The sequence below is a fragment of the Polypterus senegalus genome, chromosome 8, assembly GCF_016835505.1.
Source record: "Polypterus senegalus isolate Bchr_013 chromosome 8, ASM1683550v1, whole genome shotgun sequence".
Classification (NCBI taxonomy): domain Eukaryota; kingdom Metazoa; phylum Chordata; class Cladistia; order Polypteriformes; family Polypteridae; genus Polypterus; species Polypterus senegalus.
Window position 1 is genome coordinate 28904828 of NC_053161.1, and position 72089 is coordinate 28976916.

The window sequence follows — 72089 nt, forward strand, 5'->3', positions numbered from 1 at the left end:
GAAAATTGATTTGCGAAAATGTAAAATTGTTTATAATGTTGAAGGGAGGGCAGAAAGTAGTTGTTGCTTTAACATTTGTTCTTAACAAGAACATTGGAGCATAGATTGAAGCTGTTTAAAGGTATTTCTAGAAATTTCTTAGAAATCTACAAAATATTTCTGTAAAAAGAGAACAATAGATACATTGAAAAAACTGCCAAGCTGTGTAATTAAAAGCAGCACTTTGGAAAACTTCTAATCTGGACTCAGTAGTATTTTAGAAAGATTAGGTGAAACACTGAGTTTTAATAAATTGCCTGTTCTTGTCAAAACTATTCTAATAAAACTTCAAAGCAGGATACATGAAAATAAAAACAAGAATCAAAAGCATCTGTTCAAATCAGGCACAGCTACTGCTATGAAGCAGGAAAGAAAAAGAGACACAGGATAAATTAATCAAATACGTGTACAGGCTTTAAGGCTGCTAGACAAACCTAGTATAGTATATACAGTATTGTAGTAAATAAATTAAGCTTTAAAATTAAGGAAGGAATAAAAAACAGAAAGAAGAAGTAAGATTTCAGTTTGAATCATTTTCAGACAAATGGAGCCTTTCAGACAGATCTAGTATCACAGTCTCTTTGGCTGAAACAAATATTTCTTCTTTTTTGCCATTTAGACCACAAATTGTATTTAAAGTGGAAGAGGTAGCAAGCAATAGATCCATCCAAAACCTAAATAACTATCAATTAAGAGTGTAACCAAAAACTTTTTATCAGGGAAAACCAAAGTCAGGGTCAATAAATCTTTTAACCGAGGCCATCTAAATAGTGAGGACCCCAGAACTCCTGTAAAGAGGAATGCTGTGGTCAAAGCTCTGAAATCAGCACAATGCAGCTCAGCTGTTGACAACTAGCCTAAGCCATTTATCATAACTCCGAGCTCCCAATGTTTGTTGTATTTAAAAATTGTGCTCACCAAAATAGATTCTGTTCAGTTGACTGTTCAATATTTTTGGACCCAAATACACTGTGACCCTTAATGTACTTTTATGATTATTTTCCAGTTTGCCCTTCCTTTAAGCTGGCCTCACACCACATCACTATTTTATTTGGCATTTCCTTAACATGAAACCCCTTCTTTATCTCACTTTGCCAAAAGACACACTCCACCCTTTTCTTCATTCTAAACCACCAGACACAAAAAAGGGTTTCTGTTATTGCCTCCTTCCCAGAGACACACCTTCCCTTTTGTAAATAAAATGCTGGACTTCCCTTCAGACTCTTAACAATATTTTTGTTTTCTAAATTGAGGCTTTGATTCATGCCTGACTACCCATCAAGCATGCCCCACAGATGTATTCCTGAAAGCAAAAATATTTAGAGAGATTTTAACTTCAAACAGAGCCCATCTTATGATAAAAGACCATTCATGGTATTTCCAATCCCAAAACAGAATTCCCTTGGAACAATTATGACCTCCATCAGCTCTCCCTATTCTCCGCTAATAATTTCCAAAACATCAAAACATAAAATAATAATTTTGTTCTAGTCGTTTTTATTTTGTGATTTCTATATATTCAATTTCTTCATCCTTTCTTTTTTCTTTTGTTTTTAGGATCTCCTCTCCTTGCTAATCTCACAGCATACTGTAATACAAACCAGCATATGTGGCATCATGATTCAGAAGTGAAATTGTAACAACACATGCTATATGGCTATGGTACATGCTAACTTTGTTGCCACTGATGATCATTTCATTAATATACTGTACAACGCCACACAAAACAAAGACAACTAAATAGCCAAAATTTATAGAAACCAGTAGAAAAAAGCACTAAAAAGTGGTGTAAAAACACAACCAAACCCTCTAATTCTGAAAAGAAGAAAGTCAGTTCCAGAGAACAGGAGCTACGAAAGTTAATTAACATTTGTTAAAAATAAGTAACAGAGTTTTACGAATTATGTAGATATTCGTAAAATGCATTTATAGCATTTTTTCTTTAACTGTAACAGAGTTGTGCAGTAGCATTCAAAGTACAGACAATTGTGAAGTAAGACTCCAAGCCTACAACAATGATATTATGTTGTTACAACTGTGGTTTATCAAGAAGAAATCAATCTTCTTGGGTTGTATTGGTGATTCCATCCATCCATCAAACTATCTTCTTAAGCTGCTTATCCAGGGCAGGGTTGTGGAGCAGCCAAAGCCCATCCCAGATTCCACAAGAAATAATTCTGTTTTGTTTGTCCTGAGTCAACAAACATTTGCCCATTTCTGAGTACTGAGGTCATTGAGATGGGCTGATGAAGAATGTGCATGCAGGACTGTTTTCTACATAGAGTCTGGAGAACATAGTGATTAAGGCTTTGGACTCTGAATTTGGGGGTTCAAATCCTGTTACTGACAGTGTGTGACCATGAGTAAGTCATTTTATCTGTCTGTGCCCAAATTGGAAAAACAGAAAGAAATGTCACCAGTTGTATCTCAAATGTTATAAGTCATCTTGGATAATGGCATTAGCCAAATAACAGGTAATAATGATCTCACTAAAGAACATTCATCATTTCATTTTAGGAACACTCAAAATTTCCAACAGAGTGTTCTGATTTGTTTTGCTTAATTTCCAACATTATTACCTTCATTATATTTGCCATTATTGCCAAAATATCATTAAGAAATTATTTGTTTTATGAAAATTATAGAGTTACTTTTGTTATAAATTTTCATATGTTATTTTTCATGAGTACTGCCATTTTGTTGAAGGCAACGACACACATTTCTAGCTGTAAGAATTGATGGTAGCATAAGGCCTAATGAAAGCACACCACATATATTAAAGAAGGCAGATACACTTGCATTGAATGTTTGGATTACAATGAAAAGAAACTTGGGTTATCTAAGCATAAAAATACCTAAAAAATACAAAGATAAAAGCTTAGTTTGATAATGATTTTGAACAGATTTTGACAATGATTTAGTACATTGTCCTTTTTTTTTAAAGTAACAGGAATATTAACAACATAAAGATTAGAGTAAGGTTTGTGCCAACTGCTGTTTTTTGATTGTGACTTGTAAGCATTTAGCTGTTGATTTGGTTATGACAATTTGATATTAACAAAATGATTAAATTGATTTATAAAACATCAGGGTATAAAGAATATACTTTTGGAAATTTCAAAAAGCACAGTAAATGTTCTGTTTAAGTAGAATGACCATAATAGGTGTTATAAGCACAGGCATAGAACATAAGGTTATAACTGTAAATTAAAGTATACAAGCAGCAGGTAGCAGATGTTAAATATAAGTGGAGCAAGGACAGAACTTTGGGGAAAGGTAGAGAAAAACAACCGTAGGGAGCTGGAAGATGATTCATGAAAAGTTAAGCTGACATCCAAAAGTAGCAGGTTTGTCTTAGTGCCCTTCCTAACTATTTCAGAACTTTCTGACATGAATTTGGTGAGTTCTCCTCCATTCCAAATGAAGGAAGTCCCCTTCTAATCATTGGGGACCAGAATATCTAGCTAGTCAGTCCTCTGTCTACAGACTTCCTTTTTGTTCTTCCTCTTTCAAATCTGATTTAGGTCCATATCCCACCAACTCTCAAAGCTAGTAAACTGCAAGACCTTGTTCTCTCACTGAACTGCACATCCACAAAGCATATGTCAGTCCACTACACACGTCTGACCACTTTTTCATTCAGTTCTCCCTGTGTCTTTCTCTTTCTTCTATTGCTACGTCTATGTGTCCTTCAGCTGTCACCTCTGCTCGCTCTATCCCTTTCTTTCCCCTTCCCTGCTCTCCTCTGCTATGCCTCCTCCTGTGTACTTCTCCTCACTTGAAACCAATGTTGCCACCAACATCATGTGCTCAGCTCTGTCCTCTTATCTTGATGCTGTGTGTCCAGTCTCCTCTAAGCCTGCACGTAAACGTTCCTCCTGCTCATGGCTTTCCAAAGCTATAGGCAGCCAACAGACAGAGCTTAGTACAACTGAAAAAGAAAAGTGAAGTCAAAAGCCTAGGCTGACCTGCATAAGCATCAGTCTCTTCTGTCTTCCTTTTCTTCTGCTTCTACTGACGGTAAAGTAAGTTTCTTTCAAAAAGAATTGGCAACCTTACTGACACTCAAAGCTTTCACCATTCTCCTTATGCCTACACTCTCCATCCCAAACCTCCATGACTGCTGTTGAGAACATTTTTTTAGGAAAGGTTGGTTGTCATCAACAGCCAATTTTCTTCACCCCTACTAGTCAGTCTGCACCCTCCTGAGCACAGCACAACACTCTCCACTTTCTCCCCTGTCTCCGCCATGGATGTCTGAGCCTACTCTCAAGTCACCTCACTACTTGTGCACTTCACTCTGTCCCCTTCTACATTCACCAAGCTATTGCCCCCTCACTCTCTCTGGCCTTGGCATCACTGTGACTGTCCTGAGATGATTTGAGTCCTGCATCTTGGGCAGATCCTACCAGATCCTGGCAAGGAGAAATGTTAAGCATTTGTTAGGCAAGCACAAGGATGCCCTAAAAGACTGATGCTGGGTCTGCTCTGCTTCTCTCTGAACACCACCTCACTACGCCGTATCATCCATTCCTAAAGTTTATTATATCAATGTTTTGGCAGTGATACACAGCTGTAACTTGTCATTCCCTCCAGAATCAGCTAGAATCTCTATATTTCCTATTGACATTGCAACATGGATGAATGAGCACCATCTCCAGCTCAACTTGGCAAAGACAGTCCTCTTTTTTATTATAGTTCATCCATCTATTCAACACCACATTTAGGTTCAACTCATCTCACTATTGCTAACACCTTCCAAGTCAGTACATAAGTCTGGTGTGGTGATCGATGACCTGCTATCCTACTGACCACATTGCAAGAGTTTCTAAGCCTTGCAGATTCACTCTATACAACATCCTCAAGATTAGGCCATATGTGATGGAGTATGCAGCATGACTTTTGGTCCAGGCTTTGTTCTTGTCACATTGGTAGGAGAATTGATGTGCGTTACCGACATGCTGCAGGTGGTTCATATTGCAGTTCCATGTTTAGTGTTCAACCAGCTTAGGTAGGCACATGTAATTTCATGTTTTCAGATTAGTACATTGGCTTTCTGTAGCAGCACACTTTAAGTTCAATTCCTTGATGCTTGTCCACTGAGTAGTCATTGGGTAAGCATCTATGTACATAGAGATACTCGTAAGGTCCTGTGCTCCTTGCCCACTCAGCTTTGCTGATGAACTGGTGATTCCACATCTGCGTGGCAACAAATCTTAGTCCAGACTCTTTTCACTTTTAGCTTCTGGCTGGTGAAACAAGCTGCCCAACTTGGTCAGAACTGCTGACTTCCTCACTGTGTTTAAGAGGCATTTGAAGACTCTTGTTCTGTAAATTTGCGTATAATTGATAATGGTTTGTTAGATTAGGAAGTGTAACTAGCTTGCATTTTGTATTGAGCTCTTCACTTGTGATCAATTTTACAAACTTGTCTTGTGACACTTTTTACAAAACAGTCAGCCAGATTGAGGTTTACTGTGTAAACTTTTAGGTTTACTCGGATCTCTTTTGTAAGTTGCTTTGGATGAAATTGTCTGCTAAGCAAATAGATGTAAATGTAAAGGTATAAGAAAATGATTTCCCCTGAGAGGGTGACATGTATATGAATCTTTAAGAGCTCCACATGACTCAGTGGCTGATGGGACACTGATAAGAGCTCAACCCTGATGTTTATTTAGACAAAGAGGAACAGCTTTAACCCAAAATTGATTTTTGGGGAAATTGCCCCAAACAGGCTTTAAAACTGCCTTAGTCTAAAAGTGAGAGTTGAGTTTAGAATTATGGAGAGAATTAAGGAGAATGCCTACAGCTGCCAAGGTAGAACATTGGCCAGACTGATGAGACATAGAGATGAAGGCGAGTAGGGAAGCCTAACTGAGGATCCTGAAGAGTAATCAAGTGAATAAGCTTTCAGCCTCATGTGACAAAGCAGGCCTAACATGAGTTTATGAAGGACTAGAGAGGAAATCATTTTACCTGGGTTACTTCTGTATTTTGTGCTCTGTCCTTTTTTAATTGTAATGGCTTCCTTAACATTATTCCAGGTGTGGAAAAACACAACAAGAATGCTTTTCTTTTATAATAATTTACTGATATCCATGCTATTAAAAATAATTTAATGGAAAAAAGTAAATGTGTGTAATTTGAATTTATATTCATTATAAATAAGCATGTCAAGAGGGAATATTTTAATCTTGAAAATGTACATAAAATATGCAAGTTAACATTTAAAAATGCTTATTTTTTACTACTTTTCAGATAATAAGTCATTTAAATTGAAAATAAATGCAGTTGTTACTTTTCTAAATAACATGATTTATGTTCTGTATGTAACATCATTTTAAATATAGGTTGCAATTTATAGTAATTATTGTGGCTTGATACTCAAGATGTATAAATCCATGTGGAACTGCTTTCATTAAGAGCAATAATCAACACTGGCAATGAAAACCAGATACTGCTGGAATTTTGTATACATGTGCTCATTCATCCCTCCCTTTATAGACTCTTTCTTGCTGTTCAGGGGCTGCTGTATGTATATTTGCTTTTGCTAAAATCATTCTGCAGTTTACCATAATCATTTTAACAGTACACATTGCATACTTAAGCCTCCTCTGAACATTACACAGTGAAGCTGTTTTAGTAGGTAACATGAAGATGAATAACCAATTTACCAAAGCTTTGTAAGTATGATAAAGACCAAACAAAGGCCACAAAGTATTTGTTGTCGAAACCTTTGCTCCATTCATTCTCAGGAACCACTTCCACACAATATGGAGATTGGTGTACATGTGAATTGTTGTTTTTTTTGTGTGTTTTCTTTTAATTAATTTGTCATTCTTGGTCCTGATAACTTTCAGAGATAAATAATTTAGTCATTTCAAATAATACCATAATCTCTGATTTTGTAAAGATTATGATTTGTCTAGAATAGATACTGTATAAAACTTTAAATTAAGTCAGTAATTATTTATAATTTAAATATTTCAGTTTAATTGTACCCTTGTATGGTTGGGATTTTCAGCAAAAGCAAGAATGGTTATTTATTAATCAGAATCAATTTTGGGTTAAACATTGAAGCTATCAAAGCCAGGGTTTCATCGTAGGCCCAAGTGACTTTTCTTTGTTAATCTTTGGGCTTGCCCCCATCAGGCAACCCTTTTGATATGGGTTGTTTACAAATATTTGATTCAAACTTTAATATTTATTAAGAAACATTTTTTTCTTTCTCTCTTCTCATTTATTTTGTTCTATTATTTGGCTTTATGTATTTTGTATTTTTTTATATTTTTTAAGTTGTGAAGCTCTTATGTTCCACGTTTGGTGGTATAATTACATAAAATTATTAAGTTGTATGGGATTACTCATTTTATATTGTTCTCCCATCATTTTATTGGTTTTTTGTTATGGATGTCACCATTTTTAGTTGTATTCAACATTCCATACAAATAAGTCAAGTTTTACAACACTTGGTCAAAATAAATCAACCCCCACCCATCAGAAAGAGAGCTACACCAGCAGTAATAACTTTAAGCTAGTAAAAATTAGTGAACAGATAAATTAAAAATAATTAAAAAATAAGTAAAAGAAAAAAATGAAAAAAGAGGGGAGAGAATCTGCTTCCTCAATTAAAATGCTTATTCTAAAAATGTTATTGATTAGTTCCTGCCAGGTTTTGAAAAAGTTTTGTACAGATCCTCTAAGTGAGAATTAGAGTTTTTCCAATTTCAAATATTATATAACATCAGTTACCCACTGACTTAAAATAGGAGAGTTAGAATTCTTCCAGTTTAGCAAGATAAATCTACATACCAAAAGTAAAGTAAAAGCAATTAGTTTGTCCTTCTCCACTTTAAGCCCATCTGGGAGTACACCAAACACAGCTGTTAATGGTTTAGGAGGGATTGGGACACCAAGGCTGTCTGAAAGGCATTTGATTTTTGTCCAGAATGATGTTAATTTGGTGCAGGTCAAAAACATGTGACCCAGTGAGGTTGGAACTTGACTGCAACTATCGCAGGTTGGATCTTGCCCTGGAAACATTTCTGACAATTTTAAACAAGACAGATGTGTTTGAAATATAATTTTAAGTTGAATAATTCTATGCTTTCCGCATATGGAGCTCAAGTGAATTTTGTGCATTGCTACCTTCCACTCCTTTTCTGAGATGTTGAGCGAGAGATTCTTTTCCCAGTATACTCTTGGATCTTTGAAAGGAAGGGACTGTAAAATGGTTTTATATATTACAGAGATGCTGTCTGAGTCCTCAAGACTGATCAATATTTTTTTTTGGCATAGAGGTAGGTGTGAGTTGAGGAGAATTGGGCAGGTTTCGTTTAACAAAGTTTCTAATTTGAAGGTAGTGAAAGAAATGTGTTGCTGGAAAGTTAAATCTAGAGTGCAATTGTTCGTAGGATGCAAAGACTTTGTCTATGTACAGATCTCTAACTGATTTAATCCTGAATGTTTTCCAGACATTAAAAACTGTGTACATTTGAGAAGGTGCAAAAAGGTGGTTCTTTTGCAGAGGTGCCACAGAAAAAGCTTCTCTATCTTAAAATACTTTCTACATTGGTTCCATATTCTGAGTGAGTGAAGCACAATTGCTTTTTCTGCATCCAACGATAATAATATCTCCGGGGTTTTAGACTTTGTGGATGAATATATTACATTAAACAGATGTCGAAGATTGGAACCTAAGTTTCTGCCTTTAATAAATCCAGTTTGGTCTTATGATATTACCGAAGGAAGCACTTTCTCAATCCTTCTAACTATGACTTTAGAGAGTATCTTAACATCATTATTCAGAAGTGAAACTGGTCTGTATGAATCACATTAAAATAAGTCCTTATTTTTTTTTTAGGAAAGAAGGTAATTAATGCTTGACGAAAAGTTTGAGGTAGAATTTTACTGTCTCTAGCTTCTGTAAATGTTGCTAATAAAAGGGGAGCTAGCTGAGTTGAGAATTTTCTTGAAATTTAATTTTTCTTTGATTTTTTGGTTTTGGTACACAATCTTTTGACTTCCCATTCTTTGTCAACTCTGCCATTCAGTATAATCTAAAGCTGTTTCAGTTTAGCATCTTTCATAACTTTTTTAAAACTAGAGTTTCCAGATTCTTGTGGGGTGGTATTTTGTGCTGGTTTGGAAGTTGAAGAGTTAATGCTAGACCACCATATAGAATGAAAACCACTAACCACAAAATCATTATCAATCAGTAAAGATATTCTAGGAAATTTGTAGAACTATAAGGCAGCACTTCACTTAAAAATACATTACATATATACAAATGCTTCTTTTGGTCTTAACAAGACTTAAGTTCAGTGATTATTCATCTCTGTGCAGATTGGAATTTTTGGAGCCTTCATTTATGCTAGTAGAATTACCTGTGAATATGAAGGATATGAAACTCACTGAAGCTTTGTAAGTATGATTAAGACCAAAAACAAATAATTTGTTAAAATCTTGTTACATAACTATATGAGTAATAGATTAATTTTTTGCAGTACCAAAACTAAAGTGAAATTTAAAATGATACTTATATGGAACAGTTGGTTGGCCATACATTTTGAAATATCTGACCACCTTATCTTAAGTGAAACACCTTTAAGCCTTTTCAAAGAGGGTTTTAGTTTGGCTGACCAAGTATTCAAATCGGACCTCATTAGTTTACATTTCTGCTAAACACTAATGTTGCATAGTACCATAAGGTGGAGGAGGAGGTTAGGAGCACATGCTGATACAGTGCATCGCCGTACCCACCACATGAGTGGGACCCGAGTGTAGCCATGCAACAGGTGACACCTCAGCACATAGTACCATAAGGAAGACAAACTTTTATGTGAAGTACTGTGGCAGTTTTCACATAAAATGTGTATAATTTTCACATTATGTTGCTAACAACTGAATTTTACAACTAATATTTTTTATATCATATAATTGACTCCTCAAGTGCTTAAGATAACAAGCCAAGCCTGAATATTAGTATTTTATTGCAAGTTTTAATTAAACTGACTTGTGCTTGGCTAAGTGCTTCATTCTCTTTATGATTTAATGAAATAAAGTGTAGTTCAAGTTTTCCCCCATTTCTGGACATTATTTGTGTATTATTGCAGGAATTGTACAATTTTGCATGCAGCCTGTGTAATTGCATAATTAAACACTCACATAAATGAATCAATAATTGATTTCTTGGCTCTACTAATCACCTGCCAAGAAATGAGCAATAAATATTTGTGTTAATAATTTACTGCAAAAATATCATTTCAGGGACTTTCACAGTGTCCCCAAACCTTCTGCACTGCAGTTATTTGGCAAGAACCTGCGTACTCCATGTGCCGTTAGGTGTCATTTCACAATTGCTTGTTTGGCCATAGTCAATAATGGCTCACCAGAGGCAGACACACTGTCTGTGAAAACAATCTGCTTTAACTTTTCTAGCCAATTTCCCTACAATTTACGTATGTAGAGATTAGAACTTGTTGTATTAACCAAATCAGTTATTTTTAAAAAATCAAGTGAAGAAGTAAGTAAAAAAAAAATTTCGACACTATTAAAATAAACAGAAGATTAGACACATAATTTTTTGTTATACAGTTAGTCTTCATGCATGAAAAACATTTTGTAACTCCTACAATCAAATGATATTGTCTTTCGGCATGTTGCACTGTAGCCTTTCTTTTCTTCATTCACCATTTCCAATTGCATTCAGTCTTTAGTTTTTGAAAGATACAGCAGTAGACCATCTCAGTACACTAAAAGTAGGCTGCAGGATGTTGATTAAGGGAAGGGCTGCCAAAAGGCCTTGGTCAGATAAACTGATCTTTCTTATTCCAAAAGGCCAGTGGACAGCTCTTTTGCTGTGATGGTTTCTATTACATTTTCTATTACATTTTCAAATGAACGAACAAATGAAGAAATAAACAAACAAACAAACAAATGAATGTTATTTGTCCCTGGGGGAAATTATTCATTAAAACAGAAGTATAGTTGTATATGTAAATGTTAAATGGTTATGTACTTTTCTGTTATTGTTTGATGTTTGTAGATCAGTGTAAGCACTTTAAGCCTATCTGCAGTGAATAAGAATAAATTGAGAACTGTATGCAGTAGGTGCCATTTGAGTTTGCCACTTACATTTTTACTGTTTACTTACTGTTTATTGATGTTTATTTGGCAAATGTCTTGAGCCAAGGTGACTAACAGGATCAGGATGCTTTATTTTGTTGTGTGTATCTTTTACAGATGCAGCACAGGCAGGACAAGTGACTTGCTCAGGATCATACACTGATTCACAGAGAAGGACTGAACCACCAGCCTTTTACATTAAAGTCTAATTCCCTAGCCACCACATAATGCTGCCTTGTTAATGAAAATATCCTTATACGAGTGCTCAAAATTATATTATATTATATAATTTTGATCTGGCTATATTGTGGTAGTAGGATTTAGTACACAATAACACAAGGGCAAATGAATTGCCGCTGTTACACAATAAAACACTTTTTTAAATTTGCATTAAAGAATCTGTTACAGTTTAATCGTGGCTGGTAGTACTTCTTGTGCCAATTTCCTGCTATTGCAGCACACTCTGTAGCTAGTGGAAGTTTTCCTAAATAATTTGAAATGACTTGCTAAGTGCCTGCCTACTTCTCTGTCTGAGGTTTTGCTGGAAGCATCTAAATTTCTATGACTGTAGGTAAGATCGTTTTTTGTTCCTTACAGATTTCTTGTGCTTTTGTATTTTTATCTTTCTTGTTTTGTCTGAGGTACATTGTGGTTAGCTCTGCTGTCTTACTAATCAACCATCCTGGTTTGAGTCCCTCACAAGGTTGTCCTTCCAAGTCCCCAAAGGTTTGCAGGTTAGGTTAACCAGTGATACAAACTGGCTGTGTGGCAGTGGGCATTAGTGGGTCCTTTTGTTCTGCAATCTGCCTTTCTTGTTTTGAATGATTTTCTTTACATCTTATCAAATTCCTTCAGTAACTCCCTTTAACTTTTTACAGGACATATTATAGGGTAATGGATTGATTTACAGCCTGCATTTCATTTGGCAGAAAATGGTGCATGGTCTTTTATCATTCACATAAAAAATAGTAAGTGATAATTTGGTGGAGCTGTGCAGATGATTATAGCTGCAGCATTTATGTAAAGCTGTGTTTAATAGGTTAAATAGGTTAAAACTCTCAGAGTACTTGTGTTTTCCTCCCACATCTCTAAGATGTGCCTTTTAAGTTAAATGGATATTAAATATTGGCCCTGTGTGACTGAGTATGAGTGTGCCCTGCGATGGCACACTGTCTGTGGGTTTGTTCCTGAATTGCAATGCCAGGATAGGTTTCAGCCCGCAAGACTTTGAATTGGATTAAGGTGGCTTTGATAACGGATCAATAGATACAATATTTCATATACATTGCATACATACATTACTTCCCAAAATCCCAGAGCACTATTATTGAAACTGCATGGCCTCATGATTGGTATTACTTTTATCTGTCAATAGGACGGTTGGGAAACAAAGACAGAGAGGGGAGATTGCATTGGTTTGGACATGTGCAGAGGAGAGATGCTGGGTATATTGGGAGAAGGATGTTAAGGATAGAGCTGCTAGGTAAGAGGAAAAGAGGAAGGCCTAAGAGAAGGTTTATGTATGTGGTGAGAGAGGACATGCAGGTCAAGGGTGTAACAGAGCAAGATGCAGAAGACAGAAAGATATGGAAAAAGATGATCTGCTGTGGCAACCCCTAAAGGAAGCAGCCGAAAGAAGAATAAAATGTTATCAGAAGCTGTAGTTTTAAGTGCATTGAAAAAAATAATCATTGAAGAAGAGCTTGAAAAAGAGTTCCATAAAACTGAATTGGTTCTCCTGTCAATTTATCACCATAGCAAACTTTTGTTCTGCAAGTAGGAGACATGCAGACACTCCAGAAATATTCTATATACAGTAATTAAATAAATAATATTTAAAGGGGTGAGAAAAATGTGATCAATTTAAATCCAGTATAATTTACAGTATAATTAGGGACATTCATCTGAAATTCCAGTGTTGCAGAAACTTTGTGCATACAGTGGCAGTGTAATACCTGCTACAACAAAACACTGCAGCAGACATACTGCAGAGCAGTAAAATAAACAATAATAATGGTTTTAAATAATTTAGATAAATATAAAGCAATATTTGGATTAAAAATAAATATCCAACAATATGTACAAACAGTAAAAGTAACAATAAAACCATGCAAGTGATTTCGCTGAAAAATCATCAGCAATGGCAAACCAATCCATGGATAAAGTTTAAAGAGTAATGATTTTGGAGGAGCACATTAAAATTATTGCTCAAACCCACTGCTTTCAAGAGTGGTGTTTTTAACCACAGATCAGGTCACACAAATGAGTACCTGAATGGGATAACAGTTTAAAGTGTCCATGTGCTATTATATATTTGGATACTTTCATACCATTTGCTAAATGACTGGTGAACCAAATGTTTGTTTCTAGGGTTTGCGTGGTCTTCAGATCTCTCGTCATAAATTTACAATGCGGTTGAAAATGTGGCTTTGTAGTCTGCTACGGTGTGCTTGCCATGGTAGGCTGTGATACTGCTCATCAGTACATTTACTTTACATAAATTAGTGGAGGTTCACAGAGACAGATTGAATAAACTTAGACTTCTCAAAAAGTGAAGTTGTAGTTGATTCCTTCTTAACAAGAATCATGATGTTGAGAAACCATACGATATCCTTAGTAATGTAGACCCCCTAAGAACTTATTTACTTACTCTTTCCACTGAAATTAAATGAGTGCTTATAGGTATATGACACCATCTGAGGCTCCTAAATGCATGGGCAGCTCCTTTGTTACCATATGTTGACAGTGAATGGCAGATTTGTGCTTCTACAACTTTGTTGGTAGTCAGTTCTATCATCATTCTTAGTAATGATTACGTTTGGGTCATTGCAAATGTGGTAATAATATTTGTCTCATGCTTGGTAATTCACTTGTTAGAAAACAGGTTGAACATCACTGAGGTGAACATACAAACCTGGGGTTTAGAGTAACAGTGTGAGTTATATGTTCTTCACATCTGACAGGTGGTGTCCATGTTATGTACTAGAGTATATATGTAAAAAGTCACTTTTCAGTTTTTATATGCCTATTAATTCATTATTGTGTGGTTTAGTAAGCTGCACACATGGCCAAGTTCATTTATACTCAGTTTTTATAGAAATTCTAACACTTTTAAATGTGCAAACTAAAATGGGCAAGCATCTATTCATCTAGATGAATGATAACTATGGCCCATTGTAGATTTTAAATAACATCAGATACATTACATTTACTTTTTTGGCTGACGCCTTTATACAAGGTGACTATGATACAATTGGTTACATTTTTTTTTGATTTTCCAATTGGAGCACAGACAGGGCAAGCGACTTGCTTAGGTTCACACAGCATCAGTAGCAGTTCTATGTTAATTTTCCCTAAGGTGCTAAACATTTAGCAATGTTGTACCAAAAGGACAGTACCTTTGCTGTGTCATAAAATGTGAACTGCAGTTTGATTTTTAGCTGGGGTACGTTCTCTTTGTACTTTTCTTTTGAGACTCCAAATTCCTCCCTTAGTCCAACATGGCTTAAAGACATTTCACTTTTTAAATTGCTCCAGTGTGGGAATAGGCAGGCAAGCCCTGTGATGTTCTATTGTCAGATGACTCCTGGCTTTTGTCAATTGCTGCCAGTACAGAATTTTGTTTGCCAATGGTATACTTGAGAAAATAGAATAATTCTATGAAATACTAAACTCCAGTATAGAATAGGGTCAATCCTTGGTCGCAGTGACATACCAATCAAATTGTGGAGTTTAACATAAGCTATGATAATTAAGTAAAATAAAACAGTAACAGTATTCTCAGTTTGCTACAGACTGGCAACTGTCCTGACACCAAAGTATTATCTGGTTGGAAATCTTAGATGAAGCCAAATCGACTGGAAGGCACAAACATTCTCACCAATTTAAGATGAAGATTAAATAATTAAATTGTGGTTGAACTTTTTTGTAAATAGTTCTGCAGTTCTGTCGCTTTTTGCTTATTATGATGTCTCATTCATAGCATTCTCCCATTCACATAATGCCGTTTAGGTCATGGGAGACTACTGCAGTCTACCTGAAGAACTTACTGTAAGTTGCAAGGCTGAAGCCTAACCTGCATTGGGAGCCACTCCATCACAGGGCTCACTCACACAGTATGTTGGGAGAATGTGCAAATGTCAGTCAGATAAGTTAGAAACCTAGATCCATGAGGCAGCAGTGCTAACCATTGTGCCCACCCTTATTATGATACAATACGCATTACTGATCTTTGTGGGTGATTACTCATGTTGATGAACAAAGTGAAATATGCTGGATAAAAAATCAGTAGTAAAAATAAGAGTAAGGTGTACAGGAAAGCCAGTTTTCATTGAAATTACAATCAGAATAAGTGCAAGAAAAAAGCAAAAATGTTAGTTAAAATAGAACACAGAACCAAACAATCCATAAAGTGGGTGATTTTGACCATTTCTTTTCCAGCGAAGAACTGCCCTTCCATTTTCACAAAATTAATCTTCAGTTGTTGGTCCAGAGACGTGTTTTTGCAGTCTGAATTTGGCACAGTGGCGCAGTGGGTAGCGCTGCTGCCTTGCAGTTAGGAGACCCAGGTTCGCTTGCTGGGTCCTCCCTGCGTGGAGTTTGCATGTTCTCCCCGTGTTTGTGTGGGTTTCCTCCTATAGTCCAAAGACATGCAGGCTAGGTGCATTGGCGATCCTAAATTGTCCCTATTGTGTGTGTTTGTGGGCTGGTGCCCTGCCCAGGGTTTGTTTTTTGTTTTCTGTCTTGCGCCCTGTGTTGGCTGGGATTGGCTCCAGCAGACCCCTGTGACCCTGTAGTTAAAATATAGCAGGTTGGATTATGGATGCATGGATGGATGGATTATGTGGTTATGTGAAAAGCCGTATATGCAGTAAAAACGTGTTGGAAAATCTATACATGGCAGTAACCACAACTGAAAAAATAACTATATGATAATTGTGGTTTATGAGCCAAGTTATGTTAGCATACATGCAGCTGACGTTCTTTCAGGCAAGCTAAAAGGATTAGAGCAGGTGTATTGTGTGCAGATAGGAAAAAAGGTGCTATATGGTGTCTAAGAAGAGCACAGTGAATATATAACATATTTTGCAGTTACCCACACCTCGTAATTTTCACAAATAGCTCACTGAATATACAAAAAAAACTTGACAATTCATTCTGTGCTTGAGCACTTCTGGTCATAGTAATAGAGAAATTAACTTAAAGGGAAATTACAGAAGTGAAAGGCAAACTTTACAGCATTACAGAGAGATTTTCAAAGTGCACAACTGAAACGCTTGTGTAGCAGGTAATGCCTGCCTTATCTCATCATCAACACTGACAGTTCAAGGCAGGAAAAAAAAACAGTTTCACAAGTAAACATATGCTGTATGATCGCACACATTGTTTGAAATAGAAACAAGTAAATGCCAGTACTGTCTGTTTGTGTCTTCTTCTTTGTTGCTCTTGCGATGCCTTTAAATTTAACCCAAGTTCTTAATCAAGCTTTACCCATCAGAGTTTTGTTGTTTGGGGAGAATACACCCTTGGAGTTTTGTACATCCTGTTTTAGATAAATTGTGAGGATGTTTTTATTAGATTGGCAGCCTGATAAAACCAGAACATTTTGATATTCTTTACTTATTTATGATTAGCCTGAAATCAGAACTGTCAATGTCACCTGGATGTCCTGCAACCCTAGAACATTATAGTGACAGTGGAATACTTAATCATTGCAATGTACATATAATGGAGCTGTAACTATGGTTTTGTGTTAGTTAAATAGTACTGACTAAATGTTTATTTGCTTTGTGCACAATGGCTTTCATGCCACTGGGGACTTCATTCTTATCTAGATGCTTCTCTTGTTTGTCTTTTGTACTTTCACGGTTAGTAAGATCATTTAGCTTACCAGTCATGACTTAAATCATGGGAAGGAAGAAGTTGCATGCTAGGTTTCTCAGCCTGGCAGGCTTGACTTGCCAAAAGAGGGCTGCCATCCCAAGCATATGCAATCAGTCTGGGACAGCAAGTTCTAACCTCACACACACAGTCCACTGATGTTATATTAACTTGTATTGGGGATCTGTTTGCCATCAGTAAATGCTAATGGAGGTGAAAAAGAAGAACATATACAAAATGTACAATTCAGTGTAACTGCTGTCAAGGTAAAATTGAAACAGTAAAATCACTTGTAGCTTAAATCACACAGGATATTTCTCCATTTTATGATTGATGAGTTTGCAGACTTGAGAATGCCTTTCAATGGGAAATTTAGAAATTGTAAAACTTCACACAGCGCTATCTGTTCAAGATATCTCAAGAAAGATTGGATTATGACAACAAATTTCCTTGACGATAGAGTGTGTCACATTTCAACAGGATTGGTCAAATGGGGGCTGAGTTGTTTCTTCTGGACAGACAGTCAGACAGATATGGGCTGTTGCAATAGATGATTCACACATTATATGTGAACGCGCCTAATAAAAATAAAGGTTATAGTTACCATTCTCCGGTAAAGGGTGTTGTAATATTAACATCTACGAAAGGCTTGATTAACAGAGAGTATACAAAATGAGATTAGGTGATGTGTCAGTTTGTAGAATTTGTGGAAATTTGTAACAGGTGATTTTGTGTGTGAGAGTGAAGTAAGAAATGTGGGCAGCTGTTGTATTAACAAAAGAGCAGTTATAATATAATATATGTTCATTGATTAGTGTTCCTATTTATGATAGTATGACATAGTAGCTAAAGCAAAAGGTTGCTGGAGAAATCCCCACACCTGACTATATGAGCCATAGCCAGTTACTTAATCTGCCATTTGTTAGTCACTGTCAATTAAAAAGCAAAAACATAATTTACATTTTTCTAAATGGCTTTTGCATATTGATTACCATATGCAAGTAAGAATTTCACTGTATTCTGTACACATCCATCCATCCATCATCCAACCTGTTATATCCTAACTACAGGGTCACTGGGGTCTGCTGGAGCCAATCTCAGCCAACACAGGGCGCAAGGCAGGAAACAAACCCCGGGCAGGGTGCCAATCCACCACAGATTCTGTACACATGAAAATAATAATAATAATATAGTGACCCTATAATAATAATAATTTAACAGCTCTACTGAATATTTAGCAATGAGTAAAGTTTTAGTGTTAAATCATCAAACAACACTCTACCACACTATAGGCTTTAGTCTGAGCTGTACTTTAGTGATGGCAACTGATCCCCCAGGCAAGGACAGCTTGGCACGGACCTGATACAATAAGCTTCTGCCATCATTTGATAAAGCTGTACATGCAGTCCTGCAACCGAAAGGATGAAAATTGACAAAGTGCCTCCTATTTTGTGTGAAGACTTGCATTAACTTTACATGGCTATGCAGTAAATTGAAAGAAGAATAAAAAGAATTTTACTTACCCAAGCACGGTAACTTTATAAATCACCCGCAATACCATTACGTTTTGTGTAACAGCTAGAATGGGATTTCTTTCAAGTAACTACTAGCTGTGCCTCATAGATCCACTGGGACTTCTTCTGTTTTACCAGCCATTGCCAGAGCTTAAATGTAATAGAGAGGAATTTTTTAAAAATATTGTTTCTCCAGGGTTCTCATTGACAGCCTCATCCCATGGTGCCTGTTAAATTTTTAGGCATTTCATTTTTATTGCTTCACAGGCATGAAAGGGGAAATTTAAAGGATTTATCCATCTCTCTCCCCCTCTTTTTTGTTGCTATAGCCATGAACTTTAATGTAATATACTTCTGCATTTCAGCCTTCCCATTTGAGATCAACAGAGGTGGAAATTTTATTTCTCACAAGTCTATAAATTGACTGCACAAGCAAGAACTAAGTGCTGATGCTGCAGTGATGTCTCAATATGTCATTCCAAAAAAGTCATCCACACAGTGAGTACTTTAATGGTTGCGACGACACAAAGAATTAAAGAAAATGTATGCACAATAAACACCTAGAATGTGCTGAAACTGTGGATTATACTGGAGCAAGTGTTGTATCTCACTTATGATTGGTTTGAGTTGGGCTTATAACACTCAACAACTCTTTTTCTGATAAATTATTATGTGAAAATTTCTTAGCCTAGGGCATTATTTTATAGAAACCTTTTTATACAGTGCTCATCACATTACCATATGGCTTAGTGTGCTTAGTAGACCAACAAATGTAAAAATGTTAATAATATTGAAAGTGCAGTACAAACATACACTACATCTAAAAGGTTTAGTAGCAGCAGAGAAAAAAGTAGAACACCAACCTAAACTGAAATGCAATAACATACACGGCCACACACTATATACTTCTTCCTTGCAGCTAGTGCCCCACAACACATAAACCGAAGTGTAAGTCAAAAACCCAATACATTTTATTTGAAAATTACTATGCCTTTATTATGTTCCCACCAATGGTAACAACATAATTTTAGTTCTAAAGATTGGCCTGCTTTAAGTATTGATAAGTCCATCAATTTTCCAAGCCCACTTTTGACATGACAGGATATATCAGATACAAAGCAAGAACCATGCCTGTATGAAACACCAGTTCACCACGTGGTACCCACAGTTACTATTCTTTTCATATGTGGCCGATGCCTTTACCCAAGGTGACTCAAATCATCTGTTACATGTCTTTTGTTTTTCCAATTGGAGCACAGGCAGGTGAAGTGACTTACTCAAAGTCATACAGTGTCAGTTGTGGGATTTGAAAGCCACAGTTAACCACTGTGCAACATTGCCATCCCACAGTTGCTCTTTCAGGGACAATTTAGAGCCACCAAGCAACCTAACATATGCCTTGGATGTGTAACAAAACCAGAATATCCCAAGTAGATATTGAGGAGAACATGAGAAATACACAGAGATGGATACTAGGTCAGGTAATCAAGTCTAGGTCCCTGGAGCAGTGAGGTAGCAACACTTATAACTGTGGTATTGGGCTGCCCCTGCATCACATTATTTTTCTCTAATAAACAGAATTCTGCCTATATGCATTGCATTTACAGTACCATCTTTATAAATCATACATGCTAAAAAATGTTAAACTAAATCATTTTCACTACCACAAAAAAGAGTATGTCTCTTCATACTTGTTCCAGAAAAGATCTGTCTAACATCAAGATGGAAAACTATGTATGGAGTTTTCTGTTTTTGTTGGTTAGGTTTTTGTTCCACTGAAATTTTTTTATGAAATAATTAATGTTTTGCTCATAAACCAAGCCACATTTGGCCTTCAGTAGCCTCCACTATAGGAAATCTGATTATACAATAATATGACATTTGGCTTTAGTCCTTGTTCTTGTCCTTTCAACTTTCAGTTTGTTTTTATGCTGTGGTGTGAAGGTGTTCCTTTGTCTGTGAAACTTTCTCCCTGAGGACTAGATCGGCAGCAGTCTGAATCACAGCTTGGTCTCAGGTACATAATTTTTTTAGCATAATTTATTTTAATTTATGTGAACTCACTTGAACATACATCATAGGGGCTTTATAATGATGCATATATTGCATGGACACAGCATGCTCCTATTTCTAGCAAGACATTTTGTTATAAATTATAGGAAAGATAACATCTAGGGGTAATTTCATTTTCCCCAGTCATTTTAACAGCCAAATAAAGTGATGATTGTTGTTACACATATTCCTACATATGCTCATTTTTAGAGTGTAGTTTTATAACAGACAAACAAGTAAATTGTAATGCAAGGGGAATGTTAGAGATGAAGTCTTCACAGTTGTTTTACCAAACTGCGATAATATTTGAACAGCCATTTTTACATATGTCTGGTTTATCTCATGTTTTACTAGACACTAACGATAATGTTAATTGCTTTTGTGGAAAATACTCTGTAAATAAAGAAAAGTCTTGAGTCATCATTAGAAATGAATTCAAACAAATTAAAATTGCTCTTATTTAGTGCAACATATCAGACTGAACAAATGTAACTGAATAGCTTCTTTTATCACTCAGCTAGGGCTTAGAGAACAGGCTGCTTGTGCTGATTGACACATTTGCAAAACAAAAGACACTGATGGAGAGGTGCAAAGGGATTTAAGGTGGCCTGGGATTAGGAGTTTTTTCGCAGGCTTCAAGAATTCTAGTGTTAACTCCAAGCTCCCTTGCCTGTATGTACTGACCATTCTTCATCTTCAAATGATACAAAAATATAGTAAAAAACAAATTTGTACTTTACAATAATAAATTGGAATTGTTTAACTTCTACAAGAACCTCCACAGAACATGACTCTTTAACTAAAAAGCTTCACACTATTCCACATTCTCTTTCCTTTTGATTTTTCTTTTCATCCTTGGACCTATTTGTGTTATCTTTTGGAGAGGTATAGTATGTGCCTCTCTTCTGTTTGTTCTAGTAATGGGACTACTTTCATGTTTTTCCCTATCTGATCTCTGTGGCTCCCCATTCCTTCTAAAAAGCATATTGCAAAATTAATATGTAATAGGTTATATGTCAATAGCTTGCATATTATGAGAACAAATAGAGACCCCTTCCCTATGTGTTTTGAGTTAGCCAAAGCAGATACAATTATAGTGGCTAAATTTTTATTGAAGAATCTATATTGAAGATTATAAGAAGAAGGCAAGATTAAAGGAAATTTGTACATTGTGTTTACCACCTGCTAAATTCAATCTGATCATTAAAAACAAATTAGCCAAGATACAAGCAGAGACTGGATTAAAATGGCCATCTGTTTTACCACTAAAGGTAATGTTAATAAGTAATACCCTCAATGAAACAAGCCTACCACCTCATGAGATACAGATAACAGATAAAGTAAAGTACTGTCTACTAATGAGCAAACCTCTTAAGCCTGTATACCTGCCGGTAAAAGCTACAGTGGTGTGAAAAACTATTTGCCCCCTTCCTGATTTCTTATTCTTTTGCATGTTTGTCACACAAAATGTTTCTGATCATCAGACACATTTAACCATTAGTCAAATATAACACAAGTAAACACAAAATGCAGTTTTTAAATGATGGTTTTTATTATTTAGGGAGAAAAAAAAATCCAAACCTACATAGCCCTGTGTGAAAAAGTAATTGCTCCCTGAACCTAATAATTTGGCCCACTCATCTTTGCAGAATTGTTGTAATTCAGCTTTATTTGAGGGTTTTCTAGCATGAACCACCTTTTTAAGGTCATGCCATAGCATCTCAATTGGATTCAGGTCAGGACTTTGACTAGGCCACTCCAAAGTCTTCATTTTGTTTTTCTTCAGCCATTCAGAGGTGGATTTGCTGGTGTGTTTTGGGTCATTGTCCTGTTGCAGCACCCAAGATCGCTTCAGCTTGAGTTGACGAACAGATGGCCGGACATTCTCCTTCAGGATTTTTTGGTAGACAGTAGAATTCATGGTTCCATCTATCACAGCAAGCCTTCTAGGTCCTGAAGCAGCAAAACAACCCCAGACCATCACACTACCACCACCATATTTACTGTTGGTATGATGTTCTTTTTCTGAAATGCTGTGTTCCTTTTATGTCAGATGTAACGGGACATTTGCCTTCCAAAAAGTTAAATTTTTGTCTCATCAGTCCACAAGATATTTTCCCAAAAGTCTTGGCAATCATTGAGATGTTTCTTAGCAAAATTGGGACAAGCCCTAATGTTCTTTTTGCTTAACAGTGGTTTGCGTCTTGGAAATCTGCCATGCAGGCCGTTTTTGCCCAGTCTCTTTCTTATGGTGGAGTCGTGAACACTGACCTTAATTGAGGCAAGTGATGCCTGCAGTTCTTTAGACATTGTCCTGGGGTCTTTTGTGACCTCTCGGATGAGTCGTCTCTGCGCTCTTGGGGTAATTTTGGTCAGCTGGTCACTCCTGGGAAGGTTCACCACTGTTCCATGTTTTTGCCATTTGTGGATAATGGCGCTCACTGTGGTTCGCTGGAGTCCCAAAGCTTTAGAAATGGCTTTATAACCTTTACCAGACTGATAGATCTCAATTACTTCTGTTCTTATTTGTTCCTGAATTTCTTTGGATCTTGGCATGGTGTCTAGCTTTTGAGGTGCTTTTGGTCTATGAAAATTGAACTCAGGTGTGATACACCACAGTTAGGTTATTTTTTAACAAGAGGGCAATTACTTTTTCACACAGGGCCATGTAGGTTTGGATTTTTTTCTCCCTAAATAATAAAAACCATCATTTAAAAACTGCATTTTGTGTTTACTTGTGTTATATTTGACTAATGGTTAAATGTGTTTGATGATCAGAAACATTGTGTGACAAACATGCAAAAGAATAAGAAATCAGGAAGGGGGCAAATAGTTTTTCACACCACTGTATATTTCGTAGCCTATGTGTTATCATAGTACATGAGTTTGAAACCAGAGACTTGGCTATAGTAAAGGTCTACATGCAAAAGATTTGTCTGACTTCAAGGAGAAACAAGCCATACCAGATACTGCTGGTGCTAACATAGCACTGTAACTCGTAGGAAGATTAAACTGGGTATATGTAAATCACTGCTGAAAGTTTCTGTCCCCAGAGGATATCAAGTTATCCATCAATTGCCAACAGGACCTCCGTTTCTTGCAACACACTCAAGTTCCAGTTAAAGGGATCATGGGCCTCTAATGAAAAGTCAACTAAATATTTAAGGTGTTCTCTGCTGGTAACCTCTGACACCAAAAAGAATATGTAAACATAAATCTATACATAACATGAAGCTCTCAATCTTCATGGGTCCTGAAACATAGAAGATATCCGTCCATGTCATATCAAGAGAAATTAAATATTAATATCCTTTGATATCCCCACCAATGGGGATAATATACAAGCAACTAGTTTAGAAATGTGATTAGCATAATAACATAGCCCACAACTATTTCAAAAAAGTGTAATAGTAAATATTTTTAGAATCACCTAATTTTATAGGGCCACTGGCACTTGGTGTGAGTAGACATCAATGTTACCTTTAAGGATTAATGTTTGTATGTCATCTGGTCTGTGCCCACTACTTACCTCCTATAGTTAATCAGAATTTAAACCATGACATCTACTACATTTAGTGCTACAATAGTGACTATCACCACATTAAAACCTACAACTTTATCAAAGGAACCTACTTCATTTAATGTCAGTATTTAAGACACTTAGAGAAGTACATGCCAGTTAAGGTTTGTCCAATTAAAGCATTGTTAATTTTAATATTACAGAGTATGGTATAGAACATTAAGGTATCAAAGTGAAGAGGAGTGATAATAAACATATGCGATGGTATATAATACTGTTTCAGGAACAGGGACACTCTGGGCCAAATGTCAAACTCCATTAATATAGAGATATGGTATCTTGATATCTTGCTCCGCGCAACTTTTTTTTTGTTCCTTAATATGAAAAAAGACCTCACATGAAAGTGTTTATGTACCGTGGAGGAAGTCAAAGAAAAATCGCTGCAGGCATTGGACAATGTTCCTCTTCAGCAAGTCCAAAAATATTTCCACCAGTGGGAAAACCGTTGGGACAAGTGCATTCATTCACATGGAGAGTACTTTGAAGGAGGCTAAAGTTTCAGTAAATAAAAATTATTCTAAATTTTTTTTTTCCAATTCCGGTTATTTTTGTTATACCATGCAAGACCCAAAAAGTGCCTGATCTAAAAAGAACATCTTGGAGAGCTGAGCATAAATGGAGAAAAACTAAACTGATTGTCCACTATGAAATATTGAAGGTTAAAATAACAGAATATAACAACATAGTCTGTCTTGAGAGGTGGTGTTATTTCTCTAGAATTATAAATAACAATGCCAGTGATCCCAGAGTCTTATTCTCTACAATTGATCGTCTGCTAAACCCAGGTCACTCAATGCAATGCCTCCAAAAACTTCCAGTGAAACGTGTGAGGCTTTTGCTGTATTTTTTAATCAAAAAATTAATGATATTAGAAATAATATAGTACATCTCTCCAATACTGAACCTCTTAAACTTCGGTAATCCATTTTAAACAAATTAAATTCTTTCACCAGGATAGATTTACCTGATTTATATAAAATAATTTCTCAACTGAGACCCTCCACCTGCGTCCTTGACCCAATACCAACAAAGAAGTATCAGGTGTGCTAATTGATAGTATTCTTGACATAGTAAACTCCTCATTAGATACGGCGGTCTTCCCAGACTGTCTTAAGACTACTGTAGTTAAATCTCTGCTCAAGAAAAATAATCTTCACTGCTCTGCTTTTGAAAATTTTAGACCTATTTCTAACCTGCCTTTCTTAAGTAAAATTCTAGAGAAGGCAGACATTATGCAGCTTAATGACCACCTCAATAAACATGCTATTCTTGATAAATTTCAGTCATTTCAGAACAAATCACAGTACAGAAACTGCACTCGTTAAAGTAGTAAATGACATGCGGGTAAATGCAGACAGAGGCCATTTATCTGTTCTCATCCTCTTAGATCTGAGTGCTGCATTTGACACCATTGATCACAACATTCTGAGAAATCGCCTTAGTCAATGGGTGGGCGTCTCTGGCAGTGTCTTAAGTTGATTTGAATCCTACCTGGCAGGGAGAAAATTCTTTGTTAGTTGTGGTAATTATACTTCAAAGACATATGATATTCAATATGGTGTTCCACAAGGCTCTATCCTGGGTCCCCTGTTATTCTCAATCTACATGCTTCTGTTAGGTCAGATTATCTTGGAGCATAACATGAGCTACCACAGCTATGCTGATGACACACAACTGTACTTATCAATAGCGCCTGACGACCCCAACTCTCTTGATTCACTGATATAATGTCTTACTTGTGTATCTGAATGGATGAGTAGTAATTTTCTCAAACTAAATAAAGAGAAAACAGAAATTTTAGTGATTGGCAACAATGGATATAATGAGGTTATTAGAAATAAACTTGATGCATTAGGATTAAAAGTCAAGACGAAGGTAAAGAATTTAGGGGTAACTATTGACTTTGACCTGAATTTTAAATCACATATTAATCAGATTACTAGGACAGCATTTTTTCACTTAAGAAATATAGCAAAGGTTATAACATTGCAAAATGCTTAGAAATTAGTTCACGCGTTTGTTTGCAGTCGACTAGATTACTGTAACGCACTCCTCTCAGGACTACCCAAAAAAGACATCAATCACTTGCAATGAGTGCAGAATGCAGCTGCTAGAATCCTAACTAGGAAAAGAAGAAAGAATTCAGGATTGACTTTAAAATACTGCTTATGGTTTACAAAGCCTTAAATAATTTTGCTCCATCTTATATATCGGAATGTCTGACACCTTATATTCCAAATCGTAACCTTAGATCCTCAAATGAGTGTCTGCTTAGAATTCCATTAGCTAAACTTAAAAGAAGTGGTGAGGTGGCCTTCTGCTGTTATGCACCTGAAATCTGGAATAGCCCGCCAATAGGAATTCACCAGGCTGATACGGTGGAACACTTTAAAAAACTGCTAAAAACACATTAATTTAACATGGCTTTCTCATAACTTCATCTTAGTTTAATCCTGATGCTCTATATATTCAATTAATTATCATTTTTATTCATCGTGGCTCCAAAATTCGTACTAACCCCTTCTTTCTGTTCTGTTCTTTTTCCGGTTTTCTGTGGTGGCGACCTGCACCACCACCACCACCTAATCAAAGCACTGTGATGTCCCTACATTGATGGATTAAAGGCCAGAAGTCCACATGACCGTCATCATCAAGCTCTTCCATGAGAACCCTGAAAACCATGAGGACTGATTGAGGTCATTTATGTTAGGTAGAATGCCTAGACGGGGCTGTGTGGTCTAGTGGCCTGGAACCCCTGCAGATTTTATTTTTTTTCTCCAGCCGTCTGGAGTTGATTTTTGTTTTTTCTGTCCTCCCTGGCCGTTGAACCTTAAATTTTGTTCTATGTTAATTAGTGTTCCCTTATTTTAATTTCTTATTTATTTTGTTTTTTTCTCTTTCTTCATCATGTAAAGCACTTTGAGCTACATTATTTGTATGAAAATGTGCTATATAAATAAATGTTGTTGTTGTTATACCCCCTCATATAGTGTAAACTATCAGCTGCTGGTGGAGATGCAGAACAGATAATTAATATTATGGCTTCTTGAACCAAAGTAAAAAATAGCCATACAAAGTAATAATTGGGCACAGCAGAGACAGAGTTTTTCATGCAAAGAGTGATTGTGAGTCTACAGTGTGTAAATTGGAAAGTGAGATACAAACCAAAGTTCCCAGCTGGTTGTAGAAGATTTTTGACATTGGTAAGAATCTTCAGTATAACCCTAGTAATTCAAATGTATCCCTGAAAGGCCAGTGTCTTGCATTAGTGGGAGTAGTGATGACCTGTTCTGAAGAAAGGATTGACACCTACTGCTCAGCACGGGTGCTGCCTGTCTTTATTGGAAAATAATGTGAGAGCCTAGTATAGATTACAGCTGGATATAAATCCGGGCGACTTTGTGGATGTGAGCAAGGCTATTTGTAGATGGACTTTATTTCTAGTCATTGTTGTACACATGTTATTAACAAGATAAACTAGTAACTTTTGAAGTTTTTGAAGTAAAATTTACAGCTGCTTGTCACAACCAATGATATTACTGAATGTTTTGATCTTAGACGAAATACAAGGCCAGATGAATTTTTGAAAAAATAACATAGCTAATATTGGATAAAAATATTATAGCTTATTGGAAAAAAAGGAAATCAAATAGGTTACTCAACTGGAGGAACAGATATGGCATTGTTCATTACAGACTATGTTTAATCACCATATTTAGAACTTGTTAAGCTATGGGACACATTTCTGAGATTTATAAATGGGAAAAATGCAATTAATACCACCTTAATACACATTATTATACAGTTAGAGACAGACAGGGTTAAAGTAGAAAATTAGTTCAACTTTAATTTAGTTAGTGGGACTTCTTTGAAAATTAGCCACCCTTTGTTAATCTAACTGAACCAGAACAGCCCACTCTCCAAATAAGGGCTCATTTCACAATGAACATAATCCCAGTTGCTCTTTTATAGTACCTACATTGTCTGTAGGTAAAATATTTATCCTGCTTTGTCCAAAGGGTGGCATAGGACTAGCTATTAGGGCCTATGTTAACTGTTCAATCCAAAATGCCACAGCTACTCCATTACAGAAGGAAAAGAACAACAAAGATTCAAGTTCCAACTATAGAACTGATTACAAACTAAGATATCATTCTTCTTTAACAATTACTATTTCTAGAAGGTAGCAGAAATTGCTCATAACTGCAATTTGCAATCTTATTATGATTATCTTTATATCAAACAGATTGAACTATATTTAATGAATTCACTTTATGAATTAGGACTTTGGATAAATCTGGTGACTTAATTAAAATGTTCTGAGAGATCAAAAGGTAGTATTGTACAGGAAAATGTGCTTGAAACTGCCTGCCTGTTAACTAGGACATCCTAAAATTATTTGTATCAGCACATTTTATAAATATGAGATAAGATTATTTATAACATTTTAATTTTATATTTTGTTCTCTGATAACAAGACTCATATAAGAAGTCTTATTTTTATGAACCAATAATTTACAGAAAACTTTAAATGATTAACTATTTTGGGACATTTGGTACTTAATGGCACGGGGATGTTTGAGGAATTTACCATTTATCTGAGTGCTAATTGAAGTACAGTAAACCCTCGCTTGTCACGGTTAATCCATTCCAGACTCTACCTCGATAAATGAATTTCCGCAAAGTAGGATTCTTTATTTATAAATCAAATATTTTCACAGTTAGAGCATAGAAAACCTGTTTACGAACTTCCAAATACATTTTTTAACATTATTAGAGCCCTCTAGACATGAAATAACACCCCTTAGTGAAAAGTTTAAACTCTGTTCCATGACAAGACACAGATGACAGTTCTGTCTCACAATTAAAAGAATGCAAACATATCTTCTTCTTCAAAGGAGTGCGTGTCAGGAGCAGAGAATGTCAGAGAGAGAGAGACAGAGACAGAGAGAGAGAAAAGCAAACAATCAAAAATCAATAGGGCTGTTCGGGCTTTTAAGTATGCAAAGCACTGCCGGACAAAGCAGCTGCAAGGAAGGGAGCAATTTGAAGGTAGTCTTTCAGCATTTTTTAGAGGAGCGTCCATATCCTCTAGGCCAATGTGCAAACAGCAGCTCTGCTCACTCCCCCTCCGTCAGGAGCAGAGAATGTCAGAGAGAGTGAGAGAGACAGAGAAAAGCATTCAATCAAAAATCAATACGTGCTGTTCAGGCTTTCAAGTATGCGAAGCACCACGCGGGAAGCGTTATCGTATATCATTGAGGAGTTTTATTTAATACGTAATACGTGCTCTGATTGGGTAGCTTCTCAGCCATCTGCCAATAGCGTTCCTTGTATGAAATCAACTGGGCAAACCAACTGAGGAAGCATGTACCATAAATTAAAAGACCCATTGTCCACAGAAATCCGCGAACCAGCAAAAAATCCATGATATATATTTAGATATGCTTACATTTAAAATCCGCGATGGAGTGAAGCCGTGAAAGTCGAAGTGCGATATAGCGAGGGATCACTGTAATTGAAATCCTTTTTAGCTAGCTCAGCGTAAAGTCACAACTAGACTGCAACTGTTGTTACTGCAATGCTACTCCTTATTCAGGAAAAGATCCCAGTCGTCCCACGGGAGAAAGACTTTCCGAGACTGTGGTCATAAAGCTTATGAAGCCATTTCTGGACAAAGGCAAAACCATAACAACAGTTGCGTAAAGTACGACAGGAGTTTCCACCTGCAGCTAAAGTCATTTCAGTACACATTTACTTTGTGAGCATGCCCATGTCGATCAAACACCGGAAGCTCTGCAGTCTACTTGTGATTTAACACTGTAGGAAGATAAGTAAATAAATATAGGTAAATTCAATATGGCTTTCATACAAGTAACATATACATATTTTTCATATAAAAACCATCACAAAACTTAATCACAAACAGGACTTTGCACAATACCTTGGCGAGCTCCGTAAGCTCTGCTTTTTCTGTGAAGGACATGCATGTGGCACGTTGACTGGCAGGATGATGACTGACCTCGTGTCACATCCAAATGGTGCCATCTTTTAACTTAATGCCTGGAGCAGCTTCTGTTCACTTTCTCAGATGTAGAACCCTCATCCTCATCTGAGTTCACCTGTTATAGCACGTCTTTATTTGAAAACTAGCAGTGTCAAATCAGGGGGAGTATGAACGTGACTGAGAGAATAAAACTGAATAATAATACTTAAAAAAAAAAAGCGCAACCTTTTACAATTACTATAAATTTACACCGGCTGTTACAGACTCAAATGTATGTTTTTATTCTATGATGTATAATAGTAAGAATAAGAGTAGCTCACTGCTCAAAATGCACACAGCCGAAATCGAATAGGAAACCTCTTGATTGTGTGTACCCTAAACTGCTTTCTTTTTCGTTGGTTATATTCTTGAATAAAAACACATTTGTTTTATAGACATGTACCTTTTGTGAAAGTGTTTATTTGATATTTGTAATTCTGTCTTCACACATTATATACTTCGTGTCTACATTTTGTCAATTAGTACTAAAATATGAAAAACATTTCTTTTTTAGTTATGTGTTCAACAATTCCTGCCTCACATTTCATCCTACATTTACACAGATCATTGTAGACACGAAACACACAAGAGATGTATGTATTCCAAATGATGATATATTATTTACCGCCTACAATTCCAGACACCTCACAACCAGATAAACAGACTTTAGCTCTGAGGATCTTCCCTGCTACTTGAGCTAGGGCATTAAGTTTTGGCTTTGGGAGGGTTTGGGTGGTCGATAGCAGTCCGCTTGCTGCTTGTGCTGATCGACACATTTACAAAACAAAAGACACTGATGGAGAGGTGCGAAGGAATTTAAGTTGGGCCAGAATTAGGAGTTTTTTTTTGTAGGCTTCAGGGATTCTAGTGTTAATGAATGGCAATGCACCTTCAGTGTCTACCAGAAAACAGTAAGCAGAAGTCAAGGAAGAAACACACAGCCTGGACTGGTGAATTCCTAATTAGTTTTGAAAAAAAATCCAAAGCAAAAAAAAGAAAAAAAGTTAGGCTCCACATTCCCTTTTTAATTTTTGCATTTACAGAATATTGTTCATGTATGTGCACATTTGTCTTTATGTTTTAGTCTCAAGTTTTCAAATTGTATACAAGAATGATGAACATTTTGCTATGTCTAAGGCTAAAAGATAATTCATGAAAAAGTTTTATCTTTTCCCACATATATTTAAAAAAAAATATTTAAAAAGCAAAAATTATCTTAAAATATGTTAAGCCAATTTCTCAACATGTTGTCTTAAAGTAAAAAAGTTTCTTTGTACATATCCCAATTATGTTTCTTTAAGCCACTATTTCACTACTCATTAAATTAACACATACATTCTTACCTTAGGGTTTAGAATTTTATTAAAATTTCCAGAATGTTTCATTAGAACATCTAATTATATCTGCTTCTTTTTATCAATCAAACATTACATTTATTCTAGTTGTAAGAAAACACTCTGATGAATAAATATAAATACATCTGTGCTTAACAACATTGATTTCCTTACTCATAAATTCCTGTTAAGTCTAGTTAATACATGCTGTGCTGTTTATGTCTTGATGTTTTCCATGCATTTTCTGGAGTGTTGGTTCTGTAGAAAAAGAACAGTCTACATTTCTTGAGGTTAAACATTTTCTCTCGAGTTATTCATACACTACTACCCTTATCGCTAGAGCATATTTCAATAACCGTGAATCCAAGACAGGGACATGCAAACTCTACATAGGAAGTATTCAAACTTACACCATAATTTTCATTTCAATTTTACTATCCCCATCTACTGACTTTGTGAGCACTGTTACAAATTAGTTTTCTCAATCTCTATAAATTCTTATTGCTTTTAACAGAGACTCAAGCAAATGTAAAAATAACACTGAACAACACTGCTGCAATTTTAGAAAGTGTTACTCTCTTATTTAAATGTGTTCACTTTTATGCCTCTCATCAGTAAACAGAATGCTGGTGAAACCGAAGCAGAATTTAGATGAAATGGAAAGAAAAAATAAAATCTAAGTAAAAGTATAATAATAGCAGTCCAAGATAAAGTGAGATCCAACACCTTGAGATAGCAGTGGACTACAGCAGTCCATGACAAACATGATTGTGAAATACAGCACCTCAAAGTAAAGTGTAATACAGCACACCAGAAATGTTCCTTTTAAAACCACTGCATGTTTTTTGCAAAACTGAACCATCTTTCAATTGTGTGAAGGCTTCAGCATGGTCACATCATTCTTTTTGAATGAGCCTGGTCATGTACAATCATGTAGAGTATATTATCTCCTACTTATTTTGTTTTCTATAATTTTCTTATAAGTACAAAATTCTTAACATTTCTAAGCCCCCTATCTATTATAATAGACTATGTCAAAATGATTCTTAAATAACATGCCAACACTTTCTGAAATTTTCACCTGTATAGCCCAACCACCATCATGGCTAGAAAGACACAAAGATGATTTAGCAGCAGAGATAAATATTTTTCAGTGGTGAACCAGCGTTGCGTCAAAAATGCCTAACTCAAAGACAACACAGGTAACACAATTTTGCCAATATGAAGGAATAAGTCAAGTTTTTGCCAATAAACTGTTGCAGAAAATACCCTGTAAATAAATACTCATCTTGAGTCATCATTGCAAATGAAATTCAAAATGGATATCTTTTCATTACACCAACTCGTGGAGCTCCCATATGTTCTTGTTTAACACAACAGATGGCAGATGGAAGAAATATAACAGAATAGCTTCTTTTATCAGTTAGGATCATTTACATATCAAGGCTGAAAAGCATTTCAATTACACCAATCAGCACATAGATAAATGGTGTATTCCTTACATATCCCCATACTGTTAAGTACCATCCGAAGATCCCAAAACAGTTACTCATTAAAAGTCTTGTGTTAATATTTGGTTAATAGAAAAATATTAAGTTTAAATGTTAAATGATCTCATCTTATATTTATAAATGTGCTGGTACAAATTAGTGTCAGAATGTTCTAGTTAAATAGGCAAGCAGTTTCAAGCACATTTTTCCTGACAATAATACATTATTATAATGCACAAGTTCAAGTGAAAGCAAAGAATTGCAACAAATCTTGGTCAAGCATTTTCCAGCATTTGGGCATGGGATTACAGGCTGCAGGGAGTGAAATTAGACAGGGATGGGGCTTTATGAGACACTGTCAAAGTGAAGTTCTGGCAGGAATGATTCATGTTGCTGTGCAAATAATCAAATAATGCTGGGGTGTGTAGAGAATACCCTGAAAGTAATTTCTCCTGGGGCTAGGAATCAGGAACATGGCAATGAGTGACAAAAGTGATTTATAAGAGGTCCCCCAGTACGACAGATGGCAGCAGGGAGGCTTGCTCGATTATGTATGGCTCACTGGTACCTGTTATGATGGATAGGATACTTGGAAGTTGCCTGCCCCATTAAATGTGAGTTTGGGTTTGGGACTACAGAGATACCTATGGCAAATGGCCAAAGAATTCCAGATGGCATTCTCCAGGAAAAAGTACAAAGATGACCGTTGAAATACAGTAATTCCAGGTCAAAGCTGAAAAGCTCCTTCTTTTCAAACCTCCAATGAACTTGGAATAAGGTGTTGAATGGATAGGCTTTTGACAGGTAGTAGGAAGTTAGGACGTGGTCTTGAGAAAGAGCTATAGGAGGTGTAAGAGATGAGTGTTTGTGTTTATTTTAGTGCAAAATGGGACAACCACTCTGCTGTTTAGACTGAAGTAAGTAGCCCCAGGGAGGCAATACAGTGAATATTTTCTGTTAATTTTGCATACACTTGATGGTCTTCATTTAACCCCAATTTTGAAATCTTAATCTTAAAATAAAACATGTTATACATGTTGGCCTTCTTGGTATTTATTATGACTTTGAGAACAGCCTGATATTACACAAGTGACAAATGCCAATTTAAGAAAAATGGACATGGCAGACATATTTGGATGTATGTAAATAGTCCTGGTTCCCGGTAACACCTTGAATTGGATTAAGTGAATTTGAGAATGAAATGAGATGAGGAGTAACACTTCTTCAGAAATTAATATTATCATCTTGTAGCACTGACATATACTGCATTCATTTTATTTTTTCTGTTACCAGTGCTGTTGTTTTGTTTCATTAACCTGATGATTTCTGAGAAAGGATAGTATTGCTTGCCTGGGAAATTCAGGAGAATGGAGCAGCACCTAATGATCGCCTTTCAGTATGAGTGTTTCTGGGTGACTGTTATAGGTTACCATGGACACCAGTTATGGTGCCACTGGAAGCTCTTTTAAAATGATCTACACTGCCTGTTTTTCCCAAGTGGTGTAGGATTGCTGTGATGGAGGAACTGGTGTGATGTAGTAGGTCTTGAAGCTATGTATTTTTAATTAATAGCTTTGGGTATACTTCATGAGCAAACAGCAAAGGTAAAAACAGTCCTTGAATTTCACAATACTGGCTCCATACAATTAATATGAAATCGTTTTCTGCCTGATGATAATGTATCAAGGCACATGGCAAGCTTAGTCCTAAATGCTGACAGAGAGGCACATTATAAACTTACAATAAACTAGGCAAATGATGAGGCCAGGTGCAATGGCAGTTTGGACTCTTGCAGCAGGGACTGGCCATGTGAAAAGGGCAAAATATTTCATCCATCATATGTTGAAATGTCAGTGGGGCCCCTTGAAGCCCAAATGAAATAAACCATTGGGGTTTGGTGAATACTGTTTTTCACAGCTAGATTCCTCAAAATGTACCTGCCTATATCGCTTAAATCTAAAGTAGAAATATACAATGCTTGACCTAACTTTTCAAACACCTCATCTGTGTGGGACATCAAGTATGCATCAAATTTAGAAACTTGATTCAAACATCTCAAATATATACAATATAGGGTTGCCAGATTAGAAAATTAGAAATACAGGACACTCTTAAAATCTCTCTGTATATTACTATATACAGTAGAACCTCAGTTCACGACCATAATTCGTTCCAAAACTCTGGTCGTAAACCGATTTGGTCGTGAACCGAAGCAATTTCCCCCATAGGAGTGTATGTAAATACAATTAATCTGTTCCAGACCATACAAACTGTATGTAAATATATATTTTTTTTATGTTTTTAAGCACAAATATAGTTAATTAAACCATAGAATGCACAGCGTAATAGTAAACTAAATGTAAAAACATTGAATAACAGAAAAAACTAACGCTGCAATAGTTCGCGCTATAGCGCTACCAACCGCTGGCTAAAAGCACTTTTTTTTTAATGAGTTTTATGCACAGGGAAAAAAATGAACATTTGAAAAAATCCGTAATTTAATAAATCACCAAGAAAGATAACATTGCAACAATTCACGATACGAACAGATTGCTGGAAACAGAAGTGAAAACAAAATCAAGCCCAGTGCATTTTTTAACTGCCTTCCTACCTTAATGCGTCCAGCTCTCTCTCGCGCTGCCTCTGTGTGTGTGTGTGTGTGTGTTGCGCGCTGCCTGTGTGTCTGCATCTTGCGCTGCCTCTGTGTGTGTGTGTGTGTGTCGCGCTCTCTCGTGCTGCCTGTGTGTGTGCGCCCGCGCGCTGCCTGTATGTGCGTGTCTGTCTCTCTTGCACTGCCTGTGTGTGTGTGTCGCACTCTCTCTCTCTCTTGCTCGCTGCACAGGAAATACACAGGGAGATACTGAACATGTACAAACCGAAAAGGAAACTGGCTTGTTCATATACCGAGTGTGTGTTCGTGAACCAAGGCGAAAGTTTGGCGAACTTTTTGGTCGTAAACCGAGTTGTACGTATACCGAGACGTTCATAAACCGAGGTTCTACTGTATATAAATGTATACATGCCCCCTACATACCCAGACCAATATATTAATTAAAAGTAGAGACATAAGTTAAAAACATAAAGCAAGGATTTTAATGGGTTATGAGGAAAACAAAAGTAAAATCATTTGAAAATTATTTAATACAAGCTAAAAAAAATTTTGTAAAAGTGAAATCATTTGAAAACATTTATTTAATACAGACAAAAGAGAAATATTATTATTATTTAATACAGGCACTTCCGCCATGTTCAATACTGAAAGTGCAAATACATACACCACAGTTTGCTTCAAAACAGCTTCTGCCTTGTTTGATAAATGTCCGTTCGCTGGAATATTCATCACAAAATTTACACTTTACGTTTTGGCATTTTGGGATGGATGGATAGATTAGTTTTTTAAATAGAAAAAAGTGGCTGGTGGCAAGTAGTAACAGCACTCTTTGTTGACACTGTATGTTGCAATGCGGATACAGAACTGCACAGTAGCATGGCTAGAGAGCAAGAGTAAGAGTGTTGCTATCCTCAGCCAACCATAGCAGCTGAACAAGTTGCCAACAGGCAGCAAACACTCGTTTCCTTGTTACATTTGGGTTATTTTGATCAAGAGAATCTGAGAAAAGCAAATATAATTACTTATAAAGTTACAAGCATCGTACCATAAGAAGGTAGTAAAAATATATTTTTATTACAAAATTTGAAAACGAACTAAATACGGTACACTGACAGGGGACAAAATGATCAAATATTATAAGGGATGTCTGGCAACCCGCATACAACACCACTTGGTTCCACCAGGCTTTGGAAGCAATATAATTGGACTACACCTTTTACTCTTGTTTTCTCAAATTACAAGTAATTCAAACATTTGTTTCACCTCTCATGTACCACTTCTTCACTAGCTGCAGAGATTCTATATTTGGGCATTTGTACCTTAATGCTAGGCTCCATTATTATTTTAAGCTCTGCCATATTCATTCCCCAGGTAGGATCAAAAAGACATACCTGTTCATTTGTATCAGAGAAATCAATTTACTTTTATTTGTGTCAGATAAATAATCCCCTATGGAAACTCCATGGTCATCAGAAACAGCAGCTTCTGTAACAAACGTCTTATTCAAGTCATGGCATTCTTTTCAAAGATTAAACGTAGTATTTGAACCAGCTTGCCACATCCTAACTACCTTATAATAAACATCCTATAATAAGCATCCTATCCTTATAATAGTGAGAAACAACTCACTCTGCTAATTTAAACATGCACTCATTTGTGTGACTGTCCAGCCATTCTGCTCTTAAAATATCAAACACCCTACAGGGCTATCTGCCAAAAATCAATTGAAAAGGACTTAAACCACTTCATTCCTGTCGTGATTGTCTCACGGCATATATTAGAAATGGCAACCTAGTGTCCCATCTTGGGCGACAAGCCTATACATTTATTTCAATGTTTTTATTTAACCTTCCATTTAACCCATTTGTCTGTGGATGAGAAACAATCTAGCTTAATTTACTTAAAGTAAGGCACTTACACAATGACTTCATATGTCTTAAAGTAAAAGGTGTACCCTGATCTGTCAAAATCTCATAAGATATTCCCATATGAGTAAAAACATCCGTCAGCACTTTGACCACACTGTACAAATTTGCGTTCCATAAAGCAACAACTTCTAGGTATCTGGTAGCATTATCTACTAAAACAAACATATCCTGGTACTTAATATTACTTTTTGACAGTAGCCTAACAATATACATCCTGACTCTTTAAAAAGTCACTTCGAAAGTTGGCATTGGAATGAAGTGAATGTAAGGAGATCAATGTGCTAAAACTACTTGACAATCATGACAGGATTACAGAACTGTTCTACACCTTTAGTCAAATTCACCCAACAGAAATATTTCAAAATACGTTCTCTTATTTTTAACTGCTAAGATGACCATATAACACATGTGAATGTGTGAGGTGTAACAGAGTGTTTGAGACTGCATAACAACCAGCTATTCCATAAAATCAACAGTGATACAATCAGATACCTGTATCACAAATTATAAGAAACCCTGTCTTACAATAAAACGTGCAGTTTTCAAATTGTCTCTGTCCCATTTTTTGTGCCTCTTTGAACAAAAATTTTAAACTTGCGTCATCCTTATGTAATCGCACATATTCAGGTTCTGTAACATTTTGCAAGCTATCAATTGGCAACTTCTTGTTATTGTCAGAGGAGGTTGAAGGTATAGTACCATTTAGTTTATGTGTTCTGAGGAAAAGTTTCTTTAAATCCCCAGTAGGAGTCTCTTCACTAATTTCATTATTTAAATTTGGTTCACTTTCTAATTTAACTTCCATACAAACAGGGCCGTTCTTAGGTTTTTAGGGGCCCTAGGCAAAGATACCTGTCGGGAACCTGATGTTTCTATCCATATTAATGTATGATAATTATTTTATCGGTATGAATGCATAATAATTATTTTATTCATATAAATGCATAATAATTAGTGATGTATAGCTTATCATTTTATGATTATATATTATATACTGTACATCAGATTTGAGGGGAACATGTCAAAGGAACCTACTGACTATACCTAACGTAGCATGTAAGTCAAACCTTTAATGTAAAAACACCTTGCATGCTTTTATTTTTGCAAATTCTTTGACTAAGTCTGAATAATCAAGGGAGTCAATGACTTCATGCTCAACTGATATTAACACTAAGTCATTCAATCAATCTTGCGTCATGCTCGTTCTAAGGTCACTCATAATCAGCTTGAGCTTTGAAAAGCTGCTTTCAGCAGACACGACAGTTACAGGAATTATCAAAGCGATACGTAAGGCAACAAAGATGTTTGGGACAGAATCTTGAAAATTGTTCTTGTATATGAATTGCAAACTTTTAAGAGCAGAAATAGTTTGTGGAACCAAATTTGCTAAATTGCACAATTCGGCACCTAAATCACAAGCATCAATATTGGAATAACCCAAATTTCATCTGTTAAGATATTGCTAAGAACATCGCAGCACTCTCTCAAATCAGTTTCACTCATGGTCGTAATACATCCGAAATTGTGCAGGAACCCAAAATTGTCAGAATGGGTTTTCATTTGGTCAAATCATTCAGTCATTGATATTAGGGCTTGATCTAGCAAGACACTGAAGAACTCACCATGGAATTTTTTCTTTAGGATCACATATCGGCTCATTATGAGCTTCATAATCAAATTGTCTCCACACTCTCCTTCTATGTGTGGTCTGTGCAGTTGAAATGTGTATTTCATTCTCGTCTATTTCGAGTTCTGTAGCTAAGTCTTTAGCTGCATCTTGAGCCAGTTCGAAACCTGTTTTGTTTATAGGATTTCAAGAAGTCGACTGTGTTCTGAATGCAGTTCAAAGCGATGTCAAACTGCATATCTTTACTTTACAATATTTTGCTCACAATATTAATTTGCGCCAAGAGATCATACCAGATTACTAATGACACCAAGAAAGGGTAACGTTCAATTTGGTTTGCCAAAGCGGAAGCCTCCGTTCTTGCCTCTCAGAGATCTCAATCAATGTAACATAAATTAATCCTACTTGAAAGCGCACGGCTTTAACAGAGTTGTGCCGCTTTGTGGAATGGTTTTATCCTCTCAGCTTCCGCTATTTATAGTATGATCAATCTGTTGCCCAGACACCATGGCAGACGAGGAGCATGACCTGCTCTCCCGTCCTACCTCCCAGGCCCTACCATCACCATCATCTGTCATCACTATTTCCTCTCTGCTAGGGCGTAACAATACTGATAATTCCGCCACCAGAGAAAATGTGTACTTCTGAAATATGGACCTGTAAGTTGGTTACAGCTAAAAAAAATGGCTGGGTGGGACCTTTTCGCAGTGGGGCCCCTAGGCAGTCGCCTACTTTGCCTATGCCTAAGAACGACCCTGATGCTAACTTCAACAGCGACAGGCCCTCCTTTTTTGTGAACATTTTCAGTCTTTGGAGTTGGGGAAAAATGACCTTGACAAAACTTTAGGATCTATAGGAAAGACTATTCTATTTCCCTATTAATATTCGAAAGGGACAAGTGTCCAAAATTACTGTCCAAATGATGTATGCCTATCCCATATATTTAAAAGGAAGTAGTTCAGTCTCACATTTTTTTTAATGTCGCCATGGACATGGTGAATGTCTACTCCAATCTTTTACAGTTCAGCTTTTTTAACAGGTCTCGGCAGATCACTCAGAGATCACTTCCTTAGTCCACTAAAGCAGGTACTTTTTTCCTGCTAATCCCACAGAAACATGAAAATCATCTTTTTTTTTCTATGTTGTATGGAACAATGGAACAACACACCTCTGCCAAGCCAATCTCCACAGATTATGCTAAGAGAAAGGCAACATTCTGGAACAATTGCAACAGCAGAAGCAAGACTACGTTTTGTCACAGTGACATCCTGTAGGTGGATTGTTTACTTGATTTGTTCACTCAGCAACCATTGGAGTACCAGTGCATTCGTTTGGTTGAACAGAATTCTAAAGGTGAGTTTCTGGTATAGCCAGGAGATGAGCATTGCTTTGCAAATATCCTTGTGTCAAGCATCATTTACTTCTTGAGGATCTGAATGAGGGTGTGGTGATGGTTCAGAACTGAGTTTAAGTCTAGAACAGCCTTTCTCCCTCAAATTGGCCTGTGCGCCCTGTAGTCTTTCTTTTAATTCCATCACAGACTGCACATTGCATCTAAGCATTTCTTCTCAGTGCTCATCATTTTTTCCATTCTGCAGCCCATAATTCTTCAACAACACATTCCACCAAATCATTCCGGAACCAACTCTGAATGAGATTCACAAAGTCCAGAGCTTGAGCTCTTTTCGGATGATGAGGGTCTTTTTGCCAAACTTTGTACTTACGTCTTTTCACTAGAGAATTATTAGATGTATGTAGATGAATTTGCTCCTTAATAAAATCATAATCATCCATTCTGTCAAAGGGAATATTTTGTATAGTCTGCTGAGCATGCCAGTTTATAAAGTGGCAAGCAAGGTGGCCCAATTTCCTCAATCCCAATGCATAATCCTGGTGGTACACTCAAAGGTAAACAAACACTCAAGGCCATCAGTAGCAGTAATATTTTGTAGCACATTTCTTCCACGTATAGAATTAAGGTGAAGAGGGACATGTTATGCATAATATTGCCACTCCATTTTTTTGCAACTCCAGTCTGGTAACACTTGTCATGTATTGGGTTCAGAATTTCACAGTTAACCCTCAGAAAAGTCTTTTTAAGCACACTTTATTATGGAACTTTAATGAACTATTAATTAATTATTATGAATTATTAATGAACAATATTATAGTCCTTTAAAGGTACACAACAAACATGATAAGCTTCTTCAGTTGTGTGACTCCAGCTGTGAGTTCCTGAAAATTAAAAGAATTCAATAGTGTTTTATTAAGTGCTATCAAGCTGCACAGGGGCAGAACCACAACATCTTTGTATGGCCTGCAAGACAGAAACCCTGTTAGGGAGTCAGCCTCTTGTATTAGGCAATTAATCAGTTATACTGGTTTTTGTTTCCATGAGATATGTGACTTGTGCAAAACTGCATCTGCTCCTGTATTTACTAAACCAGTCTCTGTCAGAAAGTGTGTTTTCTTTGTAATTGAATCATCTTTGAAAAGCAAGACTGTAGCTTTTTTGTCACAAAATACAGTAGATCCCCGCGAAGTCGCGGTTCAGGGTTTGCGGCTAAGTCGTTCACAGATTTTCCCTTAGAACCTAACTATTAATTGTTAGCGGAAAGCACAAATATCCTCTGCAATTTGTTATGTGCCAATACTGTGCTGTAGAGAGAACAGGAAGCAACTGCTGAGGGAAACGCGGTTTGGGATGGTGAAAGTAGCCAATCCGGGAGCGTTATTCATTTCTCCTTGCTGCTGATTGATTGCTGCCCTGTAATGCGACTCCAGCTGAGTGTCCTTGTGTTTTCCATTTTGTTTTTGTATTCATTTTGTTATTCTTAAACGCACAAGATGTCGCCGAATCGCCCTGCACCTTCTAAGGCTTCTGGCACTGAGCCTAAGCGCCAGAAGAAATTTAAAACACTCCAGGAGAAGGATGAACTACTGGATTTGCTCCAGGAACTAAAAAGTCATGCTGCAGTAGCGCACCACTATAGCATTAATGAAAACACTGCACGCTACGTAGAGAAGAATGAAGCAGCGATCTGGAGTACCCTATCTGTAAGTTTCTGTAATAGTGCCAAAAAGGTAATGACCATAAGGGATAAAAATATCGTCAGGATGGTATCTGCCTTGGCATTGTGGATCACCGACTGCAGGAAGAAGAACATCCCCTTGGACGGTAACATCATCCATGAGAAAGCATGGAAATTGTACCAGCAGTTCGCTACAGGAGACAATGTAGCAACTTCCGATCACAATGTTCCTGAAACCTATAAAGAAAAGCCAGCATGAAACCCCACCAGAAGAAGACCCATCCAAAGATACGACTCCTCCTGAAGCGCCTAAAGAGGAGGTACCACCCAAAGAGTTTTAAATCCTCTGCATTGTACTGCACAGCTACTTCGTCATCATCATCAATATCATTCATCATTGGTGAGTACCCCTACATGTTATTGTTTTTTAATTAAATGAAATTATGTATTTACTCTACTTATAACAAAGATAATGACAGCACATACCAAAGAAAACGCGCTTGCATGAATTACAGTACGTATAGCGGTAACATTGGTATTTTACATTCTAGCACCGTTGGAGACATAGCAGTACAGTACTGTACAGTAGACAGGTTTACCTTTACATTCTGTTTTTAGGTAATGTATTAAGATAATGTTTTAGGTAATGTATTAATGTATTAAGCTGAGTTTGCAATTAAATTAAAGTGCTTTGGGGCATACTGTATTTAGGGTTTAAACTGGGGATTTAAAAGGCATTTATTAACCACATCCAAAAGTTGCGGTTTTTCACAATTCATGGGTGCTCTAGGAACATAATCCCTGCGAATTTTGGGGGTGTACTGTATACTGTACATTTCAGGCTTAAAAGAAAGTAAGAATGAGTACATTATTTTAATTTTTATACTCCTCAAGAAAATATTCATAAATGTTGATTTATTAATACTTCAAGGGATAGAAGGCTGAAACTGTTTCAACATTTCTTCTTTTGGCTGCTCCCTTTAGGGGTTGACACAGCGGATCATCATATCTTTCTGTCCTCTGCATCTCTATTGTAGATGATTTGGTTTTATCCACCAGATGGCAACAAAGACCACAAAATAAATGGAGGCCTGTACACTTCAGACATCCGTTGTTCTTAGAGCTCAGCATCAAATACTGGTTGTTGCTCTCACGTGCAGGGTAGATGTGGACATTATTTTCAGCCATCTTTCATTTTCTAGAGGTGCCTTTTTGTGATCAGGGTCACAGGACAAATTAAACATCCTATTGCCTATAAATATACACCGACTATTAAAGATGCTTTGAAATTTACAGTATTTTTTTTTTTACTAAATCAGAAAAAAATTAAATGTAAGATATGTCTTTCTTAATAGTTTGTTGTCTCTGTAATGTCCTAATTCTATTAAAGACAGATCCTATAATTTGTCAGATTTCTTGTGCGCATTTAGTAGTTTAGAAAATAGGCAATAAATATCGCATAAAATTGTTGTCTATAACTGTTGTATCTTTGTACACCTTTGAATACACAGTTTGCATGCAACATTTACAATAGTACTACTACTTATACAGTGGACATCACTTGAAGTTATCTATATGTAAAGCTGAGGTTAGATATTTCCATAAATTATGGAGATTAATTCATTAGAAAAGTTAGTCATAATTTGTATCTGCTGGAAATAGAAGCCAGCTACCAGAACCACTTTTTCTCAATTGCAACGTTTGAATTAATGGCAGACTCAGGATGTTTAAGAAAAAATATAGCAGTAATTCTATTAAATGTAACTAAAAGAAATCAACTAAGTTGTTTGAGAGAAACTGACTTTTTTGTTCTGAAATAAATGGTATTTGTGGGCAGAAACAGTGTAAGAAATACAACAAAGTAAATTTAAAATGATTCAAAAATTATACCTGAAGACACACTCTGAATTCTGTAAATTCTGTATTGAAAATTATTGGTCTTATTATGAATTCCACAGGCAGTCATATTTGCTTTGCAGTCCCAGTTGTCTGTTAACCTTTTATTTTGCACTCCTGACAAGTTCTCAAAGAGTACTTTTCTAAAAAAAAAAAAAAACTCCTACATTTTGGTGCGCCCCCTCGAGCTGCAGCGTCTCCTCGCCGCAGCCCTCGCGGCTGCCGCTGTGCTGCGGAGCCCGCAAACCAGCATCGCCCGCCACTGGCGCGGATCCTGGAGGTCCCTGCCTGGAAAACAAAACACGCCCGGCCCCAAGGGCGGCTGCCGATAGGCAGGAACTCACCTCCCAGGTCCCGTCATACCGAGGAAGCGTCCTCGGCGTGGCCTCTCGGGCGCCATGCCGTCCCGAGCGCCTCCAGCAACGGCGCGCTCGTCGGAGACCGCTGCACTCTTCCAATGAACGCAGCCCGCCCGCTTCAGGGAATACGGCCCTCCTGCGGATCCCTGGCGGTCCGTGGGGTTCCTTTACCCCGCGGGGCTGTGTGCACGCAGCACCCGCGGTACGTGGGTGGGGTCCCCTGCTGCACCGGGCCGTCCACAACAATATTTTTTTGTACAGGTCTCCGCCTTGTAACAGGCGGAGCATCCTGCCGACTACGCCAGATGTGAACGGTACCCGGGCACAGACAGGCGGACATGTTGTTTGACACCACCACACGTTTATTTACAATAATATTTACAAGAATAGGTCACCAAGACCCCAAACAATGGTCACAAAGACCTAGTCACGTGCACAAACCCCCAAATACCCAATGTCCTGGCCACAATGCCTTTCTTCGGGCCGCCTCCACTCTTCACAGCCGTCCTACCTCCACCCGACTCCAGCCCTGAATGGCGGAGACGGCCCTTTATGGAGGACCGGATGAGCCCCAGGTGTTCCGGCAATCTCTGGCCCGCCCCAGCGTGGGAAGTGTCGGCTGTCCTCCCGGCTGCTCCCCGGGCACCGTCCTAAGTCTTCCCCCCAGCACTTCCTGGTGTGGCAGGAGTGCTGGGGAAACAAATCCCAAGGCATTGGGGCCTCCTGGCGGTGGCCACGGGCCCCTACAGGGAAGAGCTTCCAAGCCCTTGACCCGTGGCTCCCAAAGCAACCCGGAAGGCGCACCCCACGTGATCCAGGCCGGGCTCTGACCCTCTTCCGGTCCCTCCTGGCGTCCCGGCCGGGTCATAGCCCCTGGCATCCCTGACACTGCACAGGGGCAGAACCACAACATCTTTGTATGGCCTGCAAGACAGAAACCCTGTTAGGGAGTCAGCCTCTTGTATTAGGCAATTAATCAGTTATACTGGTTTTTGTTTCCATGAGATATGTGACTTGTGCAAAACTGCATCTGCTCCTGTATTTACTAAACCAGTCTCTGTCAGAAAGTGTGTTTTCTTTGTAATTGAATCATCTTTGAAAAGCAAGACTGTAGCTTTTTTGTCACAAAATACAGTAGATCCCCGCGAAGTCGCGGTTCAGGGTTTGCGGCTAAGTCGTTCACAGATTTTCCCTTAGAACCTAACTATTAATTGTTAGCGGAAAGCACAAATATCCTCTGCAATTTGTTATGTGCCAATACTGTGCTGTAGAGAGAACAGGAAGCAACTGCTGAGGGAAACGCGGTTTGGGATGGTGAAAGTAGCCAATCCGGGAGGCGTTATTCATTTCTCCTTGCTGCTGATTGATTGCTGCCCTGTAATGCGACTCCAGCTGAGTGTCCTTGTGTTTTCCATTTTGTTTTTGTATTCATTTTGTTATTCTTAAACGCACAAGATGTGCGAATCGCCTGCACCTTCTAAGGCTTCTGGCACTGAGCCTAAGCGCCAGAAGAAATTTAAAACACTCCAGGAGAAGGATGAACTACTGGATTTGCTCCAGGAACTAAAAAGTCATGCTGCAGTAGCGCACCACTATAGCATTAATGAAAACACTGCACGCTACGTAGAGAAGAATGAAGCAGCGATCTGGAGTACCCTATCTGTAAGTTTCTGTAATAGTGCCAAAAAGGTAATGACCATAAGGGATAAAAATATCGTCAGGATGGTATCTGCCTTGGCATTGTGGATCACCGACTGCAGGAAGAAGAACATCCCCTTGGACGGTAACATCATCCATGAGAAAGCATGGAAATTGTACCAGCAGTTAAGCTACAGGAGACAATGTAGCAACTTCCGATCACAATGTTCCTGAAACCTATAAAGAAAAGCCAGCATGAAACCCCACCAGAAGAAGACCCATCCAAAGATACGACTCCTCCTGAAGCCTAAAGAGGAGGTACCACCCAAAGAGTTTTAAATCCTCTGCATTGTACTGCACAGCTACTTCGTCATCATCATCAATATCATTCATCATTGGTGAGTACCCCTACATGTTATTGTTTTTTAATTAAATGAAATTATGTATTTACTCTACTTATAACAAAGATAATGACAGCACATACCAAAGAAAACGCTTGCATGAATTACAGTACATATAGCGGTAACATTGGTATTTTTACATTCTAGCACCGTTGGAGACATAGCAGTACAGTACTGTACAGTAGACAGGTTTACCTTTACATTCTGTTTTTAGGTAATGTATTAAGATAATGTTTTAGGTAATGTATTAATGTATTAAGCTGAGTTTGCAATTAAATTAAAGTGCTTTGGGGCATACTGTATTTAGGGTTTAAACTGGGGATTTAAAAGGCATTTATTAACCACATCCAAAGTTGCGGTTTTCACAATTCATGGGTGCTCTAGGAACATAATCCCCTGAATTTTGGGGTGTACTGTATACTGTACATTTCAGGCTTAAAGAAAGTAAGAATGAGTACATTATTTTAATTTTTATACTCCTCAAGAAAATATTCATAAATGTTGATTTATTAATACTTCAAGGGATAGAAGGCTGAAACTGTTTCAACATTTCTTCTTTTGGCTGCTCCCTTTAGGGGTTGACACAGCGGATCATCATATCTTTCTGTCCTCTGCATCTCTATTGTAGATGATTTGGTTTTATCCACCAGATGGCAACAAAGACCACAAAATAAATGGAGGCCTGTACACTTCAGACATCCGTTGTTCTTAGAGCTCAGCATCAAATACTGGTTGTTGCTCTCACGTGCAGGGTAGATGTGGACATTATTTTCAGCCATCTTTCATTTTCTAGAGGTGCCTTTTTGTGATCAGGGTCACAGGACAAATTAAACATCCTATTGCCTATAAATATACACCGACTATTAAAGATGCTTTGAAATTTACAGTATTTTTTTTTTTTACTAAATCAGAAAAAAATTAAATGTAAGATATGTCTTTCTTAATAGTTTGTTGTCTCTGTAATGTCCTAATTCTATTAAAGACAGATCCTATAATTTGTCAGATTTCTTGTGCGCATTTAGTAGTTTAGAAAATAGGCAATAAATATCGCATAAAATTGTTGTCTATAACTGTTGTATCTTTGTACACCTTTGAATACACAGTTTGCATGCAACATTTACAATAGTACTACTACTTATACAGTGGACATCACTTGAAGTTATCTATATGTAAAGCTGAGGTTAGATATTTCCATAAATTATGGAGATTAATTCATTAGAAAAGTTAGTCATAATTTGTATCTGCTGGAAATAGAAGCCAGCTACCAGAACCACTTTTTCTCAATTGCAACGTTTGAATTAATGGCAGACTCAGGATGTTTAAGAAAAAATATAGCAGTAATTCTATTAAATGTAACTAAAAGAAATCAACTAAGTTGTTTGAGAGAAACTGACTTTTTTGTTCTGAAATAAATGGTATTTGTGGGCAGAAACAGTGTAAGAAATACAACAAAGTAAATTTAAAATGATTCAAAAAATTATACCTGAAGACACACTCTGAATTCTGTAAATTCTGTATTGAAAATTATTGGTCTTATTATGAATTCCACAGGCAGTCATATTTGCTTTGCAGTCCCAGTTGTCTGTTAACCTTTTATTTTGCACTCCTGACAAGTTCTCAAAGAGTACTTTTTCTAAAAAAAAAAAAACTCCTACAGTAAATAGAACATCCATAAAGGAAATCTTACTGTTTGCAGGGATTTAGGATATTTTGAGCAGGTGTACAAGTCATAGTCTCTAGTGCAAGGTCTACAGTATGTCAAAATGTATAGAGAGGAAAACAGATTAGATACATATATAATCCGTTGGTTTTTCTGTTTATCACTAGTAACTCTATCAATCTGTGTATCTATTTGTCTATCTGTTGTGAAAAAAGGGCATAATGTAGAAACAGCCATAAAGCACTCAGGGTATGAAACACTGCTGATGTTATCACTACTAGGCCAGCTCTCAGGCCAGCACTAACAGGTACCATACTTCCCCAGTACTGCGTATGAAGTCCTGGAAAAAAGTACCTCTTGGTAACCAGTATAATGCCACTGGGAAGACTACCTGAAGTCCCCCACTCAGTTAGATGGCAGCAAGAAGATCTTAAAACTATAGGTCTCCCTACTCTAAGATGGCCAAGAATACTGTGATCAGATAATCTCAGGGAATCCGTTTCTTGTATGTGATTCTATGCTTAGTTGTTAGACTTCCAACAGTTCCTGGAGGGCATCTTAAAAGACCTGTTTACCAGAGGTCAGGAGATGAGTTTTGCAAGAGTTCATCTAACAGGATGAATAAGCTGAGGAGGAGGAGCCAGTGAAGAGAGAAACCTGTAAGGAGTGAATAGGAAGAGAACCATTTGATACCATGGGTTACATTAAGTAGGTTAGCCACCCTACCACTCGGATAAGGATCACCTCCTCTACCCTTAGGACACTTGGTTTATTTTCAATCATTTGTTTTCAAGAACCATTACTTTTCTTCTTTATTTTATCTTTAATGTAATAAAATCAACTACTTTTAGATATATTTAGTAGTAGTTCCTATACTATAGTAGTAGTACTTGTAGTGCTATTATAATTTAGAGAATACTGTAAAATTCTTGGACTTGTTCCTTTTAATTTATACATATTAGTGCTGGGTTCTATTTTTAGGAAGTATAATATTTCATTGAATCTGTTTGCTGATGACACACAGATTTACATTCCTTTCAATCAGGGGACTATTCAACCACTTCAGTTACTTATGAACTGTTTAGATGATGTTAAAGCTTGGCTATTCTTAAATTTTCTTAAACTGAATGAAAATAACACTGATATTGTTGCCTTTCAACCTGCCAGTGTTCTCAACATTATTGACATAATGTTTGGTTCTTTCTCAGTTTACCATAGAAATTTCACTAAAAATCTGGGAGTTTTAATGGATCAGTGGTTTAATTTTGAGAAGCAAGTAAATGCTGTTGTTTACATAAGTTATTATCAGTTGCAATCTTTGGCTAGGGCAGTGGTTCTCAACATGTGGAGCGGGCCCCCCGAGGTTTGTTTTCTGTCTTGTGCCCTGTGCTGGCGGGGATTGGCTCCAGCAGACCCCGTGACCCTGTGGGTTGGTGAATGACTGACCTACTGAAACATAGTCGATGTGACAACTGTATATGGTCAAAAAACATAGAGCCTCCAAAAGATAAAATAAGTTGAACAATGTAAATAGCAAAAGAGAAAATGTTACATTTTGCAAACATGCCAGTTTTCGTAATTAATTCCAAAAGATCAAAGTCAATGGATCAGCCCTTTTTTGGAGTACTTAGCTTGAAAGAGGTTGCCAGAGGCATTGGAATGGCAAGTGTGATATAGTGGGTCCATGGCTCTAAACAGATGCCAGTTTTTAAATAGATAATTGCTGCACTCTTGTCTTAAGGAGGTGTGGCGGGAGCCATTTTCGGGCATAATGCATAACTGAAGTGCACAGGTGCGGGATCGCCCGTGTCTGTAATTGATGCCAGAAGCTGCTAATCTCCACTCCTGTGCTACGTCCCTAATTTAAAAAGGAGAAACGCGAGTGCGGAGGGGAGAAATAAAGAGAGGAAAAAAGAACAAGCTTCCAGCCCACTGTCTTAACCTTGTTTTAAAGGATTTATTTATTATGGATTTTAACCTCCACTTTTTTCACATGTTTTTATGGTTTATTTATTGAAATGTTTTTGAAGCACTGCACTATTTATTTAGACACTGGTTTTGCTTTTGTTTTTAATAAAAGCACTATACACTTCTTTTCTTTTTTTTTTAATTTTGTTGATTTTATTATAATCATTCCATACAAATAGATCAATTTTTACAAAAAATAGGATTGAAAACAAATCAACCCCCACCCCTGAGAAAGACAGCATGGCCAACGGAGTAAAACTTAAAGCTAGTAAAAATAAATAAATTGATGAGTTTAATAAGCGGATAAAGATAAATGGAGAAGAAAAAGAAATGGGAAGAGAATCTGCTTCCTCAGTGCTTTAAGAGCTTATTCTACAATGTTATTGATTAGATCCTGTCAGGTTTTGAAAAAGTTCTGCACAGATCCTCTAAGTGAGAATTAGATTTTTTCCAATTTCAAGTAATATAAAACATCAGTTACCCACTGACTTAAAAGAGGAGAGTTAGGATTCTTCCAGTTAAGCGATAGGTCTGTGTGCCAATAGTATAGTAAATCAGAGTTTGTTTGCCTTTCTCCACTTTAAGCCCATCTGGGAGTACACCAAACACAGCTGTTAATGGGTTAGGAGGGATTGTGACACCAAGGCTGTTTGAAAGGCACTTAAAATTTTTTGTCCAGAATGATGTTAATTTGTTGCAGGCCCAAAACATGTGACCTAGTGAGGCTGGACCTTGATTGCAGTGTTCACAGGTTGGATCTTGCCCTGGAAACATTTTGGACAATTTCAAGTGAGACAGATGTGCTCAATATATAATTTTGAGTTGAATAATTGTATGCTTTGCGCATATGGAGCTCAAGTTAATTCTCCGCATTGCGACCTTCCACTCATTTTCTAATATGTTGAGTGAGAGATCCTTTTCCCACTGTCCTCTTGGATCTTTGAAAGGGAGGGATTATAAAATAATTTTATGTATTGCAGAAATGCTGTCTGAGTCCTCAAAACTGAGCAATATTTTTTACAGTATAGAGGAAGGTTGGAGGTGAGGAAAATCGGGCAGGTTCTGCTTAACAAAGTTTCTAATTTGAAGACAGTGAAAGAAATATGTAGCTGGAAAGTTAAATTTGGAATGTAATTGTTCATAGGATGCAAAGATGTTGTCTATGTACAGATGTCTAACTGATATGTTTGCGAGGGTTGAAAAAGGTGGTTCTCATGCAGGGGTGCCACAGATAAAAGCTTCTCCATCTTAAAATGCTTCCTACATTGGTTCCATATTCTGAGTGAGTGAAGCACAATTGGGTTATTAGTATATTGGCGATAACTTGCATTTATAGAGGCACAAAGCAGGGAATATAAAGAGGTACTGCAGGATTTTATTTCTATTGTGGACCAAGCCTGTGTATGTTCATCTATTTGTGTCCAGGTTTTTATAGCTTGTACAGTGGGATGCAAAAGTTTGGGCAACCTTGTTAATAGTCATTATTTTCCTGTATAAATCGTTGGTTGTTACGATAAAAAATGTCAGTTAAATATATCATATAGGAGACAAACACAGTGATATTTGAGAAGTGAAATGAAGTTTATTGTATTTACAGAAAGTGTGCAATAATTGTTCAACCAAAATCAGGCAGGTGCATAAATTTGGGCAGCACAAAAAAAAAATTAAATCAATATTTAGTAGATCCGCCTTTTGCAGAAATTACAGCCTCTAAACACTTCCTGTAGGTTCCAATGAGAGTCTGGATTGTGGTTGAAGGTATTTTGGACCATTCCTCTTTACAAAACATCTCTAGTTCATTCAGGTTTGATGGCTTCCGAGCATGGACAGCTCTCTTTAACTCACACCACAGATTTTCAATTATATTCAGGTCTGGGGACTGAGATGGCCATTCCAGAATGTTGTACTTGTTCCTCTGCATGAATGCCTTAGTGGATTTTGAGCAGTGTTTGGTCGTTGTCTTGTTGAAAGATCCAGCCCCGGCGCAGCTTCAGCTTTGTCACTGATTCCTGGACATTGGTCTCCAGAATCTGCTGATACTGAGTGGAATCCATGCGTCCCTCAACTTTGACAAGATTCCCAGTCCCTGCACTGGCCACACAGCCCACAGCATGATGGAACCACCACCATATTTTACTGTAGGTAGCAGGTGTTTTTCTTGGAATGCTGTGTTCTTTTTCCTCCATGCATAACGCCTCTTGTTATGCCCAAATAACTCAATTTTAGTTTCATCAGTCCACAGCACCTTATTCCAAAATGAAGCTGGCTTGTCCAAATGTGCTTGAGCAGACCTCAAGCGGCTCTGTTTGTGCTGTGGGCGCAGAAAAGGCTTCCTCTGCATCACTCTGCATACAGCATCTCCTTGTGTAAAGTCGAATGGTTGAACGATGCACAGTGACTCCATCTGCTGCAAGATGATGTTGTAGGTCTTTGTTGCTGGTCTGTGGGTTGACTCTGACTGTTCTCACCATTCGTTGCTTCTGTCTATCGAAATCTTTCTTGGTCTGCCACTTTGAGCCTTAACTTGAACTGAGCCTGTGGTCTTCCATTTCCTCAATATGTTCCTAACTATGGAAACAGACAGCTTAAATCTCTGGGACAGCTTTCTGTATCCTTCCCCTAAACCATGATGGTGAACAATCTTTGTCTTCAGGTCATTTGGGAGTTGTTTTGTGACCACCATGTTGCTACTCTTCAGAGAAAATTAAAGGAGGAGGGAAACTTACAATTGACCCCCTTAAATACTCTTTCTCATTATAGGATTCACCTGTGTATGTAGGTCAGGGGTCACTGAGCTTACCAAGCCAATTTGAGTTCCAATAATTAGTTCTAAAAGTTTTGGAATCAATAAAATGACAACGGTGCCCAAATTTATGCACCTGCCTGATTTTGTTTGAACAATTATTGCACACTTTCTGTAAATCCAATAAACTTAATTTCACTTCTCAAATATCACTGTGTGTGTCTCCTATATGATATACTAGCAGAATACCCGCCGCTTCAAAGAAAGGAGAAGTAGTGTGTTAAAGAAAGTACGAAAAAGAAAAGGAAAAATTTAAAAAATAACGTAACATGATTGTTAATGTAATTGTTTTGTCATTGATATGAGTGTTGTTCTCATATCTATCTATATATATATATATCTATCTATCTATATATATATATATATATATAAATATATATAGCAAAATAGGCGGAAGTAGTGTGTTAAAGAAGGAAAGAGAAAGAAAAGGAAACATTTTGAAAATAACGTAACATGATTGTCAATGTAATTGTTTTGTCACTGTTATGAGTGTCGCTGTGATATATATATATAGCAAAATACCCCTTGCGATGTCATGTGTTAAAGAAGTTATGAAAAGAAAAGGAAACATTTTAAAAATAATGTAACATGATTGTCAAAGTAATTGTTTTGTGTATTTGGTGGCAGCGTCACAAAGTTTTTTCGATCTAGCTGCATCAGAAAATGTACCCACGTCTGACACGCCTCCTTTTTACTGTTTTCTCACAGCTTGGATTGCTGCTGTCATACACACACACACACATACATACATACATACATACATATATATATACATATACATATATATATACACATACATATCTTCATATCTACATATCTATATACATATCTACATATACACATATATATATATATCTACATACCTATCTACATCATATATACACACACATACATACATACACACACACAAATATATATATATGTGTGTATGTATGTATGTATGTGTGTGTGTGTGTGTGTGTATATATATATATATATAATCTAGATAGTGGGTGTGTGTGTATATATATATATATATATATATATACACATACATATATATATACACATACATATACTTGTGTGTATGTTTGTATGTGTCTATATGTGTGTGTATAGCTTTGGTCACTGAGTGCAAGGGAAAAATAATAAAATATAGTCTATAAGTTATTAAACAGTAAAACATTAACGTTTTAAGAAGTACAGGTACATTGAGCACTACTGGAGTGGTTTGGGTAAACTACATTTTAAAGACTGTGTAACACAACAGGTAAGTAACTAACAGCAGCTAAAATGTATATGGATCATCTCTCGGTAGTAGATCCCTTTTGAAAGGCGCTACACGACGGCTGTGGTATAGAAATTACATTTTCTATGTGAGCGTTCAAATTTGTGCCTCTGGTAATGTGCCTTACCGGCATTTAAAGAAAATTAGTTTTGTGTCCTCTGCAGTGTTAAGAGAAAGGCTTTGGTTTGGGATAAAAGGAAAAAGGTGTAAAGAAAGGAAAGTTGCCTTTTTCTTTTATATAGTATAGAGATGTGTTAAGCTGGCGTTATGATCGCCTTTTGGGGACAGTCGCGGTGGGTCTTGTGTAGACTGGTGAGGCGTCCCGCCATTAATCGGCTGTGATGGCACTGTCAGTCCTCCACTCGTGTGTGTCTTCATAATCCGAGCTGAGGACCTCATAATCGTATACGTGCAAAGAAAGTGTGAATCGCCTTAATATTATTTTGCCGTGGTGTAGAAAAGGGGTCCGTGTTTGCACTTGTCTGGGCTATAGCGCAGGGGAGGATGAAAAAATTAAAAGTGCTCACTTTGACTTAAGGCAGAAGCGCAGTCAGCGTCTCAAAGGCCGGCACAGCTATGCACGTGCGCTGGCTGCTCGACTTTTGCTGGGCAGGAGACCCCTTTTGTACACACGTTCATGATATCAAAAGTCTCAGCGCTCTTTGGAGGTAATTCATATATATATATATAGCAAAATACCCGCCTCAGAGGAGAAGTAGTGTGTTAAAGAAGTAATGAAAAGAAAAGGAAACATTTTAATAATAACGTAACATGATTGACATTGTCATGAGTGTTGCTGTCATATATATGCCTGCCTAAATAAGTCACCCTCGCTTTGCTCTTACTTTTTACCGTTCATTTAATCATGGCTAGTGGCGGAAAAATTATAAAATGGAAGGAGGATGGCTTTACCAAAACAATTATTGATAGCCAATCGATTATTCATAAAGCTTGAAATGGTGATCTGTTTTTCTATGTTAACCTCATATTTTTTCATACTTCTTCTCAAACTAAGGTGGTGCGAGGGTAAAATGAATCGGGATGCTGATCAATGTAATCGGTGTACCAGGAAATCATGCATTGACAAAAGCTCCCCTTTGCTTGTAATGCAAAGTGTGATTAAATGCATTATTTTTAGCGTTATGGAGCACATGCATCAAGCTTCTCAGCTGTGCTTGTGCTAAGAAAAGGAAAGATTTTAAAAATAACGTAACACGATTGTCAATGTAACCTTTTGTAAGTAGTGCCTGGAGGATTCAGTGTGGAGAAACTCTAGAGACAGCGTGTGTATTAACTTGTGGATTTTTCTGTGAGTATTTGGTGGCAGTGTGACGAAGTTGCTTCGGAAAACGGCGTTAGCCACGGAGATCAGCTCACAGCGAAATGAGATGAATGGGAGGGGAGATGATGACGTGACTCCCCAACCCGCCTTAACTGTCAATCCCCACAAACACAGTCTCGGAATTTGCATAAGCACACCCCTTCACCTACAATTTTAACTTAGTTACAAAGTGATCAAAACTCTCGTTTATATCCTCGTCCTCTCATTAAACTTGTATCCCGCATTACCTGTGGGCATGTGAAACGCCAGCGGTAGCCTGTCTATGAACTTAATTTAAAGTTTAGGTTTACACCTTGCTTTCTTTCCGAGGTAGCAGCACTCATGAATATGGTAGTATATGTCACTCGCTCGCTTCTTATTGTTTTGCTGCCTTCTCAATTATATAATGCATGTTTTCTTAAGCGCTTTTTGGAGGTCTTCCTGGTTTTCTACGTACTGCGTTGACAGTCAGTTCACGTGATTACATGGGAGGCGTGATGATGTCACACAAAACTCCGCCCCCCCACGTCATTCCAGCTCAACTCCATTACAGTTAATGGAGAAAAATACCTTCCAGTTATGACCATTAGGCGTAGAATTTCGAAATGAAACCTGCCCAACTTTTGTAAGTAAGCTGTAAGGAATGAGCCTGCCAAATTTCAGCCTTCTACCTACACGGGAAGTTGGAGAATTAGTGATGAGTGAGTGAGTGAGTGAGTGAGTGAGGGCTTTGCCTTTTATTAGTATAGATTTAACTTACATTTTTTATCGTAACAACCAACAATTTATACAGGAAAATAATGACTATTAACAAGGTTGCCCAAACTTTTGCATCCCACTGTATGTTTGCTGCCCAGTAATAAAATTGAAAGTTAGGTAGAGACATGCCACCTTCTGCCTTAGGTCTTTGTAGGGTTGCTCTTTGGATACATGGATGTTTTAAGTTACAAATAGGTGACATTATGGTTGAATCTAATTGCTTAAAAAATGATTTATTGATGTATATTGGAATGTTTTGAAATAAAAAGAGAAGCTTAGGAAGGATATTAATCTTAACCACATTCATTCTTCCAGCTAGAGTGAGATGAAGGGTTGACCATCTATGCAAGTCTTGCTTAATTTTTTCCATACAGACGGCAAAATTTTGTTAATAAAGAGCTTTATGTTTACTGGTGATATTTACCCCTAGGTTTTTAAACTGATCTGCAATTATAAAAGGGAAGGAGTCCAATCTCATATCATATGCTTGAGAATTCACTGGAAAGAGTATACTTTTATTCAAATTAATTCTGAGATCAGAAATCTTTTGAAATTTGGTAAGTGCTGTTATGACTGCAGGTACAGTATTTTGTGGATCTTATATATACAGCACCATATCATCTGCATATAGAGAAGTTTTCTGTTCAAGTCCTTCTCTGATAATCCCCTTTATCTGATAAGCATTTTGACAGTGAACTGCCAGTGGTTCAAATGGCGATTGCAAAAAGTAGTGGTGACAGTGGGCATCCTTGTCTGGCACCGCGTTCTAGTTTATAGTAGTCTGAATTAATGTTGTTAATACAAACTGAAGCTTTTGGATTGGTATACAGTAGTTTGGTCCATGCACAAATGTTCGGGCCAAACCCAAATTTCTCTAATGTAGTAAAAAGATACTTCCATTCAATCATATCAAATGCTTTTTCTGCATCCAACAATAATAATATCTCTGAGGTGTTTGACTTTGCAGGTGAATATATTACATTAAACAGGGGTTGAAGATTGGAAGCTAAGTGTCGGTTGTTAATAAATCCAGTTTGATCTTGTGATATTACCGAAGGCAGCACTTTCTCCATCCTCCTAGCTAGGAGAGTATCTTAACATCATTATACAGAAGTGAAATTGGTCTGTATGATGCACATTGTAATAAGTCCTTATTTTGTTCAGGAAAGACGGTGAATAATGCTTGGCAAAAAGTTTGAGGTAGAATTTGATTGTCTCTAGCTTCTGTAAATGTTGCTAATAAGAGGGGAGCTAGCTGAGTGGAGAATTTCTTATAAAATTCAACAGGGTAGCCATCAGGGCCTGCTGCTTTCCCACTCTGAAGTGACTTCATAGCATCTAGTAATTCTGATAGCACCAGAGGTTTATCCAATTCCTCTGCTTTAAGAGTATCTATTTGTGGTATTTGTAATGCATCCAGAAATGCATTAGATTATGCGTTGTCTTCTTTAAACTCAGTAGAATATAAGGATTTATAGTAGTCTCTAAATGTGTGCATTATATTTTTATGGTCAATGATTTTATCTCCGTTCATGTTGGTGATTGCTGGGATTGCAATGTGAACTTCTTACTTGTGGATTTGTTGAGTAAAGAGTTAATTAGCTTTCTCTCCGTGTTCATAGTAATGATGTCTTGAATTAAAAATGAGTTTTTCAGTTTCTTTGGTTGTTAAGAGGTTGAGCTCCAAATGCACAGCCTGCCTTTTCCTATGAAGAGCCTCACTTGGACACCTGGCATGTTCTTGATCTATACTAGTAATTTTGCTGGTTAGCTCTGATAGCTTCTTGGTTTCTAATTTATTTCTGTTGTAAAGATATGAAATAATCTGTCCTCTTAAGAAGGCCTTTAGAGTTTCCTAGAGTATTCCTACAGAGACCTCGGCGGATGTATTTGTCTCTAGAAAACATTTGATTTGTTTTGATATAAATTCGGTACAGTTCTCATCTGCTAATAGAAGTTGGTTAAGACACCATCTGTGAGATGAGTGTGTGGGGCATAATGATTTTAGCTCCAAGATCAGAGGGGCATAGTCGGAAATAACAATAGCGTTGTACTTGCAAGATTTAATCATCGTCAAGAAATTATTATCTATAAAGAAATATTCAATTCTTGAGTAGCAATGATGCACTGGTGAGTAGAAGGAATATGTTCTTGAATTTGGGTTTAGAAACCTTCAGTTGTGGTCAGTTACAAACTGTGTAATTGTCTTTGCAATGTCAGATGTCATCCCCTGTGACAGGAGACCTATCTAAGAGTGGATTTAAAACACAATTAAAGTCCCCAGCCATTATAATTTTATGAGCGTTCACATTGGGAATGGATGAAAATACATTTTGCATGAATTGGGTGCATAAACATTTATCAAAATCACTTTACAGTTAAATAAATTGCCCATGACAATCACATATCTCCCTTCAGGATCAGATATTACATCTGATGCTACAAATGAGACTGTTCTATGTATGAGAATTCCCAAACCTCTAGTTTTCTTTGTGAAGATGGAATGGAACATTTGGCCAGTCCAGTCTTTTTGCATCCGGAACTTTTTGCTTAGTAAGTGGGCCTCCTGTAAAAATACTATTTTAGTGTTTAGACCTGTTAGGTGAGAGAATGCTTTTTTCTCTTTAATTCGTGATTCAGGCCTTTAACATTCCAGCTCAGAAAATGAACTGTTCCATCATAGAGACATTGATTCTGAATGTTTGAAGTCTATTTGTAGTCTTCACTGGAAATGAGACAGTTTTAACCTTAATTTCCAATTTTCCCACAAGTTATTGCCATGCAGCCTAGTGTTACGTTGGTAATTATAATTATAAGGATTAAAACGATAGATTAGATAAAGCTTGCTCTCTTTCTCTCCCCCATCCCCCCACCACCCCATTATGCCTCCCCATGTGGACCCCACTTCACAAAGTCCCAGTCCTCTGACATACCTGGAGACAGAGCATGTACAAAACAAAACAAGCCCCCCAGCAGTGGCATTTGAGGATTAAAAAGTAGAGATATCTATTGCCGATAAAGTCTAAATACTATAAGCATAAAATATACTGTTCAACAGTCTTGAAATATTAAGATAGTAAACCCAGGGAATGGTGTTAAAAAGTGGCCCTGGATAAGCATTGTAAACCCTAATGCAATAATAACAATGCTCTCCTTTAACAGTAAAAAAAAAATCTACTTTAATTTCTTGCACACATGCGAGTCTAATTATAATTAAAACATGAACCGAAAGTGGCCGAGAAGAGAAAAGGATGTATAATTATGGTACCAGTATCATTGCAAGCAGATCAGACAGCAGGGAATATCTTCTTACCATGCTATGACGGGATGTGACTCACTATCGTATTTCAAAAAAGTGTCGCAATCAGCTTTCTTAACTCCTTTTTTGCTTCCTCCACGGTGAAGAAGATGTAATATTTGTCTTGAATATCCACTTTCAGTTTGGCAGGATACAAGAGGCGGTATTTGATGCTTTCTGTAACCGTTGTTTAATGATGTAAAAAGCGGCACGTTTAGCAGCTTTTGAGGGTGAGAAATCAGGGAAAATATGAATGTGGTTATTTTTAAATATAATCTCTTGTTTCTGTCTGAGAGGTGACATTACATTAAGCTTAAATTGTAATCTCTCGTTGCGAACAATTAGACCCCCAGGTTTAGAGGTATTTGATCCACGTATGCGATAAGCTGCTGCTATCTTGGTATATCATTTAAAGTCCTCTCCAATTATTTTTGAGAATAGTTCAGCTACGAGTTTCACAGGGTTTGGACTTTCATGATTCTCAGGTAGGCCTTCTATTCTATTATTCCTTCTGTATCCATCTTCCAGAGCCGCAAGTCTGTCTCTGAGTTTCTTGCATTCGGAATTTGCAGCTGTAGCTTTTCCATCAGCAGTAGATGCCAAATGTTCAGCTGTTTCAATTTGAATCGTGAATGATTACTTAATGTCTTCCAGCTGATTGGCAAGTGCACTCAGTTTGGACACATTTTCTTGAATGTGTTCCTCTATTTTTCCCAGCATACCTTTAAAGGCTGCAGTGATTATATATATGTTTTTCCAAGTTTTTATTATCCTGCCGCAGCTCCTGCATCTCCAGCTGTCGCTTCTCCCTTTTTTTCTTTATATTTTTCTGAATGTCTTTCTTGATCTCATTTATGGCCGTGACTTTTTATTAACTTCAGTTCAGACAGATCATTTTGGCTTTCGTGCTCCACGGGTGAAGTTGCAATCCCTGTTAAAGTCGATGCGTCCTGCTCGCAAGGAGTAGATGAAAGTGGGGACTGCAAGGCCATTTCGAGTTTCAAGTGATCTTCTGGAATCAGTGAGCTATCGTGACCTGCATCACTTGCACCTTCGCTCCCATTTTCGCTCTCGACTGGAGATGATGCAGTGGAGCGGGGTCCTGAGAAGTCTGTGCTTTCACCTGCCTGTTTCAGGTCAGTCTCTCAAAGGCCTACCTTGCACTTGGACTTGATGCCTGTCTAGACTTGGCTGTAGCTTTAGGTTTCTTTTCCATTTCTTTCTGACCCCCTTTCTTGTTACTCATGTTTATATACTGTAGTAGAAACTCCTTGGGTTTGGTAAATACAGGATACCTCGGGATAATAAGAAATAAGAGAAAAAATAAAGGTGCTGCTAACGGTGCTCTGCTTTAGACGTCCATCTCCTGCAACAGACGATACCAACTTCTTTTCACAGTCCCCTTGCTCAGTGTGATTTGTTCTCATCTGCCAGTTCATCTGGTTACATTACTGATGGTACAAAGCTGTTAGAGGGAACATGGAGCAGGACCTGCACCGTCACAGCAAGTTAAAGATTTGCATCAGACCATTTGGAGAGGGAGTGTACTTCAAAAGTATGTGCATGAGGTAACTAAGGAATGACATATCTTGAATGTGTGCTACATGCACCAGAAGGGTAACGTGAAGTGAATGACAGAACTGCAAATTAGGTGGAAATGTCCAATGCTCATCCAGGACACTAGTGGGCAGCTACTGATTGGGGTTTCTTAACGTTTCAATATAAAGAAACTGAGTTCAGCAAGAAAATGCCAGAGTTGAAAACAACATCTGGCTGCTGGTAAACACACAAACCCAAAATGAATCATAGGAGACTTTGCTGTCTCTGACAGAGCTGGAATTTGGAAAGATCCCTTCATCAGGAATGGAAGGCTCAGGGATAAAAGGACTTAAGGAGACCTGGTGGAGTTCCGTTGCCTCTGAAGTAGATGAAAGATTATCACTGATCTCAGAGATGTTTATGGCCATCTCACAGGAAGAGGTCCCTTGAGTTCAGAAAAAGAGGATTAAAGCAACCGGTTAACTAACAGCAGGTAGAGAGTCCGGGGTTGGAGTTGAATAGAGTGGTGAGTTTTGTGTGGTACTGTGGGCAAGTGGGTGAGCCAGAAAGGTCTCCTTAGAACCAGAAAGGCAGCAGTGGTCCTGTTCTACTTTCCTTGTATTCATAGTCTGAGTCTTCTCTTTAATGCATACACTCCTGTAGTTTATTTTTTGTCATGTATTTTTTAACTTTCAATATTATTTCTTTGTTTTTTGTTGCTCACTGGGGATTAAAAAAAGTGATTTCCGCTTACATACTTAAAAGCTAATAAAGTGCAGGTCACAATGACTCATAATATTACAATGCACTTTTATTTAAACATTAAGGTTAAAATTCCTGAAATTATCAGTGCAGTCCTCCTGGGGAACTATGATATGTGTGGACTGGCTTTTGAGAAAGAAGTAATTATAAAAATATTTTACCGAACCTATAAAGTGGAGGTCAGGGAGGTCAATTAAAGTCTGACAACCAAGTCCTTGACTGTTATTATGAAATCTATTCCCATCCCATGTATGTTCAAGAAGATAGCTAAATGGATATTGTTTCTTTACGTGTAACATTTGGACAAGAGAGACAAACACTTTTTGAAAAGCCAATAGAATGAAACAAACAAGTGGTGAACTAAATAAAAAATAAATAAATAAATAAAGAACGAATCAGCCATGACAAGCACTGCTCAAAACAGCTCTGCAGGGTATGTTGAAGTGGTACATTTGTTATATGGAAGCAAAACCTAATCATATAATGGCAAATACATATTTTGACACTTTTTTCCCCCCACATTTTAAGGCCAGCTAAATTAGTCAGCCAGAGCTTCATTACAGTGCTTTAGAGTGGCGTGTAAATTATGCATTACACTCACTGACAAAAATGGGCAAAAATTCCTGTCAGCTAAAAACATTGCGTTTCTCCCAATATTTTGCATAAATAAATCTCATGGTTCATTCAGGAGAATATAACCTCCAAACAGAGGCGTCAAAATCACAAACTGGGCAGTTTTGGTATATGATGCTGTGTTTCTCTGTAGCATGTAACTGATCTTTTTCCTTTTAATGAAATGAAAAAGCAGTTCTTTGGTTTAAGTGGGTGGATTAAAGAATTACCTTTCTATAATTTAAAAAGAGGACAAAGAAAAAGGTAATAGGTTTTCTTATATATTATCAGGGAGCTGAAGGGAATGTCATGAATGTGGTTGTCAGAGTTGACAGGCAGCTGAACCACAAGCAATATTTAGTAAATGAGCAGAAGGGCACATTGCCAACTACATTTTTTATTGACAATGAATTGGAAGAAAGCCCAAGCCGTGAATCCAAGAAGAAAAGACTGGTTGTGTACTCTTAAAGACACACATAGTGCCTCCTGGAAAGCAGATAAGGTGGGTGTGAGTGTTCTGTTACTCTTGGATTCCCAACAGCAAGGATGAAATTGTCAGGCAATAATGTGGAAGCAGGCTGAGATACACTGGGGAAAATGTATTCGTCCATAGAAAATAAGGAAAAATGCATACTGAAAAGCAAACAAACACGGCATTAAGTTTGATTTGTGGCATTGGGTACCTAGCAAGAACCAGGCCTGGACGGAGCAGATTCCCTCCAAATGAAAAATTCTGGTAGCGCACATATTGAGCTTTGCTTATAAAAAACCAGTAATGGCGCACTGCATGATAACGTGCAGTGAATACACTTGACTTGAGCATTCCTAGTTTTCCTACTCTTTCTCTATACATTTAGCATTCGTTTGCTCAGATGTTGATGCACTTGCTGCTTCCTGAGCTTCTTCTCTTCTTTCATCGGCATCTTTTTCGTGTTAATTAAAACTGATTAAGTCATATTGTGTGCCGCAATTACTTAGTACGTTTTCCTTAATTTTTCACTTAAGCTCACACTTAAGTCTTCAATCTGGCTCAAGAATGATTTAAGATATGAAGAGGTAGGGATGAGAATGGCGCCCGTACACATACGCCGCATGACCGCCCTTCCGGTAACTGCCGAGAGTTGCTTCTACAGTAAAATAAAATAAAAGGAGGAATAACCTTAGAGGTCAATCATCACCCCGAAGCGGACAGTAGACGTCACGGAGTGTATGTGTACCAAATTTCAGGTCAATAGTTCAAACGGTGTGTGAGCGATAGGTGATTTAAAATCCTGGACAGACAAACGAACAACCACAGTAGCGTATTATATAAGAAGATATTCCCAGTTGAAGGAAAAAACAGAAATGAAGCATTTGAACCTAATTTTTTTTATAAATCTTAGAGACAAAACTAACAACTTGACGAAGATCTGACTTTACAGAGCTGAAACAGTCCAGAGAGAAGGCTAGCCGATAGTTTGTGCCAGTGTTTAAATGGAGACATAATTGTGTTATGAATAGGGTCTTAATTTAGATTTTCTGTGTTTCAGTTTGCCATTTTACAAGACTGATATTGAGGACTTGTTGGGTTACAAGGTTGCTTTTTTGGCCATTACCTTATCCAGAGTTTATGGATTCAAAACACCCTTTTGTCAATCATTTCTATTTTTCTAAAATATATTTTCTTATACTCTTTTACTGCTTGACTTTTTTGACTTTGATTTTTGACTTTCAATTCAGCTCGACCTCTCTTTTGGATTTCTGACATGTCTATACTCTTGGTTACTTTAAAATATTCTGGCAAGAGCTTCTAGCAGAATAAATTGTACCTTTACTGTAGTAAATCTATTAAGTCATTTCCAATCAAGAATAACAAACCTGGCAGATTAATGACAGTTAACCCCTCGGAACTCCTACTTCTTCCACAGCTCACAGCACAAAGATGGCAACACCATTTGCATACAGACAGAAGCAGTAATGGAGGGTGTAGTCATGATGTTTCTCTGTGAAGATACATTTTATTTATCTCTCAGCCTGTAAGTGTACAAAACTTCACATGCTATGCTGCAACCTGTAGATTATCCCCTTAGTAGGGGGGATTATAATAAAGTAAATATTTACATATACAGCTTTCTGGGATCTATGAGGTCAATTATCTTGTTCTCTTCTTCATTTATAGCAACAGTCTAAGAGACATGAATATTAAATGTAGTCAAAGGTCAACACTTTTAAATGTGCCCCATGCACTGAGCCAAAGTTCAGGAGATTGCAAAGACGGTACCAGAACCTAAACTTTGGCCTTTTGTGAAAAAAAGACAAAAGCTGTGCATGGTCTTTAAAGGGAACTCCCACCTGGCAGAAGAACTTGTCCTTGGTAGTTAGAGGGTTTGAGTTTGTAGGCATCTGTGACCTGAACAAAAGAAATGATTGAAAGTTTCTCTCAGAATAATGTCCTCAAAAAATGTAAGCTATGCGATGGAGGCTGCAGAGTTTTGATTTATCCTCTAGGAAGCTATTTGTGATATAGAGAGTATTTACCGACTTTCTCATCCCCTACCAGATATAGCTGGCTATCTGTGGATAAGAAGAATAAACTTAGCGTGATGATCAGTGTGGGTTTTGCTCTCTGTAAACATCAATGCTACAATGCCTATTTACTCATTGGCAGAAAAGAACATGCCCAAGATTATAGAAGATCATAAACGCTATCTAAACAACTGCTTTTAGATCCTGCTCTCTGGGATAGGAGACAAGACTGTAAAATATAAACAGAAACAGCTTTATTCCCATGACTCAATGAGAAAAAATGGAACACAGCACCTCCAGAATAAATTTTCAACCTCTGGACTGACCAACAATTGAATTGTTCTGTTTTAGCAGTTCATTTATCAGTTTATCTCTTGTCTGCATCTTATATATAAATAAATGTATTTATTATATATCTTAATGATTAGACAAGTTAATGTCCAGCAATGCTGATTCAGAAATAGCAAATTTGATTGTGTGGAAAATAAAGTCATTTATTTATTATTCCTGCATAGCAGCAGGAGGTTTAAAAAAAGGCACGTAAGCAGCTGTTGCACCTTTTGTAATTAGGTATGGTATTTGACATGTCACCCCATACTTCAATACCAGTCAGGGAAAATTAGTAGGATTACATTGCTGAAGATTTGCTTGATCCTCAAAGGAGGTTTCAGGTGGTAGATCCTCATTTTGATGATTAAGAAAGCTTTGTGTGAGTCTTTTCCTGAAGGGCTTTTACAGAGGAGAGGAAACCCCTTGATGTACAGATTGTCAACTCAAGGTGGTATTTCTTTGGCTTTTGCATGATGTGTTGATGATTCTGCTCCTGGTTTCTGGATATTTTCTGAAACCCCATAATTTTGGTTCTTGCCAGGTTTATGGTAATGGCCCAATCGTTGGACCACATCCATGTTAATGCTCCTCCATTTTTGTGCATTGTTCTGCAAACAAAGCCTACAAAACTCAAAAAAGGCTTCAACCTGAAGACTAGGCCTTAAACTCCAAGTAGGTCTGGTGCAGAAACAGAAAGCATAATGTCAATGTCAATTTATTTATATAGCACATTTAAAACAACATAGTAATGCTGCGGCCAAAGTGCTTTACAATAATAGAATAAAAGAAAAAAAACCAAAAACAATAAACAATAAACAATAAAACATAAATAGTAATAAAATATACGAACATAAAATAAGATAGATAATAAATAGAAATAATGTTATATGATCACAAAGAGGAAAACATCAGTATTACTGAAGGTCACTGAATGCAAGTGAAAAGAAGTGAGTTTTTAATCTTGTTTTGAACAGTTCAATTGTAGATAAAGAAGGTCTGACCTGTTTGAACACAAACAATAATCTATTAAATACAGTTTATTAATAAAAGAAAGAAAGACAAAAAGAGCAAGTTGCCTCAAAAAGGGCAACTCAGAAATAAACAAAACCAAGTTCAAAATCCACATAACAAAGACCTTACACTTGAGCAGAAAATGCAAAAACAGTGAAAAACAGGGCAGTGAATCAAAATAAAATAAACTTACAGAAATCTTCACAATATGAATTCAACATGAGCCAAGCAAATCATGCAGGAGATAATGCCACATCTCATTCCTTATGTAAGCTGAGGACAGTCCCAAAAGCTACAATGTCAGAGTGGACCCATCCCCTTGGGCTCAACATACAACACACAATGACAATAACTATCAGAATTGACAATCAATTACAGAAACACAATAATTATATAAACAAAATGCATTATAATAAAATGTCAGGACTCAACAAAAAGAGAAAAATAAGTAAAAAAGGTCAACAACAAATAACAAAATAAACACACTTAATAATGGAAACCAAGACCCTGGGTGGAGCCCTGCCAAAACCACAGCATCCATAGCCCTGCTTGTATTGAAGACACCATACTGAATTTATCAATAAATGGCAGTAGTTTCATGAAAGGATTTTGCAGATAGACCCTAGGGCTGTGGGACTTCTCTGGCACTGAACCCAGCTCCTTGGTGTTGGGTATTGAAGTGCATGGTGTTCACATTAAAGGCCTCATTCACTTTAGACTTCATGGAAGAATGTTCTTTTGCTGCACAGTTTTACTTTGCTGTGGTTCTCCTGGTAATGTTTCTTTTGGCACTGTAGGTCCTTCCTGGGGACTACAAAACAGTACCAGACATCTACCTGCAACAAGATCATCCTTCAAGACACAAGTCATACATCCCTTATGCTCACACCACACAAAATTTTTAAACACCTTGGATCTAAAGACATAATAACTCTATCGAATAGGACATTCTAGGTACATTGAAGCTGATTCTTCTTCTTCTTTTGGCTGCTCCTCTTAGGGGTTGCCACAGCGGATCATCTTCTTCCATATCTTTCTGTCCTCTGCATCTTACTCTGTTACACACATCACCTGCATGTCCTCTCTCACCACATCCATAAATATCCTCTTAGGCCTTTCTCTTTTCTTTTTTCCTGGCAGTTTATCCTTAACATACTTCTCTCAATATACTCAGCATCTCTCCTCTGCACATGTCCAAACCAGCGCAATCTCTCCTCTCTGACTTTGTCTCCCAACCATCTACACCCTTATATTCCTCTCCTCTCCATAACATATCTCCACCTCTACCGGGTCTCCTCAACCTGCTCCCTACTATCGCTACAGATCACAATGTCATCAGCAAACATCATAGTCCATGGGGACTCCTGTCTAATCTCGTCTGTCAACCTGTCCATCACCATTGCAAATAAGGAAGGGCTCAAAGCCAATCCCTGATGTAATCCCACCTCCACCTTAAATGCATCCGTCACTCCTATCACAGACCTCACCACTGTCACACTTCCCTCGTACATATCCTGTACGACTATTACTTACTTCTCTGCCACTCCCGACTTCTTCAGACAATGCCACAGCTCCTCTCGAGGCACCCTGTCATATGCTTTCTCCAGGTCCACAAAGATGCAATGCAACTACTTCTGGCCTTCTCTATACTTCTCCATCAACATCCTCAGAGCAAACATCGCATCTGTGGTGCTCTTCCTTGGCATGAAATCATACTGCTCCTCACTTCTTAACAGCTTCCACTACTCTTTCCCATAACTTCATGCTGTGGCTCATCAATGTTATCCCCCTGTAGTTACTACAGTTCTTTACATCCCCATTATTCTTAAATATCGGTACCAGTACACTTCTTCTCCACTCCTCAGGCATCCTCTCACTTACCATTATTCCATTAAACAATCTGGTTAAAAATTCCACCTCCATCTTTCCTAAACACCTCCATCTTTCCTAAACACCTCCATGCTTCCACAGGTATTTCATCTAGACCAACGGCCTTTCCATTTTATATCCTCTTCATAGCTGTCCTTACTTCCTCCTTGCTAATCTGTTGCACTTCCTGATCTCCACATCATTCAACTTTCTCCCTCTCTTGTCCTCTTAATTCATTAGCCTCTCAAAGTACTCTTTCCATCTGCTCAACATACTCTCCTGACTTGTGAGTACATTTCCATATTTATCCTTTATCACCCTAACCTGCTGCACATCTTTCCCAACTCAGTCCCCATTCCACCACCAGGTTTCCTTTTCCTGCTTCCTCTGTCCAGATGTCACGCCAAGCACCCTTCTTGCTGTCAGCCTTAATACATCTGCTGTAGTTGCCCAACTGTCTGGCAACTTTTCACTGCCACCCAGTGCCTGCCTGACCTCCTCCCTAAAATCAACCTTGCAGTGTTCCTTTTTCAACTTCCACCATTTGAACCTTGGCTCTGCCCTCACTCTCTTCCTCTTCTTGATCTCCAACGTCATCATACAGACTACCATCCTATGCTGCTTAACTACACTTTCCCATGCCACCACTTTGCAGTCTTCAATCTCCTTCAGATTGACTCTTCTGCATAGGATGTAATCTACCTGTGTGCATCTTCCTCCACTCTTGTACGTCACCCTATGTTCCTCCCTCTTCTTAAAATATGTATTCACCACAGCCATGTCCAGCCTTTTGGCAAAATCCACTATCATCTTACCTTCTTCATTCCTTTCCTTGACACCATACCTCTGTTCCCTTCACCAACATGTCCATTGAAATCCGCTCCAATCACCACTTTCTGTCCCTTGGGTACACTGTTCATCACTTCATCCAACTCACTCCGAAAATCTTTTTTCTCGTCCATCGCGCACCCAACTTGTGGGGCATATGCAGTGACAACATTCATCATCACACCTTCAATTTCCACCTTCATAATCATTACTCTGTCTGACACTCTCTTCACTTCCAAAACACTTGTGACATACTGTTCCTTCAGAATAACTCCTACCCCATTTCTCCTCCTGTCCATACCATGATACAATTTGAATCCTCCTCCAATCCACCTGGCCTTACTCCCCTTCCATTTAGTGTCTTGCACGCACAATATATCAACCTTCCTTCTCTCCATCATATCTGATTATAGATTACTGTAAAGCACTCCTCTCAGGACTACCCAAAAAAGACATAAATCGTCTGCAACTAGTGCAGAATGCAGCTCCTAGAATCCTATCTAGGAAAAGAAAATCCGAGTACATTTCTCCAGTTTAGATGTCACTACACTGGTTACCTGTGTCATTCAGAATTGACTTTAAAATACTGCTTATGGTTTATAAAACCTTAAACAATTTCGCTCCATCTTATATATTGGAATGTCTGACACCTTATATTCCAAATCGTAACCTTGCTAAAAACTGCTAAAAACACATTATTTTAACATTGCTTTCTCATAACTTAATTTTAGTTTAATCCTGATGTTCTGTATATTCAATTAATTATCATTACTATTCATGGCTCCAAAATCCATACTAACCCCTACTCTCTCTTCTTTTCTTTTCCCGGTTTTCTGCGACCTGCGCCACCACCACCTAATCAAAGCACCATGATGTTCCTACATTGATGGATTAAAGGGCAGAAGTCCACATGACCATCATCATCAAGTCCTTTCATGAGAACCCTAAATACAATGAGGACTGATCATTTATGTTAGGTAGAATGCCCAGAGGGGGTTGGGCGGTCTCATGGTCTAGAACCCCTGCAGATTTTTTTTTCTCCAGCCATCTGGAGTTTTTTTGTTTATTTTGTCCTCCCTGGCCATTGGACCTTACTTTTATTCTATGTTAATTAGTGTTCCCTTATTTTAATTCTTATTTATTTTGTCTTTTTTCTCTTTCTTAATCATGAAAAGCACTTTGAGCTAAATTATTTGTATGAACATTTACTATAGAAATAAATGTTGTTGTTGCTAACACTCTCCCCTTACCAGTCATACTGCCAACATTCAAAGTACCTACCCTCAGTTCCACTCTCTTTACCTTCCTCCTCTCCCCCTGCCTCTGGACACGTCATTCCCCTCTTCTTCTCCTTCTTCGGCCAACAGTAGCCCAATTTTCGCCAGCACCCTGTTGGCTAACAGTACTGGTGGCAGTCGTTGAACCCGGGGTTCGACCGATCCGCTATGGAAATTTGTATTGTTGTCCGCATATTAATTTGGCAAAATTTTCACACCGGGTGCCCTTCTTGACATAACCCTCCCCATTTATCCGGGCTTGGGACCGACACGAAGAAACACACTGCTTTGTGCATCCCAACCTGTGGCTGGGTTCTAGGTGCATTGAGTGAAGAACTTAAAACGAATAACTAGGCCTATGAATTTTAAGAAACTGAAAATGACACAAGAAACTGTTTTTTAAAGAAAATTCCTTGTTGTTACTATGCAACATGTCCATATATTTTTTTTCTAAGCAGACATCTCAACAATGACAATAACAGAGGCAGTTATAATACAATATATTAACCTTTTAAAGGCTTTTTTTTTTCAAAAATCAATGTGAGAATAATTTTTTTGGATAATAAAGTTATCTGCTTTAAAAAAAGTTGTCTGCTGAAAACATGTTATTGAAAGACACATTCTTGCTCAATGGAGTATGAAAGGAGTGGGAAAAAAACCCTGAATCCATTGGCTTCATCTGATGGGAGGAGGGAGGTCAAGGATTGCACAATAGCACTGATATCATACAGGTCCAGGTTCAGTCCTGGACAGGGACACCAATCACAAAATATCTTTTGATCATGTTATTTTGCCATGAGATTTAGTTACCTCCCACACTCCAAAATAATATCAAAAATGATTTGTTGTTTTAAATTGTCCCAGCTAGTCTGAACCCAGCTGTGACATGTAGTCTGGTCTGTAGTGCGATACATCCTTGTGTCACTTCTTTGGTAAGATGTCCATGCTTAAGTGAAACTCTCAGATGGGATCACCAATGCAATTTTAAATCTCTATCTTTTTATATACAGAAATAGGAACAGCTTTCTATGCTGTGTAATGAAACACACCAGAGTCAAACAAAGAAACGTAACAGCAGTTATTATATAACAGTTAATCAAAAGATAACAGTTGAGAGACAGTACAGTTTTTTTTTTTGAAAAAAACGCAATCAATTTGGATTTGACAACTGAAAGCAAAGAAATATTAAAAAGAAAAACAAAAAGATTTCTGGGTACCATAACCAAAATTAAAGATATATTTTTTGAAACGCTGAACTTGATATCGACCTGTTTCAGTCGAATCTGTATTACCTTTGGGCAGCATAATGGTAGAGTATGTGCAGCACAATGTTGCTACTTTACATCACTAGAATCCTCCAAATCATATATATATATTGTGGACTTGACCCGGACACAGACAGGCGGACATGTTGTTAATCCTCACCACACATTTATTTACAATATTTACAAAAATAATAATGGTCACTCAGAAACAGTCAGTGCACAACATACCAAATACTCAGTCCTGGCCACACAAATGCCTCTCTTCGGTCCGCCTCTACACCTCTCCTGTGCTTTGTCCTTCCACCTCCCGACTCCAGCCCTGAATGAATGGAGACAACCCCTTTTATCCAGTTCCCGGATGAGCACCAGGTGTTCCCGGCATTCCTCCCTTGGCCACGCCCCAGTGTGGCGGAAGTGCCGGCTGTCCTCCCGGCAGCTCTCCGGGTGTCGTCCTAAATCTT